The sequence below is a fragment of the Phalacrocorax carbo genome, chromosome 8, assembly GCF_963921805.1.
Source record: "Phalacrocorax carbo chromosome 8, bPhaCar2.1, whole genome shotgun sequence".
Lineage (NCBI taxonomy): Eukaryota > Metazoa > Chordata > Aves > Suliformes > Phalacrocoracidae > Phalacrocorax > Phalacrocorax carbo.
In genome coordinates this window covers 18,680,947-18,753,035 of record NC_087520.1, presented here as the reverse complement: position 1 = coordinate 18,753,035, position 72,089 = coordinate 18,680,947, and positions in this window count along the sequence as shown.

Genomic DNA, 72,089 nt, shown 5'->3' with positions numbered 1-72,089 from the left:
AGACCTTTCATTAGCTCAGTCAGCAAAATCACCTATTTTGTAATTATCACATTTTCATTTTATATGAACTTAACCTTCATTTCATAAAAGGTGTAGGTTCAATAGCTACTATTCTGTTTAGGGCATATGTCAAAGAAATGTTATTTAACTGTGAAAATAAGTTTGTGAATCTTACAACTCCTTGGTATTTCTATCAGGAAAAAATACTTAGCTCTGTAATGGATGTTCTTTATGGGACAGTGCTTCAGAGTTCTAGACTATAAGTAAAGAATTTTTTTTCTGTGATATCTTAAATATAAGGTGGAATGTAGAATTGAAAATAAACTCTAAAGGTGGAATTTTTATTTTTGGTTGGAAGACATCTGGAAAGATGGTAGCATAACTCCATACTGGTTTATGTTTGTGGTTAAAGAACTTAGCAATGTGTCTTGTGATAGTTTTTTGGGGTTTTGTTTTGGGTTTTTGTCCCCCCTTCCATTTTAAAAAAAAAAAAGTAATCTCTTATGTTATGTCCTCCTGGTATTCCTTTGAGCTTTTAGTTAGTGCCAGATATAATTATCTCCGTCTTCTATAAAAAGGTGAGTTTCTTAAACTCTCATCTTTTTTGTTCCTTGTTGCAAACATAGAATTATATCAAGATTTATTTACATGCTAGCATTAAACAGAAAAGTGCAACTGAGTTATACTGGTTTTAGCAATTTAGCTGTAGCTGTTAAGCTGAACAATGCTTTCCTTTTCTTAGCTACCTTGTATCTTGTTTTGACAACCTATATGGCTGAAAGATTTAGACCCACTCAGTGACCTCATTAGGATTTTGGATGTCACCATGGAGAGATATACAATTGAACATCCTAATGGTGCTTCTCATATTTTATAGGCCAGTCTCTTTATATAATTGTTCTGTTAATGTTTTTTGCACTGCTGCTTCCATATGTGACCCTGGCAGACCACTGACAGTAATAGTTAAACCACTGGCAATAGGAATTTTCTCCCTAACATGAAAGATATTTCTGGATTGCCAGCAAATAGGAATCTCTTCTTCCATTAATTGTGGCATCTTGTACCAGTGTTACCTCCTCCACAGGACAAAATGAAAGGGTAGTGTGAAAAGGAAGTAATTACAGCATAATTAAACTGATTTATGTGTTAGGAAGAAACTGGGTTTCAAACGTAAGAATAGCTTTAAAAATAACACAGTGAAGGTAACCGGGCAATCTCTTGAAATAATTGTCTGTGAAAGCTGCAGCAAGAAAGTTCTTCTGGGTCAAAATACTGTTTGCAAAATATCATTGAATTACCTACAGTTACCAAAAGATTACAGTCTTAAGTATAGTGAATTGTGGATACGTTTATTCCAGTGTACACTATTTGGTCATTCAGATTAATGAGGGCGAAAGACAGAGACCTTTCTTTTCTCTTATTTCACAGGGGCTGGGTAGAATTTCCAGTTAACACTTGTAAAATGGTCAAGTATGGATTCCTTTTTTACACCCTGAAAAGGTAAATTTTATGGAGAGGTTGACAAGGTGGGTTGGACTTCTCAACCAGCTTAGTTGTGAGTCTCTTATGTTAAATCCCAGAGAATACAAAATATTTTATTGGAAGTTGCTGACTGTGCATTTTAGTTCTTTTCATAAAATTTGAGTTTGAAGACTGTAAGCATATGATCCTTCTACTGTGGGGAAATATGCAGAACACTCCAGCGAATCTCCAGTACATATTAGTCAGTTGGGATAGTTAGTACTCTGTTTTGTCAATATGCTGCAGTGAGAGCAACAAGCTTCTTTACAAGATATTTCCCTTGCTCTGTTATTCTCAGCACTGTGTAAGAGAATCTTGACATTTTGACAGGGGAGTTGGAGTGGCAGCTGTCTCCAATTGATTTTTTTTTAAATGTCCATGAGGTTAGCATTTGATTATAGGAAAGTTATTAATAACATAGTGCAATGCATTAGGTATGTTTGTTGAACCTACTTAGCACCTGCACTGCAAGGAAGTTTTTCATGTTGTTATTCCATACTGGGGCTCTGGACATGACTATCTGATACCAGTGTACTTTGCAAATCATTGGTGAAAATTCTTAAAGAAAGTGGAAGTAGTTGCAGGATACCTTGTCTGTGTCTACTTTTCTGTATTTTTATTTCATTCTTCACACCCCTTTGCAGTTTTTTAGCTTCCCTTCTTTTTCTTAGAGGTGTATTAAATCAGCACATTTCTGACTGATGAATGGAGAAAGTTGGAGCCCATGGTCACTGCAGCATTGGAGTGCTAGGTTCATGCTCATTACTTAAGTGTTGTGCAATACACCTTATTCTCTGAGGCAACCAGAGAAGTGATTGTTTTTACATACTGTCAAGCCAAGGTACTTGAGCAAGTGCAGGACGTAGAGTCTAGCTGCTAAGGTACAGCCTGTTGAGTAAGAGGGGAGCTAGCCTTACCTCCTCACTCCTGGGCAGCTTTAGCTTCATCTATGTGGAATGGATATTTTAATTCTGGTCTGGGGACTCCCTCTGTCATCGTTCTTTGGTACTTGTGTGGAAGTTTTTTCCTGAGGGGAGTGGGGGGAGAGGGGAATTCCTACCTTTACTCAGCTTTAAGAAGTTTCATAGTTCTTATCACCAGGATTCTGTCTAAAGTGAGAGGAACTAGAGAGTAAGAAAATTAGAGGGAGATAAATTCCCCAGTACATACCCACACCAAAACATATACTCAGGCCAACAAAAAAAATTGTGAATTGATACTGAATATATTAAATTATTTCATCCACAGAAATAGAAATATTTTTTTATTAAAGAATAACAGTTATATTTTGATGAAGCAGACTCAAAAACGTAAATGTTTTTACTTTATCGAATGTTGAATAAAAGAACTGAACCTTAAGCAAAGCTTTTCCATTAAAATTCCCTTCCCTGTTAGCCATTTAACTGTTTAAAAAAAATAATTTACCATGCTTGTTAAAAACCTGTCTATAACCTGCTAGTCCTCCTTTTTTGTCTCTACCCAGTGTAGGAGTTGTGACAAAGAAGTTATCTTTCCCAGTAAATAGAAATGGTTTTAATGACAGAAAACCAGATAATTTTCGTTTTTCTTAATAGTAGAGTCCATAAGATTAAGCTTTATTTTTTAGGTATCAAAAGCATAAAGCATAGTATCAGCTTCCTAATCTGTGAGATGTCAGATTGTTCAGAAGTTGTATTCTCTGATCCTTCTGGTCTAATACAACACCTAGAGAACACCTTAGCTACTGTTATGGAGGGGAAACCAAACCGTCATAAATATATTTATACTTTTAAGAATGCTGGTTGGCAGCTTTTCTTTAAGAAGTGTAACCTGTCACTGGGCTAAACTTGTAGGTGTGCATCCTGTTTAAGTATAAAGCAGTACAAAGCTAACAAAATTCATGAGTATGGGGGTGTTTGTGGGTTTTGTTCTGGTTTTTAACAAATGTGCTGTTCAGAGCTTGGACCAGCAATGCTTTCTCTGTTCATTTCTTGTGAAATACTGGATGGGACCTTTATGTGAGTAATAGCTTCCTGCTTTCAGCCAGGCTTGACTTAGAATGTTTAGCAGAAAGTACCAGATATTTACAAGGACATCTTCTGTGTTTTCTTACCCAACAGATGCAGTGGCTTTCTTATAAATGAGTGAGTTTATCTGAAGTGAACAGAGTGCAGACCCCAAATTATCTGGGTTGATATAATATCGGCTATGTGACTAATACTAACTTTGACAATACAGCTCTTGCAAATTACTCAAATACAGACTTGTAGTTTTATTTCCATAAAAATTATAATTAAGATTTTAGAGAAAATCCATTTTTTGTTATTTTTTCATGCTGTCTTCTTTATCCCAAAGTAAAGAAGAGTGGAGGGATGTTTCTCTTTAATATGATAGTCTTCAACAGATTATCTCAATGCTTCTGTAAAACTTTGAAATATGAGATCATTATCTTTCTGGAGGTGGGGTTTTGTGTGTGTGGTAGCAGGCAAGAAAAGATGTAGTATTTTGAAGTGCAGGAGAAGATGTTTCTGAAAAGCATGGAGAAAGAAAGGATGATATAAAATTATTCACAATTCTATATTAAAGCATATAATTGCATATGCAAAGAGGAATGTTGTTACAGTATGACAGAGCAAGTAGTGAAGATGTTGGAACTTAAGTGGTCACATGGCCTATTGTGCAAAAAAGCAACTGCCAAAGAAAACTTGTATCACTAATGTATATTAATTGCTGTGTAACTGTATGATTTTTGTATTGTTCATGCAGCTTAGGGCATGCAAATACTTACACCTTTAATGTGGATATTTTTGTTTGAGCAAAACAATGTAAGTCTGTGGTCAATTTTTGTGCTGTAGAATAGTGGGGAGAAAAAGACAAAAAACAAAAACCCAAACCCCAATCAAAAAACTGCAACCAACCAACCAAAACTAAAACCCAAACAAAACCCAAAACCACTGAAAACCCCTGTATGCTTTTCAGAAAGCATTTAACAACAAATGTGGCCTGAAAATATTAATGGCGGGTTTCAATCTCATGCAAATGAAAGACTAAATTTATGAACCCCTCAAGAATCATGATTTTAATATAAATGTCCAAAGAAAATATTGTTTTGAAAGCTAGTATAATAACACGTTTTACTTAGCCCCAATAAAAGCAATGTGATCCTAGGGGAACTAACCTATTGTAGTCGACAGGCCTTTCTCTGTCACAGCTTGCTGCCCTATCTGAAAGATGCTCAACATCCTTCAGTTCCAGGGCTGAATGGTGACATGCTACCATTGTCATTGTATTCCAGTATCCTATATTTAAAAGAATAGGATACTTGTGACACCATATCTATTTAGTTTTATGTCATTATCCCTTTGTTTACTATGTATTCCCCCTGCTATCTTAAAGGATTCTTTTTTTTACACTTCTACTGTCTTGTACAAAGGTTTCATGTTTCTGTCAGGTTCTACAGCTGCCCTATATGATCCCTAAAAGCTCCCTCAAGAGAGATGTCACACATTTAAATTATGCTAAAATATTTCTGTTGAAGTACACAACCGTAAGGATTTTGTGAAGCTGTCGTTATTTAGCCCCAGCCAGCAACTAAGCACTACACAGCCACTTACTTACTCCCCCAGTGGTGGGATGGGGGAGAAAATCAGAAGGGTAAAAGTGAGAAAACTCATGCATTGAGATAAAGGCAGTTTAATAGGTAAAGCAAAACAGTAATAGTAATAATAATAACAATAAAAATATAATGAAAAGGAAAAGCAAAAGCTGCATGCACAAGCAAAACAAAACAGGAATTCATTCACTGCTTCCCATCAGCAGGCAGGTGTTCAGCCATCTCCGGGAAATCAGGGCTCCATCACATGTAATGGTGACTTGGGAAGACAAATGCCGTCACTCCAAATGTCCACCCCTTCCGTCTTCTTCCCTCAGCTTTATATACCTAGCATGACCTCATATGATATGGAATAACTCTTTGCTCAGTTTGGATCAACTGCCTTGCTTGTGCCCCCTCCCCTCCTGGCTTCTTGTGCACCTGGCAGAGCATGGGAAGCTTGAAAAGTCCTTGACTAGTATAGGCACTACTTAGGGACACTTAGCTGCTACTTAACAACAACTAAAATCATCAATGTGCCATCAGCACTATTCTCATACCAAATCCAAAACACACTATACCAGCTACAGTGAAGAAAATTAACTCTATCCCAGGCAAAACCATGAAGCTCTTCCCATTAATGAAAAGTGAAAGTCACTGCATTTTGAATATTTTAAATAGGGCTTAAATCGTCCCTTAATTGTTATATATGTCTGGTAACAGTGCCATGTAGAAATGTACCTGCAGAAGACTGCCAGTCCTCATTTAGTTGCTAACTGTGGAGCATTCGTGTCAAACTGCTTTTCCTATTTCAACCTATTAGTTCTTTTGGCATATGTAGAACTTTTTTATTTGACTTCTGATGTCTTGTCAGTTGTTTTTTGTGGTGTGTGCATACTTTAAAATGGGATGAGTGTGTTGAGATCACCCTTCTGTTAACTTAAGCCTTATGAACTACTTTTCTGCAGTGTGTCATATCTTGCAGAGTATTTATAGAAATCTATGACTAATCTTTCCAATTTCTAGAAGTCCGTAATCTTCAGAGTACTGGTTTCCTTTCAGGCTTGTATTTATTGCTTGGAAAGAGGGTGGTATGCAGACAGAGTGGATAGGAGAGGGCCTGGAAATACTAGTTGTCTGTGGTGTTCAGTTAGGTGGTCTTATTTACAGCAGTCACTGATCTAAAAAGTACAGGCAGTCCAGCATATGTTCAAAACTATCAAATAAGTGTGCATGTATCATACAGTGGTATTACATAATGTCCTAGCTACGTGGGTTTTTGTACAGAATTAAGATGGGGGAAAAGGTTTTCTGCTTAAAGAAGTACATTTCGTACAGAACTGTGGTGATCTTGTACCGCCGGATGGGGAGTTTTGCCTGAATTATGAATAAAGACTCTAGCCCAAATAGAATGCACTGGGAAATGGTTGGAGACATGAACAGCTTCATATTATTTAGTGTTAGCTGAGAAATACTCCATAATTACAGACAGGTGGTCTAGAATTGGACACTGAAATTGCCTATGTAATTGTAGATTGATGATATTTTATGTGTATCCATTTTGATTTTTAACATCAATTCACTAGTCATCACATAATTATATATAAAGAGACTTTACAAGATACCTGTTATTTCCTGAGGATCCATTACAGTCCATCAGACAAAATATCAGTTCTGTTTTTTAAACTATATATTATAATATAAGGATTTGCAAAATAAGTGTTATTTACCCAATAGACTGTAAAGATTTCCTTGGAATCACCATAAATAGATACTCTGCTCCTGGTTAGGGAGTTCTGAGATAGCACTTTATGAGCTGCAATGAGTCGGTCCCACGTAACAAAAAGCAGTATCCTTGGGACTGGGGAGGGTTCAGTTAATGCAGGATTTACCTTGATTTATATCAATAATCTAAAATACAGAGCATCTGCATCCAGACTACAGTCCTGCAGGCAAAGAATGTCACTAAATGCAGTAGAATGAATTGTCCTGAAGGTTGGGTACAACCAGTGAGGGCTAACAAAAGACCAGGGCATATAATCTCAGAATGTCTTCAAGGCTGACTTCCAAATCTCAAACTAGCAGGTGTATAGGTACATTTCTGCAGTTGTTGGAGATTACGCATACACAGTGGAGCAGTTGAGAATGGCTAAATTAGGAAGGCTCCTGTTTTAGGTTGCACCTGGGGAAACCTCCCGTTCTGCTTTGACTGTAGGGGCAGTCTAGACACTTGTGTCCCTGTGCTATATTTAGCTTTATAATATTTGTCTTTTCCTTCTTGCTAGATACAATGCGTGTTACCCAGAGGTATGTGAATTGACATCTTTTGTAGGTATATTAAAGATTTTATCTTTGTAGATAGCTTAGTTTTTCTTAAACTTTGCATTTTCCAAAACAGTTGCATTTTTAACAGAATAATGTTTCTCTTGATGGCATACTAGAAATGCATAGTCTATTGATATGGGTGATGATTTGCAAAATTCCTCAGTAAAAAGCAAGACTTTTTTTGTTTCAGTGTCACCAATAATGCTAGAGCAGATTATGCTTGGGGTGAGAGAAGTAACTGACGTATTAGTTTATATTTTCCAGGTGCCTTAAGGGAATTAATATTTGGCTTGCTAATTTTTGCAAGGCAGAATTTGCACTGAAATTTTAACTCTTTTCACATATTTAATGTTGATTGCTAGAGTAATTTTTCTTGGGAGTATGTGAGTACATAATCTTATTTTAGCCCTTATCACAATAGAAAAAATTATGGCTTTATTTTAGTCATGCTTGTGCTAGCTTTGGATTGATACATTTTCTTATCAATGAAAGTTAAGTAGGAACTATTTCCCACTTCTAAAAAAATTATAGAAACTTTCCTACATCAAACCAGAAAAGAATACTTTTCAGATGTAACATGTTAAAAAAAAAAAAAAAAAGACTGAGTTTTATGAGCAAGTGATTCTGCAGTGATCAAACTATGAAGAATCAGTCCTTTGACTCTGAAATATGGTCTCCTAAAAGTTTGCTGCATCTTTGGAATTAGAGAATCTATAATTAATTTCCCAGCACTACAGAAGTCTTAGTAAATACCTCACAAAAATAGTTTTTATTTTCTCCATGTGTACATATGCATATACATAGGTACTCTGTGCAAATACTGATGATTTTTTTTTTTTTTTGCTTCTTGTTTCTTTTGTTGGTTATCTACCCTGGTGTTATATTGCAACCAAAGCAATCTTGACTGTTTTACAAATATGTAGGGACAGATAGTGTCATTCATGCAGCAAACGAACCCTTGTGGCTCATAGATAGGATGGTCCAGACCCTTTGTACCTTACAATAATGGTGAGGACCTTGTGCCTCTGCTAGTACTGTGCTGTCTTCTGCCATCCTGAGATTGAACCACAGTGCTTTCATCTGCTTCCTTAAGGAAGTGGGGACAGGTATTGCAGAAGCATCCTACGGAGGTTTCTATGGCAGGAGAGACCCTGTGCAAGTCCCCCTGTACTGAGGCAAATAATCCTTATGCTGAAGTATTCCAAGTGAAGAGCAGCATATGTCTCACTCAGTAGACACTCAGTAGCTTGTGGACTGATGATGATCAAAATAAATGTCAACTGAAAAAGTTTTTCAAGAGTTTGTAGCAAATCTAAGAATAACTGATGAAAGACTGCTGTCAAAGTCATAGAACATGATATTACCAGATATGGTATACCCTTTTATATGTGGTAATTTTATTCGTTGAATGAATTGGAAAAGACTGTGTTTTAACTTTAATGAGTCAGTATGAAGTTGAAATAACTTGCCAACACATTCAGGCATTTCAGTTGTTTTTTTACACTGCACTTTACATGAGGGGAAATGGCAAATAGTAAATGTCAAGGATTCACTTGGGGCATTACAGTTTCAGAGGCATGAAGCTAATACATATTTGTCTCATTACTGTCACCAGATTAAAGTTAGTCCATGGATGGCAAGAGCTCATAACTCATAGGAGACATAGTTACAAATGACCTGTGGGAGGTCACAGATACAACAACTTCCTAAATTCATATTACAAACGTGTCATTAATAAGAAATGAGGGAGATGATGTTCATCGTCTTTCAAAAGGCCGATTATCACTGAAAAAGAGGTGAAAGGTTTTTTTATTTCCAAGCCTCAGTTGATCACATCTTTGTAGATTATAGCGTATGGGAGTAGGAAGGCAGTGCAATCCTTCTGGATACTTACTTAAATCATCTGTGATCTTGCTGTATTAATACAGCTAACCCATTGTGCCATATAATTTGCTGATTGATATTTTGCTTAAGTATCTCTGGAGCACTGAGGGACAATGAATATTGTATGGGAGCTTTTAAATGTTATTTGTATGCAGGAGTTTTTATCCTCTTCCTTGTTTTGACTCCCATTGAGATCTCAAATGTAGAACTTTCTATAGTAATTCACAGAGGGTGCATTTCAACAACACAATGTGTGTGTTGCTACTATGTTAGCTTAATCAAGTTAGCACAGAGAGCCTGAAAAGCCTTCTGAAGATTCAGTCCTAAGCCTGAAATCAATGGGATATGACTTTAACTTAATTCACCTAGTCTTTCACATGATTGTTAAATGATGTTAAATGTTTTGCAAGTTTAGGGTAGCCAATTAAGATGCAGAATAATACATTTGCTTAGCCTATTAAGACAGTGTGGGTTTGGGACTTTTTTTGGGTATACTGGACTAATGAACTCTAGGAAACCATCTACCTAAAAGGATGTTTAGAAGTTACCATTTAGTGTAACTTCTGCACACCTTAGCTGGCTGTCTGCCTATTGAATGGTGAGAGTTACAGTTAATATATTAAATCATTTGTTTGACAACTGCACTGTCATTCTTTGTAATTCTAGGTGCTATTTCAGGTGTCAGCTTTGATTCGTAAAGGCACATATGGTTTGATTCATGAAGCCATAAATGGGTATCTGGTAGACCGCTCCTCTTTCCGTGTGTAAGAAAGGTGTGATTCCAGGGTATTGACTCATATCTTCAGTCACCTGGCATGCAAAGGATTGCAAGAGTTGATAAAAGTTATGTTTCATGGGAGGGTCTGTAATAAGTGTATATATAAATACATAATCTTTACTGTCAGAGTAATGGGTATCAGCCAAGTATCTTAGCTCATTAGTTTAAAGTTATTTTTTTCCTCTGTGTCTGACCAAAGTGAATCCCAACAGTTCAAGGAATGAGAAATGTTACTAAATGAGAAGCTGTTGAGGACTGAAAAATACTTCGTGCACTTCTTCAGCAGAATATGTGTTTTCCTTTCTGATAATGTAGTCCAAAAGCATATCTTCAGTGTGAGGTGTTGATATAAAAAAGGAGTAACAATGGTTAGAAACATTTGGGAATTAAGTTTATAGTTCTGTAAAGCAGTTGTTAAAAACAAAGCCCTGAAGAAATTTCATTGCATACACAGAGATTTGCTCCAAACAGAGTACTGAAATACTTGAAATAGCATTTCTGTCTGTTTACCAGGTTTCCAGAAAAATACTGAAAAAAAAGAGAGGGACCATAGAGGAAAGCATCCCTGAGAACTGGCAAGTACAAAGAGACTTAAGAAAAACTGGAGAAAACTAAGAATGTATGCTTTCTGAGTACTAACTGGATTCTGAGATTGTAGGGTGTCAAATTATGCAAACAGATTAATTTATTTAAGGTAAAATATCATTTTTAGCTTATTTCACATACATGATTATTGTACTTGACAGCAGAAAGTTTATGGTGATTTGAGGTAAGTTCCTCATAACTGTGAATAAAAGAAAACACGCCCCTTTTCAGAAGGACAAGGAGGAGGATCTGGGGACATACAGGCCACTCACAGGAGGGACAAGAAGCCAGCCTAGCAAGGGTAAAATTACCTGATCAGCCTGGTAGCTTTCTGTTATGAGATTACTTGCTTTGTGATGTTTATCTTGACCTCACTAAGACTTTTGACAAGGTGTATCCTTATAGCCAAGGTGGTTAGATACAGTTTGGATTGGTGACTGCAAGATATGTGGAAAATTGGCTGGACTTCAGGGTGCAAAGTTGGCAGCTGGCTGCTAGCAGCATCATCTTGCAACAGGAAAGCCAGTGCTGGTGTAACAATCTTTATTAACAACTTGGATGATGGGAATGAAAGGCACGGTCTGCAAGTTTGTGAGTGATACCAAATCCAGGGGAGTAATTACACTGCAGAGCAATGCTGCCATTCTTAACAAGCTGGAGACATGGTGTGACAGAAACCTCATGAAATTCAGCAACAGCAAATGCTACATTCTCTGTCTGCGCTAGAATAACCCCATGCAACAGCTGACGCTGGGTACCAACAGGTTAGAAAGCAGCTTTGCAGGAAAGTACGTATGGGGATGTCCTATTAGACAACGAGTTGAACGTGAGTCAACAGTCTGCCTTTGCAGCAAAGGCAGCAGCCTATATTAGCATAAGTGTAGACAGCAGGGCAGGGAAATAGACCCCTGACCACACCTGGAGTACTGTGTCCAGTTTGGGGTTCCCCAGTGCAAGAAAGCCATGGACATAGTGGAGCAAGTCTGGCAGAGGGACAGGGAGACACCTGACTGGGGGCTGGAGCACATCACTTACTAGGAAAGGCTGAGCACTGGGTCCTTTAATTTATATAGGTGTGGGGGGAGCTCTTGTTTAAAAAAAAAAACCACACAAACCAGAGAAAATCAAACAAAACAAAAGAACACAAAATCAACACCCCCCACAACCAACCAAAAAAACCACAAAGAACTTCCAAAACAATTCTTTCACCCCATCCCCGCCCTCCAAACCTTTCTAAAGCATCAGCCTCAATAATAAAGACTTTCAATACTTAGAGGTGAGTATTTCCATTACAAAAGTTTTTAGCATCATTTGAATCTCTTTAAACTAGAACACTTTCTTCCTTACAGATGGGAAAGACCTTTAAAACATGTCTTATTGCTATGAGAACATATTGCATCTCTTCATGCTTACGTTATAGTCAAGGGATTTTGTAGAATATAAATTTCTTCCAGTGACTTAATTTCTATGAATCGGTTTGCTTTTTAAATTAAGTTAGAGCTGTACTGGTGGTTAACTATTACCAGATTGCAGTGTATTGGGTTTTTTTCTTTTTTTCTTAAAGAAATAGAAATTGGGGTGCTTGGCTGTGTCTAATGACCTAACTGTTTTGTTTAAAGTTGAGATTATCTGCAAGCAAACAAGCTGCAAGAATTATTTCTATGTAACTTTAAAACCTGAAACAAACCAACCCACCCTAAGCATTAGTAAAATATTCCAATATGGCAGAAACCTGAAACATGATAAGACTTTTCTGGGGTATTCAGCCCCCTGAGCTGGAAGGCAGGGACGGGGAGTGGAATAAACCCTCCATAATCCGGGAGGAAGCAGTTTACAACCTGCTGAGCCACCTGGATAGTCACAAGTCTATGGGGCCCAGTTAGTCCTGGTTAACCAGGGAGGTCCCAGACGACTGGAGTCTTGCCCATCTACAAGAAGGGCTGGAAGGAGGATCCAGGGAACTACAGTCCTGTCAGCCTGACCTCGGTACCAGGGAAGATTATGGAGAAATACATCTTGAGTGAGCTCACCAAGCATGTGCAGGACAACCAGGGGATCAGGCTCAGCCAGCATGGCTTCATGAAAGGCAGGTCCTACCTGACCAACATGATCTCCTTCTATGACCAGGTGACCGGCCTAGTGGACAAGGGAAAGGCTGTGGGTGTTATTTACCTGGACTCTAGCAAAGCCTTTGATACCGTCTCCCACAGCATCCTCCTAGAGAAGTTGGCAGCTCATGGCTTGGACGGGTGTACCCTTCGCTGGGTAAAAAACTGGCTGGATGGCTAAGCCCAGAGAGTTTTGGTGAAGAGAGCTAAATCCAGTTGACAGCCAGTCACAAGCAGAGTTCTCCAGGGCTCAGTGTTGGGGCCAGTCTTGTTTAATATCTTTATCAATGATCTAGATGAGGGGAGCAAGTGCACCCTCAGTAAGTTTGCACATGACACCAAGTTGGGTGGGAGTGTTGATCTGCTTGATGGTAGAAAGGCTCTGCAGAGGGACCTGGACAAGCTGGATCAATGGGCCAAGGCCAACTGTATGAGATTCAACATGGCCAAGTGCCGGGTCCTGCACTTAGGTCACAACAACCCCATGCAACACTACAGGCTTGGGGAGGAGTGGCTGGAAAGCTGACCGACGGAGAAGAACCTGCAGGTGTTGGCTGACAGCCAGCTGAACATGAGCCAGCAGCGTGCGCAGGTGGCCAAGAAGGCCAACAGCATCCTGGCTTGTATCAGAAATAGTGTGGCCAGCAGGAGCAGGGACGCGATCGTGCCCCTGTACTCGGCACTGGTGAGGCCGCACCTTGAATATTGTGTTCAGTTTTGGGCCTCTCAATACAAGAAGGACATTGAGGTGCTGGAGTGTGTCCAGAGAAGGGCAATGAAGCTGGTGAAGGGTCTGGAGAACAAGTCTTATGAGGAGCGGCTGAGGGAGCTGGGGTGGTTTAGTCTGGAGATGAGGAATCTGAGGGGAGACCTTATCGCTCTCTACAACTACCTGAAAGGAGGTTATAGTGAGGTAGGTGTTGGTCTCTTCTCCCAAGTTACTAGCTATAGAATGAGAGCAAATGGCCTCAAGCTGTATCAGGGCAGGTTTAGATTGGATATTAGGAAAGATTTCTTTACTGAGAGAGTGTCCAGGCATTGGAACAGGCTGCCCAGAGAGGTGGTGGAGTCACCATCCCTGGAGGTATTTAAAAGATGTGTAGATGTGGCACTTCAGGGCATGGTTTAGGAGACATGATAGTGTTGGATTGGTGGTTGGACTTGATGATCCCAGAGATCTTTTCCGACCTTAATGATTCTATGATTATAAAAGCTGTATTTCCAAGCTTGTGAAATGTATTTGTGTATTTCATGGCCAAGTAGGTTGGCTCCTTTAGAGCTTCTGCTTTGGCCTTTTGTGACAGAAGGGAAGAATAGCTTAGAATTTCTTAGGTTACCTGGAAAAAAACATATTTCATAAAATAAAGAACTAAAAATAAGCATGCAAATTTGCTGAGTTGTCCAGCCTTTGTGTTTGTGAGCGGGGGGATCAAACCAAACTTTGTAAATGTCCATGCAAATACAAACCAACTCTCATTCACCAGAAAATTCCTGATGTTAAACATAGATCTTCATAAATCTCAGTAATGTAGGAGATTTCACTTACACCTGCATCAGAAAAGTACGTTACATATTTGTAATGTTAAATGTGAATGTTTCAGATCATGAAAAGGAATGTGGGTATCAGTCTATATAGATAGCAAACTGGAATAGAAGGGAGGTAGTCTATATAAATAGGGAGTAGTCTTTCATTTACCCCAGCAATAGTACTGTAGGTCTTTGTAATCTCTGTAATCTGTTTTTTGGATCTTATGGCAGGGACATTAAACCCTATGAAGGTAGGAATCTGAAATTTCCAGTACTCTAGAACTGAACAAAGCCCGTGATTTTAGAGATGTGAAGTAAAATATGAATGCTTTCCCAACCTTTGTTTCTATATAAATCCAAAATGAAATGTTTTGTTGATTTATTTTTTACAGTTCATTACACGTATCAGGTTAATAAACACTATGTCAGGTGTGTTTGTGGGGAAGGTAAAACCAATCTTGGACACTTGGGATTCCAGAGCAGTTTGTATCTTATTTCAGTCTTCCCCTCAAAGCTTGAAGGGGCTTGTAGATACCTTCAGTTTGTCCCAGATCACGTTTCTTCCTAATTTTTCCCAGTGTGCTGGGAAAGGATAACTTGTACGAGAGAAAATAAAATTGTCAAATCTTCTTTTTTCCAGTAGTAGTCAAATCAATTCAATCCTGAAGAAGCTGTGAAGCAGCATGGTAAATTCCACCAGTACTCCCTCATAAATACTATCAGCATGCAGAGCTTATAGATAAAAGGTGAATGAAGATAAAAGGTGTGAATGAAGATAAAAGGTGTCAATGAAGAGTTCCAGTATGAAGTCTATCTGGATTTTTATTTTTTGAAGAATGTGCAAACAGTACAAGGATGTCCTAAGTTTCTTCAATGTTCTTCAATTCTTTAAGCAGGAATCATACTGTGGAACTGGAGAGATCTTGATTCATCACCATATAGACCTCAAGCAAGTCCCAATTATTGTATTGAGACTGAACTAAGGAAAATGTTTTGCCAGACTCTATCAAAGTGCTACTTTATCTTCTATGGTAAGATATTAATTTTGAGAAAGGTGACCTTCGATGTTCCTGCAGGTTTTGTAAAATCTTATAACTTACAGAAAATACAAAGATAAATGGCCTAACACCTGATAAAGAAGTCTGTCAGGTAGAAAGTTGAATGTCATCCTTTCTCTAATTAATTCTTTCTTCTTGTTTTGTAATGTTGCTTCCTAATGAAAGCTTGGACAGAGGATCAGTCATTCTGCTTTTTTCAGGAAGAGAATGTAATAAAATAACTATAAGGTCACAATAAGATGTGAAATATAGTAGTAAAGAAATTAGTTATACAGTCAGAAAATTAGTCTAGCATTTTCCCTTCTCCTGCTGTCTGTCTGTGGAGTATGTACTGATACTAGGAGACATAGTGGCCAATTTCCTACATCAGATGCACAGCTAAAAGTAGCTTTCTTATCTGATTATTTTGGTAAGTAAAGTACAGCGTTCTTTCCAGCTATCAGTAATTTGGATCTTTTGGTTTTGGGGTGATATGCAAATGTATCTCTATGATACTTCTTAGAAAATAGTTTTTCCTACCTATCAAACAATTCCATGTAACACACATAAGTGCCCCACACTGTACTACTATTGCCAGTTTTGCATATAACTTGAAAACTCTTAACTGAGTATTTTTATTGCTGAGGGATAGCACCATTGGCCAATCCATATTTTATTAACTCTTCTTGTTGTAAGAGTAGTTTCAGTTTGATGAGTCACTATTCATTTCATTTGAAGCTTTGCATGTATGTATTTTTTGCCATGTTATCTGTCAGCTAAAAATAACTTTTTTGCAGAAATGACAGAACAAATTTTACAAAGAAATAATAAAATCTACTGCTGTGAACATATCACTTCAGGCAAAAGCAGTTGCTTATGCTGGCTGGAATGTTACTCTGATGTCTTTAACTTCATTAGTCAATAAGATACAGTTTAATTATTTAAGTGACAAAAAATATGAGCTTTTGGTATTTACATCTACTCACCGTTTACTCTTTTTTTAGAGTTTTTCTTTATATTAGAGCTGCAAGCACTTGCGAAACTCCATCTGGCTGGCAAAATACCTTTTTGTTTACAAAAACAGAAGCTTTTAGCCACTGCAAGCTCTTGAACGTTTCCTGCTGGGATCCCAAGCTAACATTTTTTGCCAGCAGGCACCACTTTCAGCTCATGGGAACCTGCTGTCACCAAAAGAGATTTTCCCTCGTGCGTCTTTCCTTCTTATTGCAGCGTCTGAGATGACTGATCCTTAGGAGAACCCCACCTTCTGTCTTTATGAAAAACACTCTGGTATGCACTGTGCACATTTTCTGCTTGCCCTGGCATCTTTCAGCACTTTAGTATCAGCCCTGTCCTCCATCCAACAAACACCTATTTCTCTTTCATGAATTTTCATCAGCTCAGTATAGGTTCAAAGAGTCTGTCTTAGAGGATGAGATCAAATAACTTTTACAATGTGTCTGTCTATGATATAAACACCATATACTTGGGTGGGTGCATGGTAATCAGAGCTCAATTTATTCACAGAAGCTATGTGCGGTGGGCAGAGTATGTGAGCTTGTTTGCAGGAATTACAATCTTTGCCTGTTTCAGGGAGCCAGTTGAGCTGCTACACAATGATGCTTACACTTCCCTGTTGAGCAAAAAGTTGAGATGCTAGACAGTCTGGGAGGTGGGAGGGGGAAGAGGAAGTGCTAAGGCAAATTGACCATGAACACAACAAATTTACTAGTTTCTCCTGGGTTTTTGAATATCCTAAAAACTGTCAGAAAATTGAATTGCTTTGCTGCTACTCAAATGATTATCTTGTTAGGATGCTTGCCAGACTGATTTTTATCTTTTTTTTTTTTTTGCCTTCTGAAAGAAAAGGCTAACTGAGGTAGAAACTGCAGCTTTTGAAAATGACAATACATGCCTCAGTTACAGAGTGCATGAAAATTATGAGAAGGTATTATTCCACATCTTCATTACCATCTCTACTGTACATCTATTAATTTAGGTTTTGTTTCACAAGGAAGATAATGACAGTCTGGTTTTACACATATTTTATCAAGAAAAGTAATGAAAGCACCATTAATTAAATTATTTAAGAGGACTAGAAAAAAAACCTTGAAAATATTTTGGGCAGAACTAATTTGACTTTGGTAGAATAACTTGGTAAGACTTGTAAGTGGAATATTCCAGTGTTTTTATTTTTAATTGTTTTCAGACCATATTTTTATCTCAAAACCTAACTTATCTTTGACTTCTGTGGAATCAGTGTTAGAAAAATACTGCATTCTTTGGAATCTTTCTGCAAATTCCAGTAATTCCAAGATCTCTGTAGTGTTGCCTTCACTCAGGAGATAACAAACTTACTCCTCGAAATTTCTTCAAAACACTGAGAGTTTTTCCCCTGCAAAGAAACTTTTAAATGATGTATGATCTGAGGCTTATTTTAGGACAGTGGAATACATCTTTTTCCAGAATGTGGCAGTTAGTGTAGAATTGTAGAAAAATATTTCAGAAGTTTGAACTGTTATCACAATGTGTGAATAACATTCTTTCAGAGGCAATGTATGTTGCTATCATTATGTGGTACAATCCACCCATTTGTTTCACTTGTGCGCATGTACCCTCCTGCTTTTGTAACTCCTCTGGCATTTCAAACGAGAACAGCAAGTTTTTGCTAGTCAGCAGCAGGATCAGATTATTTGAAACAGGAGTTTTTTTCCTTTTAGGTCCCCTACAGTACAAGTGTTCTATACTATGGTAGTAGCACTTCAACTTTTTTGGACTGGGATATGAGTAGTCCAGCATTCTGCAGACTTAGGTAGTTACTCCAGATGTGTAGCTATGGTAGTTTCTAGTGTTGCCTTTGACAAAAACCGTTATTCAGATCTTATCAAAATAGCAAAGTTAATGAACCTTGCTGTCTTTTATCAGGAAGATGCCAAAATACTTTGTGAATTAAATATAAAAGTAGCTTTCTCCTGGCATGGAGATTGAGGCTTTCTAGAGTGAAAATTTAATTTATCCATGTGCTGAGCAACTTTTCATAATGATGGCAAATGTAAGTTTAGGTTTTTTTGTAATTATAAACCGGAGTTAAAGGCTGCAGAGGAAAGGGAACAGGAGGTCCTCAGCCTATCCTTAAACTCATATTAATTTTACTTCCAAAACAGATGTAACCTGCACTTTTTGAAGACTTTTTCTGCCATGGGATCTCCCCATTTCCCTTAATGAAATGGTCATTATAGTGTAAAATCACATTGGGCAACAGCTTTTCTAGAGCCAATAGAACCTGCCTTCCTTGAAAGGCCACTTTCAAATGGCATCTAGTTCTTTGCCTAGCTTCTCTTCTCAGACAGCACTTTCAAAAGTTTCAGTATTAAACCACCTTTTGTTTTTTTCCCTCCACTCAGTTTGACCATGCTGTGACAGACCACTGGTTAATGAACAGATGTAACTGAAGTTTATCTTCAAATAATTTACTCCAATAATTGTACTCTTCTCCACTGCAGAGGAAAATTTCCTTTCTGTTGTATTCCTACAGATAGATCATGTAAGAGCAAGTAGTTACCAGTATGTACCCAGCAGAATATTTAATGTAGTAATGGGTTATTTATTTATTTGTAATGATGAAATAGTGGAATTCAGGTAATGTCTTGTGGATGTGGCTATACCAACCAGACAAATACATGATATTGCTCTTCCACTGGTTTGTGATAGGACACAGAGTCTTGTCTCTTTACATTCAGCCTTTGGAGCGCTTCCCTCATTCCATCTTTCTTTAGACTGAAAAGCAGGAACTTGCATAGTTCTTGAAGATTTAAAAATCATTACTGCATTCATATTCACTGTCACTGTGAGATAGGGGATCATTTCAGCTAAGCTTTTCTTCCATACTGCATATTGAGAAGCTTGAACTAATTCCTTGTAGTTCTCTGTTTCTCTTTTTTGCAAAGCTGTGGCAAGAGGAATCAGGATTTGATCTTCTGATTATCTGTGGTCATCCCTATGAGATTAAAAGGGCACTGCATAATAAAGTAACTGCAGTAGAGCTGTTTCTCTCTTTATGCTTCTGCTTTGAATAAGCTGGTACTTCAAAGGATACACCATCTGCCTCATTTCAGAGATACTTGCTTCAAAGCTAGACACATTTAACAAAAAGGCAGGTAGTAAAGACCCTCCAACACCCATTTCAGTTCTAAAAGGGGATGAAAAAGCCCAACAACAATCTGGTTGATTAGCTAGATTCTTTAGTAGAATTATGAAGCATGTGGTACAGTGATATTTTTTAATAATATATCAGAAAAGAAGATATGCAGTTTCATCTTCTTGTCCAACTGAATGCTTCTTTGATCAGTTCTCCAGGCAAATTCTTTGTCCAGAAACAAAGCATTATCAAGGAAAAGGTTTCTTCCTAGAAACTACAGAAGGCGTTTAAATATATTTATTTAGCTTCAGACTTTCCTTCCTGATCCTTGAGCTGCAGTTGATAGAACTATGTGTGGTTTTATGCCTAGCTAGAAAGACTGGAGGCTCGTGATTTTAATTGTCATTTTCTCACTGATAGAAATCAGCTCTGATTCTGTGTGGGGCACATCACAAACATGGGTACTTTGGTGTCATCTTTGGTCCAGGAGACTTGCATTCTGTAGCTGGATCTTAAGTCACTAACCCAAAGTATTGATTAATTATTTACAAAGTCAACTGTGTATGAGAGTTACACTGTATTTTCATGAAGGTGTCAGTACATCTGATTTGAGATATCCTTAAATGTATCCTTCGTTACTCATGACAATGAGTATAGTGGTTTGTACTTTAAATCTAGATAACGTAAAATACTGCAATGCCGAGAATACAGGCGTGGCTTTTTTTTTTTTTTCCAGCAGATTTGGTTATTTACATAGTGGTTCCAATAGCAATGTTTAGTTTATTCTTGTCTGGCTTTTTTGTTATTTGTAGTGGATGTTTGCATATTTTTAAGATTTATGGGGGAGAGTTTTCTGCTTCCTGAATAGTCCAAATGCTGCTGTTGGGGATAAATCAGATTATTTACAGTCTTCTCATGCAGTGTAATGTCATGCTATCAGTCTGATCCCCCTAGTATCAAGTGTTAGAACCACACTTCAAGAAAATTTTATAATTGACTGGCACTCCCAAGACTGAGTTTTACTTGGATAACAGAAATCAGAATGAGGACAATCCATTGATAAAGACTCCCAGAATGTTTCCTTGTCTACTGAGATTACTGTATTTACTGGCATTTAGGATAACCTATAGTGTTTAATTCAAAGGTTCCCATATTTGATTAATATACCTTGCAATTGGCAAGCACTCTTTACTTCTCATTGGAAAATGTGATTTTAGAAAAAAGTGGTGCTTTATGTGTATTTTCAATTTATCATTAAATTTGAAATAACTTTAAAAGGGGCCTGCAGTTTGTAACCACTTACAAGATTCAGCTTGCATCTCAGTTTAATTTTTTTCCAGACTGCCACCAATTTTTTTTATAGATATGAAAAAGGATTGAGGAAATAGAGCGAAGAAGTTGGACTAGGAGAGAGCGCAAATGAGACTGATATAAGAAAGAAATATAGAATGAGTTTATAGAGAAAGGGATGCAGTTGTTGAATTTGTGCATGTAAAATTTCCATAAGGTAATCATGTCATTCAGGAAGTGAGTTCACCACTTCTCTTAAATTGGCTATTTTGGCAATCATGTCAAAAATCCTGAAAAAAAAATATTCTATGCTTCTTCACATTCTCTGTTAATGATGTTTCCCTATGACTTTGCTATGCAATTCAGTCTTGTTTTACTGTCCTTTTTATTTGAAACATCTTACTAGTGTTTAACCGGGATCTTTTTACTGTAATTTAAGACAGGCCATAATTATCAGGACATGAATAAATGTGCCTGATGATTATCCAATGGTTTTTTCACTGCTTTTACAGTGCTTTCATATAGGCCATGCTTTTCCAGCTTGTGCAAGTCAATCTTGCTAGATAGTGACAAGAGGTTTACTAAAGTCAAGACATGCATTTCCCACTTTCTTCTTAGCTACCACATTTGTGTTGAAGGAAGTCAGACTGATCTGTCAAACAATTGATTTGGTCATGACACACCCATGTTGGTGGTTATTCATCTCATGGTTATTCTCCAAGTGCTTATAAATAGTCAGTTTAATGTATTTCTTCCAAAAGTTTGCCCAGGCTGAAGTGAAACTGACTGGTCTGTAATTCAGACTCACCTTTGCTTTCCCAGCCTTCCTGCACAAACCCTAGTGTCTTTAAAGACAGGCAATACCTTTAAAAACAAACAAACAAAACAAAACACCAAAAAAACCCCACCACAAACCAAGCCCCACCAAACCCAAAAACTCTCAGGGAATGTCCCTAAGAACATGTTAGTCATGTGATTTCTGTCAGGAATTAAAACTGAGGGCATGCCCTCTTAACAAGCATAAACATCCAGCAGCATTAGTTTCCAAGTTGTATTCGCCATTTCAGAAATGCTTGCATATTGGCACAGAAAGGCTATTTCTTAATATATCATTTAATAAAATGTGTTTTCCTCAAGATGATGGTAAAGACTGTAGAATGCTGAGAGGAATTTCAAGGTTGGTGAAGAAAGTACGACCTGTGAGTTTCTGCAGCCACTGTGTAACTCCCTAAATGTTCTTATTAATGACAGTATATCCATACTGAGAAGAATTGCTATGTACAACTGTGCCGTTCATGTTAGAGAATTGACTAAAGGGCTGCAGGTTCTTACATTGGCTTAGCTCAAGCAAACTAAATACCTCCTTGGCTTAGTTTCACAGAAGTTACAGTAGATAAAAAGTCAGTCTGCCCTAGTGTAGCAATGTGTTCATGTAGTTTTTGTATTTCAGAAGTTATTGTACACTGTACAAGACTTACAATATAAGAGCAAGCAGCATAAGAGACTTGAATGCAGTAAATAATACTGTTCTAAACAATTTATTGTGTAGTTCCTGTTCAACAGTATCATCCAGACAGAGGGAGGTATGTATGTGGTTTGTTTCTGACAAGCAGCCCGTTCTTGAAAACTAATGTGTGTGAAAGAAGGACCAATTAGCAGAATGATTAGCAAGTAAGGGCAGATTGCATTCAATACTTGTTCTGAGATTTCGAAGGGTGCTTGTTGAACAGGAGTGTAGTAAAAATCTAAGAGCTCAGCATCTGTCCATATATCAATCAAGAATATTTGCCACTTGTGTTATACTTCATTCATTTTTCACAAAGTGGAATAGTCAGAGAATTAAAAGCAGTAGGCTTTATTTTAATTATATGTTAAAATTCAGGAGAGCACCAATAATCCTTTGAATGGCCTTTAAGACATCACAGAAGAATCAGGTCAACCTCAAGAATTCCAAAAGAAGTAAGGAGACACAACAGCCTATATGCCTCTTCTAATCTTTATTCCCTAAAATTAGATATATTCTTGTCATGGGTTACTTTCCAGGTTCCATTGAGTCAGTGAAGAGATGGGAGCATTTGTTCTGTCCCACTGTAGTGCAAGTCACTTTTCAGCTGGAGAACTGAAAGGCTGCCTACAATATATGAAAATTAGTTTGTAGGATTATCTCTTGTTAAAGGCATCTTTTGAAACCTGCATGCATAAAATTCTGTCCTTCTTTTGAGTCTATTGGACTTTTTCTATCACTCGCATTGGGGCTTGAATTTCACATCCCAGGTTTAGAAACCTCACTTTCTTATTCCAGAGAGAAAAATATTATACCCTGTGACTACGCTATACATAGTTCTAGGGAGGTCTCATTTCTTTTAAAGTTAGTTGTGGAATGAAGGAAAATTTATACTTTGGTTGTGTTAAAGATGTCTTCTGTCTTAACTAATCATGTTCTGTAATTACTTTAAGGAGTCTGGGTATTGTGCAAGAGATTACTTGGTATGTTTCTCCACAAGCTTCAAAAAAATACACAGCTGGTCCTGTTTTTGCCATTTTGAAATATGGGATTTTGTCCATTGTAGGTGGTATTGTGTGTTTGATTTCTTCCTGTGTATTAAATTTCTGTGATCTCTCCCATGTAGACCAGATGACCTCAGGTTCCCTTGAGGAAGATCTCTGATTATTTAAATTAAATCACATTTAATGCTGAAGTAAATTTGGTACCAAAGAGACAAAAAGTGATGGAGGGAAGAAGACCATAAAGAGGGAAAATGCAGCAAAAACATGGAAAATAAATATCTTCGTTCTTATTTATAAAGTTGTTATTACCCCATGAGGTGAAAGTTGCTGAATTTGTAGCAAGAGAAATAAAGAGAAATAAAATGTTGTCTTTGCACTGATACCCATATCTTATACTAAATATTATTATTCTCTTCTGTTTCATCTAAGAAACAATTCTTCACTTTATCAGTGCAAGCACAGGTTTTCAAAGCAAATCAACTTTAACAGTTTGCACCAGTTAATCGCAACATGCAGAATTACATGTATTGATTACTAAAACCCCTGTATTTCCAAATTCCAAAAAATCTACAAAGCATAAAATTTCCTTGCTACCAAACTCAGGTGTATTTAAAAGTAGCTATATTTCTTAGATAAAAGAAGAAAATTGTGGGGGAAGGTATGTTCAGGCCATGCTAGGAAAGATGTTACGAACCAGGAAGTAACTGCAGATACTTTCAGGTCTGCAGAACTTAGGATGTGTAAATTTTGGGACTTTTGCAGCAGTACTGCTTTTTTTTTATCTAATAAGAAAAGATTCTTGTCTTAGGAAACTGATAAACAGTGCCTTTTATACCTAAATAAGGTTAATGGAAATGGTGTATCAATAATGGCAATGAACATGTTATGGGAGATTATTCACATTTTATTGCAAGGAATGTAATTTTGGTGTATCATTATGACCAGACAGTTTTTTTGAGAAAGAGGAAGTAACTGCTGTCTCTTCTGAACAATGCAAAAAGTTTAAAAGGAATAAGAGAAAATTGAAAGAGAAAGTATAAACTTTGAAGGAAACTGTCATTTCCTGGGTCAGCAATATCTCCTAATGACAGAATGGTTGAAGTGGGAGTGCTTTGTTCTGCTGAGGTTATGCTTCCTGTCTAGAAGTCTCATGAATAAATCAGGTGACATTTCTGTAGGATGATACCATACGTATGTATTTATTACCTGCAAGTCTCTTACAAATGCAAAAGTTGCTTTCAGCTTACTGGACACTTTGGAGTACGAGTGGAAGTTCTTTAACTAACAGAAGCTAGTAAGGGTCATGGTTTAGTTTTTATGCTATGATTATCCACAGGCAATTTAAAAGTACTGCAAAACATGTGAATTCTTCTTTGACATAAGAGACAGGATAAATGAAACACCCTCCACCACCATTGAAATAGAAAGTTTCAGTAACTTCCAGACAAAACTCTCTTTAGTTACATTCATATAGCAAACTGAAGCCAGTAATGCACAGCATAAATTTTCTTGGTTATTGGCTTTTGTGTTAAGCTTACTTTAGGTGGTTATTAAAAATACCACACCTATGTTAAAACTGCACAGAAATTTTAATTGTGACTGTCTGCTGTATTACAGGAATTAGTGCAAAGACCCTATAAAACTTCAGGGTCTTGAAGCTACCTAATGTATTCACAGCTGACTGTTGTTACTGTTGTAAAATAGCTCAGGTGATGGGATATTTGAGACAATGGTTTCCCCAAAGTTTCCCCAAGCCTTAGTTCTTTTCCAAGTGATGATGCTAATAGCAGACATATTTTCTAGTGTTAGGTTATACTGTTTATCTGTTGTTTTGTTTTCTGTGAAACATGTTTACATGCTGAACCTACAAATAAGGGCCTCAAACTGTATCTGTTTCAACTTGAAGATGTTAAGAAATGTATTCTTTTATTGTTACTGCCATTAGGGATACATTTTGAGCGGGAAAACAAAACCTGCTTTTGAAAACTATTTTATAAAAGCAAATGAAAATAATTCAGCTGTCTACTTATTAGGATTGGTCTTCATCTTTTGGAGTCTTGAGCTACTTTGGTTACTTATTGCAATATGTATGGCTATCTAACCACAGAAATAGAAAAAGAAAAATCTAAAAGCCATAAATTTCCTCTCTGGGTATCAGGTAGATTCAATGTAATGCCCTGTGAACTATTTCAGAATGCTCCCTGCAAAATCTTAGTGTGACAAGGTGTCAGTTTTGACAGATCAGTGGCGAAGATTGCACAGACTTGAATTAATAAAGGTCAGAATCGTCAACAGGAAGAGATGCCTGGTGGCATGTCAGCAAGCACTCAGACACAGTATCTGAAATGAAACTGCTGATACAGGCTAGAAAATGTAGAGTTTGGGGAAGGTCTAGGTCTTCTGAAATGTTTAAAAATAATTTGAAATTTTGTAGGCATTTCCAAAATGAGTGAGTTCTAATAGTTCAGGTAAAGTAAAAGCAAGGCAAATAGAAAAATCTGGTTTTTACGAGTTAAAATACGCTTTCCCCTCCACCCTGTCTGGCTATGAAAAAAACAATGCTTGTCTGGTGGGTGAATGCTGATGTGGAACTTCATTCTATACTTTGGAAATAAATTGATGAAGAACTGAGTTTGTAAGGTAAAAGAGTGGTCATGAAGTGACTGATGAGCTGAATATCCAGTGATCATTCAGAATATAGTTTTCACAAACTGACTATTTCAAAAGCTGTTACCATAAAAAGTTTTTAATAAAGTACCTATGACAAAAGTATTAAGTGAGGAATCAATGCTTATTTTCAGCTATACAGGTGAAAGTTGCATCTTTGCAAGTTATACTTCGTTTCATGTCTGTTTTCATGTTCTTCAGTAATAAAAAGTAAGTTTAGAATGAAGATTGTTTTAAAAAGTGATTCTTACCTGTTCTCCCTTTCTTCTCTTTTAATAACCTTACTTCTTTATTTCTGTGCCTTTTCTTTCTAGATGCTGATGTTCATTCATTCAGTTTAATCCATAGCTTTCTCACTTTTTAAGGCTCCCTTTCTACCTCACTTCTCAGTCTTTCTACTTTGTGGTACTTAACTGACGTTACCTATTCACATTTGCATGAGTGGAAATGAGTTCTTTCTGTATTGCTTCTAAGTTGGATTGTCATGGCCCCCTTCAAATCCTGTCTGGTGTTGATTGTTTTCTTGTACTTCCATAGGAGATTTTGGCTCGCTCTCTTCCTCTGCAGACTTCCTCTCTCCTTGATGTTTTCTCTTCAACTTTCTTTTTGTCCCCTTCGTTCCTTCTACACATCCTTGACAAATCTTTTTATTGGGCTGTTTGAGTATTGTGTGCATTGCTAATGTGAATTATGATTGTAAATTAAAATGACTGGATGTAGCAAAGAAATTTCTTCTTATTTTAAAGCCAGTTTTTCTTCAGTCTGAAACAGCATGATGTAGACTGTGAACTTAATTTTGCTCATTTTGCCACCATGAGTTTGAATCTGATGAATGTTGCAGTTGGCACCACTAAGAGGTCATTTGAAATCACTGGCATATCAGATGCAGGCTTAATTTTCTTTCTTTATTTCGGTGCTTTGTACAAATATATGGCAATTCATCTGACTTGTTTACTCAAGTAGCTGTTTATCTGCCTAGCTGTCTGTCTGCCCATCTGTCATCTTGCTTAATGTATAACCTTTCAGTGAGGACCGAACACCAGAAGCTTTAAAACAAGTTTAAGAAAGAGGAAGGACCGCTCTTAAATGTATGCAAATTTATTTCTTTTTTCCCCCAATATTTTTTTTAATAAAATGGCTAATATGTATCTGGCACTACAAGAATTACATAGTAATATGTAGCAGCCCTTTCTCAAAAGAATATTTATATTCATTTATATTTATATTTAAATCCTGTGTAGTACATAGGTATAGTTTTAAACTCATAAAAACTAGCTAGCCAATTACTGACACTAAAGTTATATCCACATTTCATGAAAGTTAACTTCAAAAGTGGAATGTGGTTGGCATGCTGAAAATTGGTTCAGTGATTGTTCCCTCAGCAGCACCACCTGCACTTTTAGATGTTGGGAACACTGGAGGAGCTCAGTGTACTAATCTAAGGGAGATAACTGAAGGAGGGAGTGAAGCAAAGGCTCCACGGCCAAACTTGTCCATAAATCACTGCATATCCGGGGGCTGGATGGAACCATGGAACAATGCCTGGACCAGCACAGTAACATCATGCCCTGTGGGTAAACTTTGCTCATTATAACCTCCTTATAATACTAAAACACACACCTCCATCCCAAAGTTACCTGCCTCCAAGGCACAACCACGCCTCACTGAATGCGTGCTCTGAATTTCTCTTAGTCTATACCTTTAAATCAAAGTGAGGAATTTCTGTACCAATCAATAATGAAAGTATGTATGACTAGTGTCACTCAAGCTCCACCTAAACATAAAATAGTATAAAAATGACCCCAAGAGAGAGGGACATTAGGGAAGATACAATCGTGGACTACTGGGATCAGTCAACGGGCTGAGCCTCTCTTCTCCCCCATAGGGACACCTATTGGGTAAGACTTGAACACTTGGTTATACTGAGTGGTTCCCCAGGAAACTTATAGAACAAGCTTGTTATTTTGTGTTGTGTTTTAGCGCTTTATATTTGCACGTGCTTTGTAGACAGTGTATTTTTCACCTGCAATCTGGTAAGAACCTGTATTTCTGTTGCTTCAATAAACCGCACTATTAGTGAATCTGGTCTTGAAGAGTTATTGGGCACAGCTAGACTAATAGTGATTGTACTGTTAGTGAATCCCTCGCAGACTAACAGTGCTGAATTGGGTATCGCTCAGAATCTGAGCCCAGCTGCCCCCAGCCCCTCTGACATATGAGGACCAACTGAATCACAAGGGGGCTTATTTTCTGCTAAATTTCTTCAACTATTAATTGAATGCTCAGTTCCTGGAAAAACAATGAAGATTATACTGGGTACTGTTGAAAGACATTTAAAGAATAATCCAATCATCAAGCACAGTCAACATGGGTTCACAAAGGGGAAGTCCTGTTTAACTAATTTGATATCCTTCTGTGATGAGGTCACCTGCCCAGTGGATGAAGGGAAGGCGGTGGATGTAGTTTTTCTGTATTTTAGTAAGGCTTTTGATACTGTCCATCACAGCATCCTTCTGGACAAGTGTCCAGATGTGGGATGAGTGGGTTCATGGTGCACTGGGTGAAGAACTGGCTGAAGGGCAGAGTTCAAAGGGTTGTAGTGAATGGGGCTACCTCTGGCTGGTGACCGGTCACTGGCAGTGTTCCTCAGGATTCAATTCTAGGGCCAGTTCTGTTTAATACATTTATCTAAGATCTGGATACAGGAGTTGAATGCACCACTAGCAAGTTTGCTGATGCCAAACTGAGAGGTGCTGTTGACTCTCTTGAGGGACAAGTTGCCTTGCAGAGGGATCTAGATACATTGGAACATTGGGCAATGATTAATGGGATGAAATTTAACAAGACGAAATGCTGCGTTCTGCACCTAGGATGGAGTAATACTGGGCACAAGCATAAACTAGAGAAGAATGGCTGGAAAACAGTCCTGCAGAAAGGGTTCTGTGGTTGCTGGTTGGCAGCAGGCTCAATATGAGTCAGCAGTGTGCCCTAGCAGCCAAGGGGTAAACCGCATCCTGGGGTGCAGCAAACACAGCATAACCAGCCAGTTAAACGAGGTGACTATCCTGCTGGATTCAGCATTGGTGCGGCCTCACTTTGAACTCTTTGTGCAGTTCTGGGCCCCACAACTTAATAAGGATGTGAAGGTCCTTGAATGCATCCAGAGGAGGGCAACAGAGCTGGTGAAAGGGCTGGAAGGAATGCCCTATGTGGAGTGGCTGAGGACTTTGGGCTTGTCTAGCTTGGAGAAAAGGAGGCTGAGGGGCGATCTTATTGTTCCCCACAGCTGCCTGAGGAGGGGAAGTGGAGAGGGAGGTGCTGAGCTTTTCTCCGAGGTATCCAGTGATAGGATGCATGGGAATGGTTCAAAGCTGCACCAAGGGAGGTTCAGACTAGACATTAGGAAACATTTCTTTGTTGAGAGGGTGATCAAACACTGAAACAACCTTCCTGGGGAGACAGTTGATTCCCTAAGCCAATCAGTGTTTAAAAGGCATTTGAACAGTGCCCTTAACATGCTTTGATCTTTGGTCAGCCCTGAAGTGGCCAGGGGATTGGACTGGATGACTGATGAACTGTAGGTCTCTTCCAGCTGAAGTAGTCTGTTCTGTTCTATCCTAAAACCACTGTATTGCCACCTATAGGTGGGTTAAATCAGATATTAAAAGCCAGTAAGGGCATTGTCACACACTGGAAAAAGAACAGTAGTTTTCTACGTTGGAAATTAACTTGAAAATGATGACACCAAGTTCCATTAAAACCAAGCCACTTGATTCATAGTAAAGGCAACAGGTGCTTGGGTGATATGATGTGACATATTGAGGGAACAAGATCAGAGAGAAAGAAACCAAGTCACTGTGTGTAGTTTTATTTATTTCAGATATTTTTCATAGACTAAATATGTGATTATTATTGCTGTTTTGTGGGTGGTTTGCATGTGGTAGAACTCCTTTGGTTAAACACCATGAACAGGTGACATTTGACAGTTTAGTCCCCAACACAGTATGAGTCTTACCAGTAAAATGTAAAAATTGCTTTAGGCCATTATTATCACACTCCTTACCTATTGCACAAAGCTAACTGAGATTTAGGAGTGCAGTGGGATGTTTTGCTCAAATAATAGGTATGCTTTTATATGCCTTAAATTTCCTCTTTCTCTCTCCCTAGTTTTCCTCCTCTCATTTTTTTCCACAGGTTTGTATTTTCAAATGTTTGTCTTGTGAATACACAGATACTAAGATATATAATTCAGTATAGAGGAAACATGTAAATGTGCTATACAGTAGCTTGAGGAATTCTTCAATGCATATATGCACGTGTGTTTGTAGAGATTTAATTATGGCTTGATACATTGAAAAGTCAGTAATGGAAAATATTTCCTGTATTAAAAGCATGGGTGCTGTTATAAGAGAACAGGACATATACCAGAGACTTAAATTTATTTTAAATTGTATTTTTAACAAATGCTAGAATGAGTAGCATCGTCTCTCTTAATTTTCTGTTATGGGACTCTGCTGCATGCAAAGTCTTATTTGACTGTAGTGGAGTACCGGACAGATGCCAGATGCCAGTTCTCTGTGTTGTGCTGTTTGCTGGTTGAAACCAAAGAGATTCTCATCTTCTAGCACCATAGATAGTACAAATAAAGACCAGAAGTGTGATTTTTGTTTTGTTTTTGCAGATAACAAATTTGTGTACATTTGGGTTTTGCATCAGACATTGTTGTGCAGTGCCTTCATTTTTTGAGGAAAGAAATCCTCAAAATCAGAATTGTTACTTCTGATTTGTCCAGGTTATGTCAGAAATCTGTGGTGAAGCAAGAAACTGAATTCAAGACTTTGTGACGCTTTACTCTCATGTTAAACTGTGGATCATCATTCTTCCCAAAGAAACAGGATAACCAGTAGATGTATTTAGTGCCCATGGAATGGGGGCCTTTGTTCAAACATGACTTCTTTTGTTCACTTCAGGGATAATGGTCCAGAATGGAAATGCTTAAATTTGTAATTAGGAATTAGTATGATGAGCTAATTCCAGTAGGAAAATCGATCACAGATCTTTCAGTTGCAAGCTAGTATTTCAGACAGTGAATTGCAGTGGTAGATGTTCATTCATTAAATGAATAAAGGATTCATTCACTAAATCTTAGTTCAACAGTGGCATAAGTCAAGAGTTTTTGTTGCAAAATTTTTATTCACAAAAGCAGGTATAAGTTTCTCAGTCATGCAGTAGCAAGATGAACAACAGTGTCGGCGAGGTTTGTGTTGTGCCAGAAGGTAAACTTCAGTGTAACACTTGGTTGTAGCTGTAGTAAACAGTATCAGAATGAAACAATAACAAAGGGGGAAGAAACCTCAAAACCCTGTCAGACCCTTTATGCAATCTTTGCCTCTGTGTATATACAGGACATATTGTTTAAAATTAAGCATCTGAAAATGAAGATTTTTTAAAAAGTCTATAGAAACATTAACTCCCATAAAAATACATGTTAGCTAAACCAGATGTTTTCTAGCAGAAACTTATTATCATGATACTGTCAAGCAGTTCCCACAACATTTGAAATATAAAACTTAGCCACTGGATGTATCATTGAACTAATTTATACAGTTTCTTGTAAGGAGGTTTGTTTATCAAAGGGGACTTGGTATGACACGGTGCCTACTGCTGGTTGAATGTGTTGTGCATGGTATGCATTCTGTGCAGATTTCATTCCTTTCATACTGTTCAGTGGAAATAAAAGTATGTCTTGTAATAGCTGGGAAGGAAGCATGGTTTTCATGTCCAGCTGCTCTCTACACTGATGTGACTTGCCAGAACCCGGGTGCGTTAAGTACTGCAAACGTGTAGTAAAATCTTTCAGACTTTCAGAAATGTGTAAGAGGCACACCAAAATTGTCGCTAACCTTTCAGAGTATAATAACCCATAAGGATTTTAAAGTGTTCGTATTCTTTATCCAGTAGGTAAAAATGGTAGATTAAGGGCTTTAATTTGTGCTATTTGAATTTCAAATGAGAATGTAGCAGATTTTCCTGAAGCTTTGTGCTTACATAGAGAAATTTCACCATAGAGGCGATGTTCTTGAAATAAATAAATGAAAATTTGTTTGGAATGGAAGATTATCTCCACTCTATGTTTAACATGGAGTCCTTAGATACTTAAGAAGTTGAAAAGTGGGAGTGAGTATACATAGCAGCTACCATATCTTATGACTAGAAACGTTGATGGAACCAGATTGTCCTACTGTGAAGGAACTACCTCTTTCCCACTTTGAATATGGATGCAAACCCTATGAATCATGCTGTTTAATTAATTTGGGAATGTAGTGCTAGGGACCATTAATCACATGTTGGTTTGTCTCTGGTTATGCAGAAAACCCATAAATACTTACTAAAACTTGTAACTATATTCAGTATGATCATGGGCATTACAGCTTCCAAATTATCTTTAAGATACAATTTAGATAAGAACCTGAATTTGAGAATTCAGAGAGCCTGAACTTCCTGAGTAAGTGGGGGATTGCACATGCGTGTGTGTGGTGTTTGTTGGTTTCTTGTAAATTAAACCTTAATACAATTGAGACAGGTTTTGCTCTACTTGGCTGTTCAACACTTCTGTGTGCTGGGCATTAGAACTAATGGAAAAATGTCTTCTTCAGTCCTTAGTCCACCTGGCATTTCAGCAGAGTAGAAGACTGGTAGAACATTTTAATTCAAATGCAGACAAGGATGTTAGCTGAGAGGAGTAGGAGGTTGAATAGGGTGTGTGTTGAGGGAACAGGGACAAAGAGTTCAGAGGTGTGAGCGGAAATCAGAAAGGGGAATATACATAGAAAAGCACAGGCTGACTTGCTTTTCAGGCTTTTGCTTTCTTACAAGACCCAGCTCATTTATTAGGAAAGTTTTCATGTTTCCAAAACCATTGGTTTCAGCTGAGCAGTGTATTTTGTGTTGCATTTTCACCCTTATTTCAGACCAAGATGGAAGAAAGCAGACAGTTGAAATGAATTCTCAGGCTGGTTTGTTCAGTCTCTGCTGATGAACCAAGCAATTAGCAATACTGTTCTGCAGAGAATTATTTTTATTTGGAGATGTGCGTGTATCAAATCCCAGGGGGCAGGCGGGGGAATTAAAAAAGACTGGTTTAAAAGAATGTACATATCATTAAGATTCCAGTGTCAGATATCCAGAGGATTCTTCCTTATACCTATGTATTACAAAGCAGTTCTTATTTAACAGTTTTTTGCCCTTATACTCTTTCACTGGATGAAGTGGATAGACTGTATTTCTAATTTATTTTTCCAATATTACCAGATAAAGATTGCAGACACCTTTAAACTCCTTTTGATGCTTGATTTTAGATTTTGCATCTTTAAACTGCCTCCTTTCGCCTTTCTAGTCCTTGTGATCTGTGAGTGTGTCAAAACCACAGAGTGCAGATGACTCTGTCTTTACCTGGTGCTGTATAGATTGTGCTTCTGGTCATTACAAGGAGAGCTGAGCCTATTCATTAAGTGCTTCTTAATGTGGAAAAGATGAAATAAATTAAAGGATGAGCAGAATATTAGGCTTGTTTTACAGAACAGTTACATGGGTGACCAGGGTGGAACTTGAGTTTTCCACAAAAAGGTGACAAAATTTGCCTTTTTATGAAAATTAGGACATTTTCCTGAGGAAAATGAAGATTTCTGTTTCTAGAACCATACTGTTATGCACTGTTAAAGATGCATTATAAATATAAGCCTTGCCTTCAATCTCCATTCATCAATGTATATTACCAGTAACTAGTGTAATATATTCTTTCTTACTGGCTTTGTCTTTGCATTCCAAACACAGTGTCTGTGCCATGTGAAGTGTTGAGGATCACCAGGCTTTCCCTATAGAAACTGTCCTTTCTTTCTGTTTTGTATATTCTCCTGTTCTTCTCTTAAAGTAAACAGAGTTGAAGACTACTTCTAATCCAGAAAGAAAAGTTGATGAAATTATTTCTCCAGCTGCGAACACATAGTTTAAGCTCTCATCCTGACGTCGGAATGATTCCAATAATTTTACATTTTAAAAGCATATAGTAACACCTCTCTTTTTCTATTGATGATAGCTGTTTAAGGTAGATGCAAACTCTCTAAGGTGTTCTGTTTAATTCTTTCCACTAATCATCAACCCTTTGAAGAGATAAAGTTATACTCAAAGTAAAAAGAAGTTTTATTTAGATTAATGTCCATTTTTTCTCATATTTAATTTGTCTTACAACTCACAATAAATGGTAATTTTATGCTTTAATACTTTTGAAGAATAACACCAGATTATATAGCTCTACTGCCAACCTTCTGTAGAATTCAGAAGCAAGGCATACTACAGGCTGGAAACAAAGCCAAGTAGTTTCTAAGGATTTTCCTTTTAGATAAACATTGCTCAGTGGACAGTACTCTGCACATTCTAGTCACAAGAGCAGTAGCTATCTTCCAGAACATGTATTATGCCAGTTTTCAAAAACAAGATTTAAAAATATTACAGTTTCCTCTGTATTTATGCTGCTGAATGAGTAATGCATTCAGTTTCTGAAAGGTTTCTACTTCATAGGTTAGCACTGTGCAGAAGTTGAGAATTCTCCCACAGTTCGTGGATGATATTTGTTGAGCCAGACAGTAAAGAAACAGAGAATTTATGAGAAGTTGCTTTTCTACAACTGTTCAGGTTTTGAGAGAGAGACAATCAAGATGGGAGAGAGCCTACAGATTTAAAAATATAAGTTCAGTCTTGGAGAGGTGTTTTTAAGAGTTATGGAGGTCAGATGTATGGATACAGTAGGAAGTTTAAATACGAGAAACTTATTATTAGGGAATGAAGGCTTTCAGGAGATACAGGTTCATGCAGATTGGAAAGTATGGTCTTTAGGCTCATTTCTTTCTCCATGTTGTGTTATGGGGGAGGTGATGGAGTGGGCTTGAAAGAGGTAATGCTCTGAATCTATGGGATTTTGTCACAGTTTACCATCGACCATGGTCTAAGAGTACAAGACTTCATCTAGACCTATAAGGAAGCCTTGTTGATACATAGTGTTTGCTGTACCAGGTTCTGATAAAGTGGGAGAGTTGCAGAATACTGTTTTCTGGAAGTCATATAGTGTGCACTGGAAAAGCATGGGGTAGAGAGAAAGGGCAGCTTTTATCCTTGACAAGCATAAATAAGGTGATTGTTGTTCTTGGTTAAAATATTTGCAAATGAAAAGGCATTTTGGAAGGTTGGATTATTCTCAGTCAGTGTTGTCAAGGCTTGCAACTATCCACATTTGAGAAACAGGGCAGGAAGGGTGATGCCTTTTGCATTTCAAAAATTCCACAGGATACCTTAAAATAAAGAAAAGGGCCTTCCAGGTTGGTTTCGGTCTCCCCTTTCCCCTAATATAGGGTCACAATGTTACAATGAAGGGACTATTCACTGTGAAAATGAAAATTTGGATTGTGTCCATAATACTAAAAACTGAAATAATACTAAAAACTGAACACTGCTTGATAAAAGGCCTGTGTGTATAAGATATTGCACTGGTAATCAGAAACTGAAAGTAATTTTGTCTGTGGTTTATCAGGATACCTTTTATTTTTTTCCTAAGGCTTTCCTTTGAAATTCCTGTCCCCCCCATCTTTTTCTTTTTAATATTCTCAGGCTCCCCAGTTGCATCTATGTTTGTTTTGTCTGAATCATTTGTAAACAACAGGTTGATAGGTAATTTGAGGATAGAAACATGTATGTGTCCTTCCAGATCTGAAGAATTATTAGCCTTAATGTTGAAACATCTGTGTCATCTGGCATTATATAGCTATTGCAGTTGAAGTAACAAATGTAATAATAAATCTATTCTTAATTTTTTTAATCTTGGACATTAAGATTGTTATTTTTTTGCTTCAGGATTTCATTTATTTGTGTAAACATACAAATAACTTAAAAGAGATCATCTTATTCCACATTGATTTTTTTAAATTTTTTTTCTTTAATAGTTGATATCATGTGTGCTGGATTGGTAAGTTTTACCCTTCTTAAGAAGCAGAATGAATCTGAGGCATGACTACACAAAGTTATGCCTTTAACTGTTTACACTTCATTGAAACAGAGTAAGTCACTGAAGTTTTCAGGCATTAGTTATCATGAACTTTCCTTGCCTTAGTTAACCATTTGTATTAACGTCATAATTCACGTTAAAACTTCATCATAGTATTATAGTCAGAATCCTTTGGTGTGATTTTTCTTGCAGCTGGTAAATGCAAACAAACCTGGTTCTGGGTATTAATAGATAAATGTGCAGTAATATTAGCAAATTTAATCTGTGTATCTATTAAAATATTGTCTTTAAATTTTGTTTCTACTGTCAGTCTCATACATGAGACATATATTATGTAAAAGCAAAACTTAAAGAATACTTGAATGTCGACTCATAAGTGACCTCATCTTTCAAATGCCTGTCGAATACACAGCCCTTAGTTAGTTCATAACTCTAGCTATATCACATGATATCAGAACATCCTGTGACACAAGTCAGTGTTTAAGGCAGCAGTAAATCTTTCTCACACCTCCTGTTAAATCTGTGCATTACTTAAAATATTTTTACCAACAGTGCAGACATGTTGGTATAGCCTTCATAAGGCAAAAACAGGAAAATGTTTATATCTAGAAGTATGTTAGTAGGAGAGTCTACATGGTCTAATAAAACTAGATTCTCAGAAGAGTTTGGGATTCGGGTATGCCGAACAAAACATGATTGTGTACAATACTAGCTCTGTACAAACACAAACAGAAATAAATCAAGATTACTATGTAAACTGGTAGCAGAAATACCTCAATTTGTTTCCTGTGCACTAAGATGTTTGTTACCCTTAAAAATGTATTTTTCCAGACCTGGTTGCATATTGCACTTATAAGAGCCGTTGACAATCGACTAGTGATTGCTCCTGTTGCTGGAATTCACAAGAAGACAGTCACCGTCAGCTGGTGAATGGCAGATGTTGATTATAGAGGGACTTCATGAACCTAACAGTAATGTGAATTTTCCTAGTTTCCACATATTAGTAAAATTATTTTAGAAAATGAGTCATGCAGCTAAGGACAAATAATGCTTTTGTTCAATAGTTTTAAAAAGAGTTGGCACAAAATACAGTCAGTATAAACTGAAGTTTAACCATCCTCACTAAACAGTTAGTTCTATTGCTTAATTCTGTCCTATTTTCATATTCAATGTAATCAGACCTTCATTATCTGGAAGCAAATCTGAAACTTTTCTGCCAGAATTTGTTGTAAGGCACAGGCAAGTGCTGTGATGCTATATCAACTTAAGAATGTGTCGTGGTTTAGCGGCAGCTCAGCCCCACACAGTCGCTCGCTCACTCCCCACCGGTAGATGGGGGAGAGAATCAGGAGGGTAACGCTCGTGGGTTGGGATAAGAACAGTTTAATAATTAAAATTAAAAGAAAACAACAGTAGAAATGCAATGTAAAGGGGAACAACGAGAATTAAAAGAAAACAACAGTAGAAATGCAATGTAAAGGAGAACAACGAGAGGCGCAAAGCCCCGGGGGGGTGGGGGGAAGGGAGGGGAGAGGGGGAACGAACCGCCGGAACAAACTGCCCGCGCCGCAGCCGCGTGCCGCCCGCCGACCCGACGCCGCGCCGCCTCCGTGCTCCCTGCAACTGCCCCCACCTCAATATATTGGTCATGGTGTCACATGGCATGGAATGAACCTGCCATTGGCCAGTCGGGGTCAGCCGCCCCCACCATGGCCCTGCCCCTCCCAGCCCCCCCCCGCCACACGGCAGAGCGCGGGAAGCTGGAAAGGTAGCCGACCCCCACAGTGAGGAGAATTAACCCCTTCTCAGCCAAAACCAGCACATTCTCCACCCCTTATTCCATACCATTTACACCATGCCCAGGTCCCATATGATGCAATACAACCATACCAACCACCACCCCTCCCCTTCCCATCCTTTAACATAATACACAGACATCATTCCCTTAGTTCATGGACCTTCCCTGTACAATGTCCATTAAAAATGTCCATTGAGTTCATCCAGTCCATGACTCTGGGCTCCATCTGTTGTATCAGTCTTTCCGGGTGGGAGAGATGGTGTGTGGCGTTGGGTCGCTGCATACCGAGTCAGTCATCGTTCCATCACTGCTGCACGGCTTGTTTCATAGTTGATCTTCCATAGGTTGGGAGGCTCGTACTCTGATATCATTGATACAACACAGAGGTGACACACAGTATTATATAGCAGTTCACATTGTGCCATTCAGTTCATTGACTGTTTTCACCCAAAATCAAATCCCCTTGAGGCACACATCGGATTTCTCCATCCTCCCGCATCACCCACCAAGTGCACCCAGGTCCTCGAGCAAAAGCAATCCCACGAATGGGTTTGCCTTTGCCGGAGGCAGGAAGAACCCAGACTGTTTTGCCCAGCATACTTTTTGTGTGCACTACAGGGACTCTATCCCCTTCCACAGTACGTAAGGATTCTGACTGGGCAGGGCCAGCTCGGTTGGCAGATCCCCTCATGTTGACTAACCACGTGGCTTTTGCTAAATGTGTATCCCAGTGCTTGAATGTTCCACCCCCCATTGCTCTCAGTGTAGTTTTTAACAGTCCATTGTACCGTTCAATTTTCCCAGAGGCTGGTGCGTGATAGGGGATGTGATACACCCACTCAATGCCATGCTCTTTGGCCCAGATGTCTATGAGGCTATTTCGGAAATGAGTCCCGTTGTCTGACTCAATTCTCTCTGGGGTGCCATGTCGCCACAGGACTTGTTTCTCAAGGCCCAGGATAGTGTTCCGGGCAGTGGCGTGGGGGACAGGATATGTTTCCAGCCAGCCAGTCGTTGTTTCTACCATTGTAAGCACATGGCGCTTGCCTTGGCGGGTCTGTGGGAGTGTGATATAGTCAATTTGCCAGGCCTCCCCATATTTATATTTCAGCCATCGTCCCCCATACCACAGAGGCTTTACCCGCTTCGCTTGCTTGATTGCAGCGCATGTGTCACATTCGTGGATAACCTGTGCAATAATATCCATGGTCAAGTCCACCCCTCGATCACGAGCCCACCTGTATGTTGCATCTCTCCCTTGATGACCTGAGGTGTCATGGGCCCACCGAGCTAGAAATAGTTCACCCTTATGCTGCCAGTCCAGATCCACCTCAGCCACTTCAATCTTGGCAGCCTGATCTACCTGCTGGTTGTTTCGATGTTCTTCAGTGGCCCGACTCTTGGGAACGTGAGCATCCACATGACGTACCTTTACAACCAGGTTCTCTACCCGGGCAGCAATATCTTGCCACAGTGCGGCAGCCCAGATGGGTTTGCCTCTGCGCTGCCAGTTGCTTTGCTTCCATTGCTGCAGCCAGCCCCACAAGGCATTTGCCACCATCCAGGAGTCAGTATAGAGATAGAGCACTGGCCACTTTTCCCGTTCAGCGATGTCTAAGGCCAGCTGGATGGCCTTTACCTCTGCAAACTGGCTCGATTCACCTTCTCCTTCAGCAGTTTCTGCTACTTGTCGTGTAGGACTCCATACAGCAGCCTTCCATCTCCGGTGCTTTCCCACAAGGCGACAGGACCCATCAGTGAACAGGGCGTATTGCTTCTCATTTTCTGGCAGTTGGTTATACAGTGGGGCTTCTTCAGCACGTGTCACCTCCTCCTCTGGTGATAATCCAAAATCTTTGCCTTCTGGCCAGTCCATAATCAATTCCAAGATTCCTGGGCGACTGGGGTTTCCTACTCGAGCCCGCTGGGTAAAGAGTGCAACCCATTTACTCCATGTAGCATCAGTTGCATGGTGTGTAGAGGGGATGTTTCCTTTGAACATCCAGCCCAGCACTGGCAGTCGGGGTGCCAGGAGCAACTGTGCTTCAGTACCAACCACTTCTGAAGCAGCTCGAACCCCTTCATATGCTGCCAATATCTCTTTTTCAGTTGGAGTATAGTGGGCTTCGGACCCTCTGTATCCCCGACTCCAAAACCCTAGGGGTCGACCCCGGGTCTCCCCTGGTGCTTTCTGCCAGAGGCTCCAGGTAGGGCCATTCTCCCCGGCTGCAGTGTAGAGCACATTTTTTACATCTTGTCCTGCCCGGACTGGCCCAAGAGCTACTGCATGGACTATTTCTCGTTTAATCTGTTCAAAGGCTTGTCGTTGCTCAGGGCCCCATTTGAAATCATTCTTTTTCCGGGTCACTTGATAGAGAGGGCTTACAATCAGACTGTAATTTGGAATATGCATTCTCCAAAAACCCACAACGCCCAAGAAAGCTTGTGTTTCCTTTTTGCTAGTTGGTGGAGACATGGCTGCTATTTTGTTGATCACATCCATTGGAATATGACGACGACCATCTTGCCATTTGATTCCTAAGAACTGGATTTCTCGTGCAGGTCCCTTCACCTTACTTTGTTTTATGGCAAAACCAGCTTTCAGAAGGATTTGGACTATTTTCTCTCCTTTCTCAAAAACTTCTTCCGCTGTGCTGCCCCACACAATGATGTCATCAATGTACTGAAGGTGTTCTGGAGCTTCTCCCTGTTCCAGTACAGTCTGAATCAGTCCATGGCAAATGGTAGGACTGTGTTTCCACCCCTGGGGCAGTCGATTCCAGGTATACTGGACACCCCTCCATGTGAAAGCAAACTGTGGCCTGCATTCTGCTGCCAGAGGGATTGAGAAGAATGCATTAGCAATATCAATTGTGGCATACCACTTGGCCGCCTTTGACTCCAGTTCGTATTGAAGTTCTAGCATGTCTGGCACAGCAGCACTCAACGGTGGAGTGACTTCATTCAGGCCACGATAGTCTACTGTTAGTCTCCACTCTCCATTAGACTTCCGCACTGGCCATATGGGACTGTTAAAGGGTGAGTGGGTCTTACTGATGACTCCTTGGCTCCTCAGTTGGTGAATGAGTTTATGGATGGGGATCAGAGAGTCTCTGTTGGTGCGATATTGCCGCCGGTGCACTGTTGTGGTGGCGAATGGCACCTGTTGTTCTTCGACCTTCAGCAACCCCACCACAGAAGGGTCCTTTGAGAGACTGGGCAAGGTAGACAGCTGTTCAGTTTCCTCCATCTCCAAGGCAGCTACACCAAAAGCCCACTTGTACCCTTTTGGGTCCTTGAAATACCCTTTCCTGAGGTAGTCTATGCCAAGGATGCACGGAGCCTCTGGGCCAGTCACAATGGGGTGCTTCTGCCACTCATTGCCAGTTAGGCTCACTTCGGCCTCCAATACAGTTAGCTCTTGGGATCCCCCTGTCACTCCAGCAATGCTGATGGGTTCTGCCCCTATATAGTTCGATGGCATTAAGGTGCACTGTGCGCCGGTGTCCACTAAAGCTTTATACTCCTGTGGGTCGGACATGCCAGGCCATCGGATCCACACAGTCCAGTAAACCCGGTTATCCCTTTCCTCCACCCGGCTGGAGGCAGGGCCCCTCTAGTCCTGATCATGGCAGTCACAACTCACTTCCTGCAAATGTGAATCAGGAGTCCCTCTATTACACTTAGAAATAAAATCTGCGCTTCTACTCCTCTGTCTGGGGACTTGTTCACTGGAAATTGGAGCAGCAGCTTTCCTGGAAGAGCCCCCCTGAGTGACTGTTCTCCCTTGCAGTTCATGCACTCGTGCCTGTAGGGTCGAGGTAGGCTTGCCATCCCATCTCATCATGTCCTCTCCGTGGTCACGCAGGTAGAACCATAGGGTGGCCCGTGGTGTGTATCCCCTTCTTTGAGCCAAAGGACGCTTATTCCTAACAGCTGAGACACTGCTCTGTCGAGGTGGGGAGTAGGACAGATCTTCTTTGAGTTGCTGGACCTCTTGGGATAGTTTCTCCACAGCCGAGACAAGCGAGGAAGAGATATTTGTGTCGTAATCTCGGAGTCTATCTATCACCTCTGCCACCGTTGGTGTCTCGTCATCTTTCCAGGACATCACTGCCAATGAGTTTGCATGCGAAGATGGTGCGCTCCGTACAAACTTCTGCCACATGGGTCGTGTGCACTCGGCTTCATCTGGATCTTTGGATGACCGCTGATCATCCAGGTCACCATAAATCACCTCAAACACAGCTAATTCCCTTAGATACTGGATGCCTTTCTCCATAGTTGTCCATTTTCCTGGGCGATATGTAACATCTTCTTTAAAGGGATACCTTTCCTTCACTCCAGACAGGAGTCGCCTCCAGAGGCTGAGGGCTTGTGGGTTTTTTCCAATTGCTTTGTCAACGCCCCCTTCCCCAGAAAGGGATCCCAATTGTTTGGCTTCTTTTCCCTCTAGTTCCAGGCTACTGGCCCCATTATCCCAGCATCGGAGCAGCCAGGTGACAATGTGCTCACCTGAACGACGGCTATAATCTTTTTGCATATCTCGCAACTCGCTTAAGGACAGGGATCGGGTGGTCTCTATTTCATTTATTACTTCTCCCTCCTCTCCCCGCGATGGCCCTGGTTCTTCATCATCCCGTTCTAAACGAGTTGATGTCCGCTTCCAATATTTTGTCTTGTGTATGGAGGCAACTGATACTGGTACGGGTTTATTTTCTGAGCTAGCTCCGGTACTTGTTGTGGGGGTTTGAGTGGCTGCAGTGCCTGTCGTCCGGGCTGGATTGTCTACAGTGCCTGTCACTTTGCATTTCAATCCAGAGACATTCTCTTCCCCCTGGGGGCACTGAATACTGCTGAGCAGGGCTCGGTACGCACGGGCCAGACCCCAGCATGTTGCAGTTATCTGTGTCTCTCTGGAGTTCCCAGCGTAACAACATACTTTCTCCAAATATTCTACCAGTTTTTTAGGATTCTGCACTTGTTCGGGGGTGAAACTCCAAAACACTGGGGGTGCCCACTGCCCTAGGTATTTGCCCATGCTATCCCACATGCCCTGCCACTCGTAACTATCAAGCCTCGGGGCAGATTTCTGGGTGATATTCTTAAGTTGCTTAGTCAAAACCAAAACAACCTGCCCAAAAACTAACAATAAGTGCACCTTAACCACCCAAGGATGTTCAAGATACAAAGACGTTGTTGTAACAAAGGCACAGACATCATAGAACAAAGTTGCAAAGGTATTATTCTGTATTTCCTCCATATAAAATCTCTCAGAGGAGGAGGTATAATTGCTAATTGCCTCAACAAGGTGGTATCCAAAGTACAGTAACGGTTTCAGCAAAAACCCCAAATACCAGATAAAGCTGAAAACGAGTGTTTGTATAACAAATCTTGTAGGCAAAACATTACTAATCACAGCAGAACACAGCAGACTCAACAAACCAACACCGATCTTTAACACCAACTGCAAAAAGGACAACATGGTGCTGTGACCAGCAGCTGTTATTATCTCCAACCCTTGAGCCCCACGTTGGGCGCCAAAAAGACTGTCGTGGTTTAGCGGCAGCTCAGCCCCACACAGTCGCTCGCTCACTCCCCACCGGTAGATGGGGGAGAGAATCAGAAGGGTAACGCTCGTGGGTTGGGATAAGAACAGTTTAATAATTAAAATTAAAAGAAAACAATAGTAGAAATGCAATGTAAAGGGGAACAACGAGAATTAAAAGAAAACAACAGTAGAAATGCAATGTAAAGGAGAACAACGAGAGGCGCAAAGCCCCGGGGGGGTGGGGGGAAGGGAGGGGAGAGGGGGAACGAACCGCCGGAACAAACTGCCCGCGCCGCAGCCGCGCGCCGCCCGCCGACCCGACGCCGCGCCGCCTCCGTGCTCCCTGCAACTGCCCCCACCTCAATATATTGGTCATGGTGTCACATGGTATGGAATGAACCTGCCATTGGCCAGTCAGGGTCAGCCGCCCCCACCATGGCCCTGCCCCTCCCAGCCCCCCCCCGCCACGCGGCAGAGCGCGGGAAGCTGGAAAGGTAGCCGACCCCCACAGTGAGGAGAATTAACCCCTTCTCAGCCAAAACCAGCACAGAATGTGAGTCACATTTAAAAAAAAAAAAAGCTGTATTTGCTGTTATATCAGCTAGTGGTAATGGCTAATCCTTAGTATAGTTTATGTGAGATCATTTCTGTGACATTAAGCTTTAACACTAAGTTAACAGAAAAATGAAGACCTGAAAATATTACTAAAAGTTTTAAAAATTATTAGTACCATATTTTTCTTTTTTTTTTCTTTTTCTCCCTTGCCCCCAGTCAGTTAGAAAGCTATCTCAACATGGTCCTTTTAGCCTCCACTGATCTTCTCAAGCTACTCAGTGACCTGATAGCTGCTCATCACCTAAGCTAACCCAGTGTCCTAATGTCATAAGATGTCAGCATGTTGTGGTTTAACCCTGGCTGGCAGCTAAGCTCACTCACTCCCACCCGGTGGGATGGGTGAGAGAATCAGAAGGGTAAAAGTGAGAAAACTCATGGGCTGAGACAAAGACAGTTTAATAAGTAAAGCAAAAGCCGTGCACACCAGAAAGCAAACCCAGGAATTCATTCACTCCTTCCCATGGGCAGGCAGGTGTTCAGCCATCTCCAGGAAAGCAGGGCTCCATCATGCCTAACGGTGACTTGGGAAGACAAGCACCATCACTCCCAACATCTCTCACATCCTCCTTCTTCCCCCAGCTCTATGTGTTGAACATGACGCCATATGGTGTGGGACATCCCTTGGGTCAGTTGGGGTCAGCTGTCCCGGCTGTGTCCCCCCAGCCCCTCGCTGGTGGGGTGGGGTGAGGGGCAGGAAAGGCCTTGGCTCTGTGTAAGCCCTGCTCAGCGGGAACAAAAACATCCCTGGGTTATCAATACTGTTTCCTGCACAAATCCAAAACACAGCCCCATACTAGCTACTGTGGAGAAAATTAATAATATGTATTTGCAGAGTTGTCTTAAAATTCAGAGTTGGTTTGAGACTGGAATTTCCTGCAGCCATTATACTCTATCAGCTGACAGGTTTTTCCTTTTTCTATTCCTGCATTATGAATGTTAAGACTGGTTTAAGACAGACTGAAGATTGTGAGGAGCTCTTCCTCATAATGAAAGAGGATCAAAGTGGACAAGGTTTGTGGTCCTCTGTTTTAAGAAAGCATCTCTACACTTTTCCTAATAGTCCCATAGTCTGGTTACATGACTATTTTTTGGGACAACTGTAATATTTAAAGTAAAAAAATAATAATTTTAAAAAAGGGATTAGTTGCATTTCCATTAGATCCCAGGCTGTAGTAACAGATTCTGTTGAAGAACCTTTAAACCACTTACATACAGCTGTTGTTTTTCATTAAAATAAGATGTTATTGTAAGAAAATACACTAATGCAGATGAAAGTACATTGCTGGGTGTTAGTAATTATGTATACATATTTACTATCATTACTATATATTATTCCATCGTTCAGTTGCATCCAGGTATGTGACAGCTGACTGAGCTTCTCTAGTATCACATCTGTAGCTGGGACTACATTATGCAAATATTCAGGTGAATAAAAAGAGGCAAAACTTATATAAAATAATTTTGGTGGGTTTTTGTGTTTTTTTTTTTTAACACTAACCATCAGTCATATATCTCAAAATATTTTTCTGGGTTTTAGCAGGAGGGTAGCTGAATTAACATTTATGGTTACTTTAACTACTCCTGTTATCTTTTCTTTCTCTGATAGCTGTGGTTCTATGTAAAGCTTCCTTAGAACAATCCACTTTGGGAGAGATGGATTGGCAACATGGCAGGGAAAAGGCAAAGAATTTGAACACTAGGAGGTTAATGGTATGAGTGGAAAAGACTTGAGCTAAATGAAAGCATGTGTGTGAACTTGAGAGCTGTACAACTAAGGCTAAAGAAGGCACTCCTTGACAGCCTAGGAATGAAGTGGGATTTCTGTGTTTTACAGTTATACTATTTGAAAAAAAAAAATTTATATAATTTCAGCTGTGGGACTGAGGATTTTAATTTGTCAGTTGATCTGCTGTCTTGTAACTTTTTCAAGCACTTGCATTCCTTCTCTTGTTTAAATGTGAAAAGGAGTTGTGCAGTAATTGAGTTTATAGAAAGGGAATTAAAATGTAAGATACCTGCCCAAAGTACAATTATATTTTGTCTGGATGTACTTCTGAGTGAGGGGAGTTAGAATATAAAATATAAAACTTAAAATATGTGTGGATATGGATATTATCATTGAAAGTTGTCATCAGCATTCAGAAATCTTTTGTGTTTTACTGTAGCTTCCTTCTTGATTTAGTGCTCTAGCAACTTCTAAATGATTACTGTGTTTAATTCAGTTATCATAAAGAATTAGACAAATGTTTGTGTTATGTGTCTCTCTGAGATTAAATTAAATATAAAATTTCAAGTCACACAGCACCAGACTGACACAGGTAACCCAAAACTTAAATAGAATAGGTTTTATAAAAATATTCAGTAAATTTATAATTAATATTGTTAGTCGTTATTAATGGAACCAATTCATAGATCATACTTAAAACCTATGAATGAAAAGTTAAAGAAGATCTTAGAACTTCAAGGACATTTTCATGGCAGGACTAGATAGAGCACTAGTTAGGATGGAACAGTGCTCCTAATTTATTTTAAAGAATAAAAGTTCTATGTAAGTAAATGCATATACTAAAAGACCATCCATTTTCAGTAATCTCAAACATTCATTTAATGCCATGTTCTCTTTTCAACGGTAACTTATACAAGATGCTTAAGGAAAGAGTATTAAAAATGCATGCAGAGGTAATTTTCCAGGTAACTGTACCAGCCTCCACCAATCTGTGACCTAAGGGATTTCTGAACAAGAGGTTGTAGGTCTGTCATGTGCTTAATACTGCTGGTAGATACACTGTGCTTACATTTTCTGTATCTCTTGTTGGCCAGTCACTACAGAGTATTTGTTGAATGACATGATTTCTCCTTAATTGACAGATTTGTCCCATATTCTTCCAAAAGTGGAAAAATGATTTGGAGAAGACAAGACTGGTCATTCTAGTGTCCTTCGTTTTCTCCCCTTAGATTAACATGAAAATTTGGGTTGTTTCATTTTTATTTGGTAATCTAAATATCCCTGGGAAATCATTGGACTGTAATTATTGTTTGTAACTTCTCCAAAGGTTCTTTTTTTTTTCGTCCTTTAGTTGCAGTTGTAAATGGTACTCAGCTGGCAGTCCTTTTGAACATCAATTTTATCAGAACATTTTAATGGTTTAAAAGGTTGTCGAGGAATAATTCCCAAATAAGTGTTCTGATAGCCAAAAAAAAAAAGGAAAGGAGGGGAGCCAGGCAACCCTGTGGCCATACTTTTTCCATTTAAAGAGATGTCAATGTTTTGCCATCTCACCAGACCTTTGAACTCTTGTGCCTGATATTGCAGCATTTAGCCAACTTGCACAGAATGCCTTACCGCAAAACTTCCATTTTGAATAGGCCATCCTCATTACTCTTTGCTGTCTATTTGTGGTAGCTAATGCAGCTACTGTGTTAGAATAAAAGAAAAAAAGAATCCTTGCACTCCACCCAAAATGGCAGTGTTATTAAAGCAGTGCCATATGCCATTATTATTTTGAATAAGAAATCATATTCACTGCACAATGTTTAAACAGAAGACTGTAAAATTATCTTGTGGTATTGAGCAAGGCTGTCTGACCCATCTGGAGTGCTGCAGGCTCATACAAGGCTGGATTCCAAGCTTTCAAAGAAAAATAGGAGGAGGGGTCGTCTGGGAGAGATTTGTATGCAATGGTGCATCACTGTAAATACAGATGCAGTATACACAAGCAAGAAAGCATTCTGAGAGCAAAGGTCTGTAGGTTTAGAAGCATCTCTGGACTTCTAAAAGGTTCTTTTAGTTCTTTTTCCCTCTTTGGAATAGCAGCAGGTTGGGAATGTTTTTTGTTTTTTTAAACAAATTCTCCTTTATAACCAAACAGGGGGGTTGCTTTTGTTTTTAAACAGCTTCTTTCTGCTGGTATCTTTAGGCTGCCAGGCTTAAGAGTATTAACTGGCTTTTTTGTTTTTTTTGTTTTGTGGTGTGTCGTGTCCACCCCCAGGCAAGAGCTTTGGTTCCAAGTTGGTAAATGGGAAGTATTTTATCTTAAGGAAGAAGTTAAAACATCTCTTCAAATCATGTTTCTATGGGTCAGAAGCGGGCAACATCCAGTCCACCTGGGTGTCGGGTTTTTTTTTCAGCAAAGTCACTACAGTATCTTTAAACTAGGTATTGCTACTGTTGTGACAATCCAGGATGTACTGTTTAGGCCCTACTGCTTCCTAGCCTCAGAGAGGTAATCTAAAAACCTCGCTACCTCACTCTTGTGAGAAATAGTTTTAATCTATCATATATATAGGAGTGTTAGGGGAACTTCCCCTTGTCTGGCACTATCCTTCATGGGTTAGAGCATTCCATTTCCTTCCTGTGTTAAGATTCTGAAGGGTGGGATCCCTTCCTTGGAGTAGGCACCTAACAGTCTCAGTATACCAGCTGTTGTCTCCTGCGTTTTGAATTTCTGCATTTTGTTTTCAGTTTTTATTCTAAAATATTCTAAAATGTGAAGGGATTATTTAGTCTTTGAAAAGGTAGATCCTTTTCATACCTCAAGGATGTCCTCATTGTGGTCAGGGGCACAGAGGTGTAACCTCAGGGAAGTTTGACTGGCAGCTCAGTTCTCTTGTTACCTACCTTCTTGAAACTCTGAACACTTTGCAACCAGACTTCTAGAAAAAGCTAGCAAGGGTTGAAAGTTAAGCAGGTAGCTTGTTCTACCTGCTTAGAGATGTGAGAAGGGAATGATTTAAGGTTCTGTTCTCAAATGTTGCTAAGTAAAGCAACTGGTGAGCTTTGCTCCTTTTCGTATTGCTCTATTTCACAAGAGGAAGATGATGATGAGCAATAGCAGGCCTGGAGCTGCTAAAGAAAAGGACCTGTGGGGATAATAGACCTATAGGTATATTCTGGTTTTGTTGGGATGTGTGGAGTTGGACACTAATGCGCAGTCTTAGTCCTTCAGTGTCGTAAACTGGGTTTACACCTGCATTCTATGTTTGGTATAAGCATTCTGACTGACTCAAAGGGCTTTGATATATTGTCATGGTTTAGCTGGCAGCTCAGCCCCGCACAGTCGCTCGCTCACTCCCCCACCGGTAGATGGGGGAGAGAATCAGAAGGGTAACGCTCGTGGGTTGGGATAAGAACAGTTTAATAATTAAAATTAAAAGAAAGAACAGTAGAAATGCAATGTAAAGGAGAACAACGAGAGGCGCAAAGCCCCGGGGGAGGGGGGAAGGGAGGGGAGAGGGGGAACGAACCGCCGGAACAAACCGCGCGCGCCGCAGCCGCTCGCCACCCGCCGACCCGACGCTGCGCCGCCCCCGCGCTGCCACTGCCCCCCCTTAATGTACTGGTCATGGTGTCACATGGCATGTAATGAACCTGCCATTGGCCAGTCAGGGTCAGCCGCCCCCGCCATGGCCCTGCCCCTCCCAGCCCCCCACCACGCGGCAGAGCGCGGGAAGCTGGAAAGGTAGCCGCCCCCCACAGTGAGGAGAATTAACCCCTTCTCAGCCAAAACCAGGACATATATAAACACAACTTCTTTTACATTAGAAGAATATTCTTCAGACTGTTGTAACTGTTTTTCATAAGTTGTAGCACCAGTACACTGTGAATCTAGCCTCTTCCTTGATTTTTACAAGTTTTGCACTTGACACTAACCATATAGATGGTTATAGATGGCAAAGTCAGTGTAATGGTATTTTCTCTATATCTCATACCACTTCCCATGTGTTCCATAATGTTAGAAAAGCTTCCTATTTAGGTTGCTTGTCACACACTTGCTGACAATGTTTGTGTGAGCTTGTACATTAATTAGTACTGGCAGGAATAAGGAGGATACAGGAGAGGAGACATGACCCAAAAATGCATTTAAGTCATGTTCTCTCCTGAGATGCCTGTTCTTGCAAAATATATCTTAATAACATCTGTGTCTAATGCCATGGCTTATCCCCAAATTTAGTGGGTTCAAACAGGAGGATTAATAATAATTATTTCACCACTACAGTGGTGAAAAAAGTGATTTCTGGTTACCTAACAGTTTTTACTTTACCTTTCTGTATTTATTCCTTTTAACTCTGTTTTAGTACCTTTTTGGTTCATTAGAATTATCCCTTACAACCATGGCTTTAGCCACAGCTGTCATTTCCTTACCCTCAGTGCTTTTAGAAAAACAGGTTTACACTATCTGCTTAAGAATTGAGTAGCCGATGGCCTGAAAATGTGAGCATCACTGACGCTGCATGTAAAAGAAACAAGAGTTTCAAAAAAACAAAACCAAACCAAACCAAAACCAAAATAAAATCTACACAAGAAACCCCCAGACCAACAAACAAAAACACCCCAGTATGATTCTCTATGCTTACAACTGCTTCTACCCCTAGCCGTGGACATAGTGGTCACATACAGACTGGCAATTCAGTCCAAATAAAAGAAACCCCTTGGAACTTAATCACAAGTCTTAACTTCTTTAAAAAATATTTCCTTCTCAAAAAGATGCTTTTTTATCTTACGATATGTTTGCATTTCCTGGGTCTGAAGATTAGCAGAAGGTAAAATAACAAGACACTGTAATAAATGGATAAAACTGAACAGACATCAGTTGTAGAAAGGCATCAAGGTTTCCGTACAGTGAGGTATTATCATGAGATGTCAAAAAAAAAAAAAAATAAAAAAAAGACTAACTATGACACAAAACAACTTTATAAAGCTTTTACTGTTGTTTCTATTGCAGTGTAGCTCCTCCAAAACTACTGAGAACAATCCCAGCACTTGGAGAAGATCAATATTATACAGAAACTATTTCTGTCCTCATTGGAACACAAATCATTTCCACAGCCTTTTCTGAATGAATATCTAAGGGATTCCATATTACAAATGACTCTGCTCATATGTTACCTCTGTAACAAAATCCTACTATAATATTGTAAGGTCTCTTAGACAAAGCTGGAGACTATATGGGTTTGGCCTTGGGGGTTTGGTAATTTAAAAATCATTTGTGGCATTTCACTTTTGAGATAAGACGTATTTTCAGATCTGCTAGTTAGACTTTCAGTCCTGGTTTGTTTTTTTTTTCTAAAATCCTTTCTTTTGTCTTTGCTTTGCTACATGAAAGGATTGATGTAGGTAATAAACCTGACCTAGTTCTAGTCTTAAAACTGCAACTGACAGTAACTTGTTACGGAGTTTGATCTCCTGTGAACTAATCAAGGCTTAGGTGGTAGCCTCTGTAGGAAGTAGATGCTATCATAAAAATTCCTCAACAGGTAACTTAATAAATTGGAATGAAAAGTCATAAGAAGAATGTCAGCAGAAATGCTTTCTTAGATCGCAGGAAACTGATATCTTTCTGATACACACAATGACACACAGTGGAAATACATCAGAGGCCCAGGTATCTTTCTGTTAGCAAAAAACAGAAATAATTATCAGTGATCCAGAGGAGACTGTGTAGGAGTTAGTCTTGCAGTTCTTACGGGGTGGGGTGAAATACAACTCACAACATACTCAGTGGCTAAAGCTCACATCAAGAATGAAGATAATTGGCAAGTTTCAGCACCTGACACACATCCTTTCTAAAACTGCTGCAATGAAAGTGCTTCTGTTGCTTATAAGGAGTTCACCTGATAATCATATTGACCAGTGAACTAAGAAGCTTGCTGTGTCAATTATGATTAAAAGTAAAACTTAAAACTATAGAGATAAAAAGTAACATATAATAGATAAAAAGTAATATATAACATTGGCGTTGGTGACGCATGTTAGTTAACAAGTGCTGTATATAGGAGCCATGACACCTGAACAGCGCAGTCTGAAGCAGTTATGAAAGGAGTACATAAAATATTGCATGTCTGGGGACTAAAATAGTTGCTAAGTGGAAGTCATTAAATATGTTATGTGATGTACTGTACCATGATCCTGGTCCTGCTTTTGCTTATCTACACAGATGACTTTCATTGTTCCAAAGCAAACTTACTCAAATTCCAAGTGGCGTATAGCAGTTTGCAAGGTTGGAGGGAATAATGCTGATGGCTAATGGGCTATGGCTGTGTCTGCCTCTGAAAAAGGCTGTACATATTCAAAAGAGTCAGAAAATAACTTGATTGTGGGAGTACAAAAATATTTGTTCTTCTTTGCCTTCCTGAGCATACAGGGAGTGGAGAGGATACAGTGCTAGTGCTTTGCATGCCTGAGTGAATAAAGATGCATTTCTGTGTCATCTCACATACGCTCTACCCAGCGAATGTGCTAGATATGAGCAAAGCAACAGTTGCAGGGCTGTGGCAGATTTCTTCCACCGTGCAGAAGACCTGTAGAGTCATTATGCCTAATAAAAAAAAAAATTACATCTCTGTGGTCTGAGCCTATTTGAACTTGCCCTGGGCTACTGCTAAGATGAGGACAACACCAGCTCAGCTCAGCTCCTATCTCATATTTTATGTATTGTTTAGTTTGAACATCAAGTTTTGGCCAAAACTATAATGCCAAAAAATTTTGAATTTAGGAAGAGTTTATTAGTGGAAAAAGAACATTTAGATGTTTCCTTCCTAAGGTTTATGTCTACCACATGTGAGCCTTATCTGAAGCTCACTGATCACAGAAGAAAACACTGTTTGCTACAGTGGTCTTTAGAGCAGGCCTGGTGTGATCAGTGGGTAATAATAGAGCTTCCATGTTACTTCATTTCTTGTCCTTTTTATAGAAGTTATAGATAATGCATCATAAAGTATTAAACCTTCGCTTAATGTAAATGCCACAAACTAGAAGCAAATAAAGGATAAATAACACAAAAATGTGGAATGAAGACTGTCATTTGCATCTGAATATTTTTCTTATCAAGACTCATGACTTTTTTTCTACCCTGAAATATATGCCAGATAAAAAGTTATAGAGAATACATTCATTCTGTATGGCATTTATTTATACAATAATGCACAGAAAGCAATCTTTAACTATCACTGTATGGGATATCAAGTTATCTTTAATTATCACTACAGAATGGTCACAAAATCAAATACTGTTGGCAATCAACATTCATTACACAATAGCATGATTGCATCTGTCCATATTACTCGATAAGCAGGGAAAATCAAAGCAGTGTCTCATTTATCCACTAAAACTGTCTAAGCAAAATAATGTGTCTAACTCTCTTAATATCTCTTAGTGACTTTGATCTGATTAAAGTCCAAAGACACATAACCACAGATGCAAATTTTCTAGTGCCTCAGAAATTAAATGCTGTTATATTTCAAGACTGAATAGCTGGAATGATACTTCAGCTGACGTGATTATAGGCACAGTATAAACTCAGGATAGAGAGCTGACTAAATCTCTGAGACCGCAGGTGCAGGATTATAGTAAAACCCATTGAAACATACAGTATTTTGCCTAAATGCATGAGTACAAAATTAATTAGGCAGTTGATCACATAATAAAAGTATGATGGGTAATCTAATGGAAACTACCATCTCAAAGTCAATAACAAACTTGATTCTTTTATTAGATGCAGCTGATTTTCAATTCCTCTATTTACAGGATTTTGTGCTTAATAGAAGATTAAAAAAAATTGGGTTTTTTTGAAAATGAGAACTCAGTTACAGTATTTATCTCTGTTGGAAACTATAATGTGTAAGCAATGTAGAATTTGCAGATAGATGTATCTGCAAGTAATTCTTTAAGATACTTGGCTGAAAAACACATCAAAGCATGGTAAAATAATGAGACAGGCTCCAGCTGTTGGATTCCAACAGCTTTTGATTTGTGCTCTAGTAGAAGCTCCAGGTTTTGATTCTCTGTTGATTATTTCCATGGTACTGAAGATGATTTGTGCATTATTTAAAGAATAGGCAGTAGGTAGCAAACAAGGGTGAGTTTGCAAACTGCTCTCAAAGGACATTTTACTTCCTGATATAAATTAATGCTTCATGTTCCTATGCTTTTGAGCTGGTTTTGTCTCGGATAGAGTTAATTTTCTCCACAGTAGCTAGTATGGGGCTGTGTTTTGGATTTGTGCTGGAAACAGTGTTGATAACCCAGGGATGTTTTTGTTCCTGCTGAGCAGGGCTTACACAGCACCAAGACCTTTCCTGCCCCTCACCCCACCCCACCAGCGAGGGGCGGGGGGGCACAAGGGGCTGGGAGGGGACATAGCTGGGACAGCTGACCCCAACTGACCCAAGGGATGTCCCACACCATATGGCGTCATGTTCAACACATAGAGCTGGGGGAAGAAGGAGGATGTGAGAGATGTTGGGATTGATGGCGTTTGTCTTCCCAAGTCACCATTATGCATGATGGAGCCCTGCTTTCCTGGAGATGGCTGAACACCTGCCTGCCCATGGGAAGGAGTGAATGAATTCCTGGGTTTGCTTTCTGGTGTGCACGGCTTTTGCTTTACTTATTAAACTGTCTTTGTCTCAGCCCATAAGTTTTCTCACTTTTACCCTTCTGATTTGCTCCCTCCTCTCATTTGTGGGAGTGAGAGAGCAGTCGGGTTGGGGCTGAGCTGCTGTCAGGGCTTAAACCATAAGAGCTTTCCATAACTAGATGCCCTGGTTAAAAAAAGACCTTTAAAAACATATATGTAAAAGGATTTATGAAAAGTTAATGTCATCAGAAAATTTTGTGAGCAAAAACTCTGGGCATGTCACTGTTCAGGCAGCTTTGCTACTTTTTGTGTAGAGAGCCTGTTGTAAAAATTGTTTTTTCAAAGCCTTTGCAGGGCACGTCTACCATGAGTCTGATACTGTCACAGAATTACCACCAGGAGAAAGCAAGTACCTTGAAAGAACTTTGGAGGTCTTATGGAGGACATGAGTTTAGAGTCAAACACATTAATCATATTGTTATGTGAATGTACGGTTGTCACTGTGCAGGGGTCTCACTCTGGAGGGAATTCTGAAAAGTCTGGTTCTGAACTGCAGTCTTCTTGATTTTTATTTAGAATGACACAATAAAAATTAGAACACTTCAGGCAAAACACTGTATCTCAGCTTTTCCGTGGATTTTTACATCTTTTTCTAGTCTAAATTTTGGAGGTAGTTTATAATTTGGTGATGCATTATATGAAGGCTTTTGCTTGTTACCAAAATGTCAAAACTCAACCAACTGTACTAGAAAATGTTTGTGTAATAATGTGCCATGGTTTTTTAAAGTTTGCTCTTTTTCTAGTGCAGGTCAGAAAGATAATTAGATATCTAAAAGTACAACTGCTTGGAATATGCTCTGCACTTTAGCCAAATCCTGTGGTCTCAAAAATGTATTTAAGAGAAATAAAAAATCCTTTGTTTTTATGTGATCTGATGTTTCTGTTGAACTGAATTTCTTATTAGAGCAGGTTTACTCATCTATTTTCAAATTCTATCTTTACTTACAAGATGAAATCACAGTAGGCAAACTTTGCATCTACAGATGCCATTTAACTGTAGGGCGTAGCTGTATTTAATATGCCTGCCCCAACATTCACTTCATAACAAGTCCATTGTAGTTTCAGTATAAAATGTAGAAGCAGTCGAGGAGTAGAAGTCAAATCACACATCCTGCTGAATCTTGCATTACTTGTAGCAGTCTGGAATACCTTTGGTTTCAAGGATCAAAGGTGTTCACCATCAGAATATCTTATATTAGTTCATTCTGCTGGGAACAGTTTGATATCTGGAGTTTGAATCTGGTCAGTCTAAACAAATTATTTAATCCAGACATCTCATGTCCTGTGCATGTGTACCAACTCCTAACTAGGCTGTATTGTTCTCAGGGTATACTTTCACTGTGCATTAAAAAAAAAAATTGACTGCTAAAACATTTTGTGTAGAGTTCTGACTTAAGCCTATGCTGAAAGTAACTATTGGATTGATCTGAGAAGACTTAGAGGAATCCTTAATCTGAAACTCCACAGTCTTGCCCAAACTTCAACAATTAGTGGCACAGAAGAATGTGCTTAAAATCTTGGGAAAACTTGAAAATAAAAGATGCATGTAGCTTACAGCTAAACAGGTGTTTTCAAGACTAGTAGATGAAAGTTGGGAACCTACATCTGTTACAGATGTTTCTCTGCTTTGAGAGGTCTTTGAACAGTGCATTGTAAATGTGTTAATCATATTAAAGAGAAAAAGATGAAATCTACACCTTGAGGTCTTGATGTTCTTTACTTTAGTTTCCAAGTGTGATAATTATTTATTATTATATTTTATTCTAAATATCTGACTTGAGTATCCTAGAAAGAAGCCTCCATTTGATAACAGGGCTTGTCTGTTTTCAGTTTTATTTACTTTTCTTTTAATCTTGGTAATCTTACCCTTTCCCGCTGATATATAAATTGCAGTGGGTCTAAGAAGGTGATGAAGGCACATCTTAAGCAATTTCTTCACTCTTAGAAAGGAATCTTAGATCTACCTGATATGACCTAGTGCTCAGTAAGACTCTAAAAAGCATTTGTAGCCAAAGTTAGATGAGTAATCTTTCATTTGCATATTTGCAAATTCATCCTGATATTTTAAGAAACTGATATCTAAATATTCAAAGGAACTTTCCTGTGGTAGCGTGTGCCACTGGAGGGACAAGGAATAGGAGTTGTAGGTTAGATTTTACAGAACTTCTAGCCATGGGTTTGTTCTGTGGCACTGGTATGTCTTACTCTGGCTTTTTATCTTTCTCCCACTGCGGAAACAAAGTGCTTCCTGGTTACTACTATCCGGTCCAGCAGCATAGTACAACTACTTGTTTAGTTTAGGTCATAGCCAGTATTTAATCTAGAGAATTACAATATGTGTCCTGCTTCTTCGGTTAAGTTAACAGTGTTGATAAGAATGTTGTTGCATACAGTTGCATCGTTTTCTTAAGCATCCAAGTTTGAAAAGGAAGATCCTTCAAAAAAGAATGTCAGCAATTTTGTAAGTAAAAACATAGCCACTGGGAAGTGTATCAAACTTATCCCACTGAATTATTACTTAATAATTTAAAAACCATAACTGAGGGTGCCAAAAGCCATTGATAACATTCAACCAGCACAGTCTTCATACCAACAAGGAGAAGCTGTCAGAAGTTATAGGTCACAAGTATGTCTATAAACTAGCAGGAAAGAAATTGAGTTTCAGGTTTAAGTTCCTGTTTTTAAGGGTTAAAACTGATCCTCTATGCACTTGTAATTCAATTTCACTTGAAAAAATGGATCAGATAAGTCATCAGTGCAAATTATAGATTTACGTAGGTGTCACGGTTTTATCTGGGATAGAGTTAATTTTCTTCACTGCAGCTGGCATAGCGCTATGCTTTGGACTTAGTACGAAAACAATGTTGATAACTCACCAATGTTTTAGTTGTTACTGGGTAGTGCTTACACTAGTCAAGGACTTTTCCAGCCTCCCATGCTCTGCCGGGTGCACAAGAAACCAGGAGGGGAGGGGGCACAGCCAAAAGAGCTGATCCAAACTGGCCAAAGGGATATTCCATATCATGTGACATCATGCCCAGTATGTTAACTGGGGGGAGCTGGCCAGGGGAAGCAGCAATCACGGCTCAGGGACCAGCAGCATCAGTTGGTGGGTGGTGAGTGGTTGTTCACTTGTTTGGGGTTTTTTTTTCCCCTCTCTTCCCAAGGTTTCACCTCTCTCTCTCTCATTATCTTCCTTTTCACTTTATTATTACTATTACTGTTTAATTTTAATTATTAAACTGTTCTTATCTCAACCCATGAGTTTTCTTGGTTTAGCCCTTCTGATTCTCTCCCCCATCGCACACTGGTGGGGGGAGTGAGCGAGCGGCTGCGTGATGCTTACTTGCTGACTGGGGCTGAACCACGACAGTAAGAAGCAGCAATATCCTGCGCACTTGCAAATAGTGGTGTGCTAAGCGCATTTTGGTACTAACGCTTGTCAGAATGGATTTCTAATTGTACTGAATAGTAAGATTCAGATAACGAATATGCTATCTGGATATGCCTACTGGGCACTCTGGAGACTAATCTAGGCGTCTTTTTTGTTTGTTTTCTAAACTGGTCTTTGGTTTGATTTTTCCAGATGTAGTTCATCACTTCCATACACCGTGTTTAAACAGTAAATGTAGTACCTATGAAAATACTGACTAAAACACTAAGGTACATGCCATCTCAGAATACAATAAATGCAATATAAGGTAACGAATACATAGTCAATCCATCATAGTAACAAAATGTCATTTTAAAGATCAAGGTATTTATCAGGAGAAAACAAAAAAAATGGCTGTGCTAGTTAAATAGGAAAACAACAAACTATTTCATTTAAAAAAAGATTAATTAATCAGAATTATGCTTTATCTTTAATAATTCAAAGTAACAAATCTGAAGATTTGTGTTCTCAAAGTGGTTAACTAGTCAGTAATATTGGCTACAATACTCCCATTTATAAAACGACCTTTTAAAGATGTTTTGTTGAATTAAATTTTAATGAGTGGTAATAAATGGTGATTCTTCCATAGGAAGAAATGCAATACTAGCCTGAAGATTTTGCCATACGCCATCAGCTTCAGTACTGTGTTATGTATCCTCTTTCATTGTTTTCAAGCATAGGAAGTGTGATGATAATACAGTGCTTTAAAGAAATGAAAACACTTTTAATAGTATACTTATTCCAAGCTCTCTTCTTGGCTGAGTAATGGGTTTCCTATTGCTTTCACGATGCTTTTTCTGAGAAGTACTTTTTTGCCTTTTTTTTTTCTTTCTTTTTTTAAATGGGACAGTATGCCATTTTAAGGTTCTTACCTTTTCCTTGCAACTAATTGAAAAAGAATTGGCTAGTTGAAGAAGAGTTTTGGATGTTCAAAACATAGGTGTGTCCCGCTGAGAAAGAATTGTACTATCCTTTCCCAAAAGAGGAAAGAGAAACTTTAAAAGCTTGTGACCTTTCTTCAAGGATTTAAAACAAAAACAAACAAAAAAAGTTTCATGAGGGGCATGAGGAGAACAGAAGGGGAAGCAAAGAGAGGGGAGGGGAAAGGAGTGCCAGCTTGCATCATTAAACTGGTAAATGGTACTGGAATATCAGCCTCCCTACTATCAGCAATGACTGGAATTAATCCAGGAATTCAGAATGGGTCTCTAAATGTGTCTTCAGTTGTAGCCTTTGGCATAAATTTATCTTCTCAGTCCCTTGGGCACTGAATTTCATTTCCCCATTTGCTAAATGAGAACAATTTATCCTAAATCAACGATAATCAGAGTAAACACTATTATTAATTTATTGTTTCCAGACTAGGAAGAAACAGTAAAATGAAGCTCACTTCTTTTATCAGTGCTTTCCCCTACCCCTTTGCCCTGAGGATCCTATTAGCAGAAAGCTGAGAAACTCTGTTTCATCAGAAATAAATTATGCCTCACTTTTTTAATGTAAGTACTGAAGGGTTGTAAAGATTAGAAATACGTTTGAACCCACTATCACTTGATGTTATTTTCCTTGATGTTCTGAGCTTCTTTAGGAGAATGAAACAACATGTTCTTTTGAAAGCAAAGAGCAGAGTTGCTTTAAAAGGACACCAGCACAGATTTTGGTTGATGTACAAAATAATTCAAAATCTCTACAGAAATATTTAAAGTAATGTATAGGCATTCTGAAAGAGAGCTGTCAGAAATTCTGGCATGTAGAAGAGGCAGAACATTTGCAGGGCAAATAGGTGGCAGAACTAATCACCCTCATTTTTTAAATTATTAGAAAACTGTAATTCCCCAGAAACAGTAGGCTAATTCTGACTTTCTTCACAAAAGAACTAAGGATGAAAAAATACCTTTAATTAATAAACACTGCTGGCGCTACTTTTGTAACAAGCTGCTGTAAATGAAACTCTTAATTGCCTCAAAACAGAATACTGTATACAAATCCATTTTACTCTTTAAGTGCTGTTCTTTGTAGTTGCTATTTTAATTTTTGTAGGAAATAAAAGTAGCTTTGCCAGCCTCCTTGTCACTGAAAGCAATTCCTGTCAGTTCTCCACTGGGGAGCACTGAAGTTAAAAAGCAACCCAAAACTTTCCCTTAAGCCCTCATGATAACTAGAATAGATAGCTCTCAGTGCAATCTAAATCCAAGCTAAATTAAGCTGAGTAGGAAGCTTTTGTTAATAAAATTATGCTTGAAATTCTTTAATGAAATTATATGAGGAAAGAAAATAGAAAAAATTAATTATTGAGTTGTAAAAGAAATTCTATGAGGACAGTGTATATGTATATTTGTGTATATATATTTGACATTTTGGCACAAACTGAAAAAATATTTTGGACTTTTCTATAAAGCTATATAGATTTTTTTTCTGTGGGATGTGTTCTGATTTTGCTTTTTGGTTTGTTTTTTGTTTGTTTTTTTGTTTTGTTGTTGCCGTGTGTTGGGGTTTTTTGGTTTTTTGTTTGTTTGTTTGTTTTTAATTTAATCTTCAAATGAACAACTTTTGACTGTAACTGCCAGAGATTCTTTGAGATAGACAGGAGTTGCATCTTCTACATTTGTGAAGAAAGTACCAGAGAAACATAACTGGAATAAGAGTATTTTAAATATATGCAGTCACGATCCTTTGGTTTTTTAATTCTCTGAGCTCTTATTTCCACTATTAGGAATTCTGGAAATGCAAAGCTGTAGATAGCTGTAACTTTCGAGGCATATCTGCATTGAGACCATAAGGAAAAGACATGTAGATGAATCTGTACTTAAGGACTGGAGAGCCTTAATAAAGAGGAGAAACAGATGTTTTCTTACATAGACATGTTCAAAACTCTTGCAGTGATTTTGGTTATTGGAAAATTTGTAGTAAGTTGTAGACCACTGTTCAGCACTTTTTTTTACTATGTAATCTTTAAATGCATGTGAAAAATGATGAATTTGGGTTATTTATATCAGTTTAATCTCGACCTTGGCACCTGAAATAAGCATTCCTGCTTTCTTCTTTTCTAGAATTACTGAATGAGTAAATAGTTGCCAGTCTTGAAGAGAGCAGAAGAAAAGTCTGGTAAGTATTAAGACAGTTATTTTTTAATCTAGAGTGCAGAGTATATATTGTGAAGGAAAAAAATGTTTGGAATTGTTGTGCTTGCTTGATTTGATGGTCCAAAGAGCTCAGCAAAAGAATTATTTTTGCTGCTTAACATAGTGCCTTTGTGATGCACTCAGTGCACAGGCATGAGGACCCTTGGTATTTTTGTTGGGGATTTGGTTGGAGATTGGTTTTAGAAGCAAAATGCATTTTGAAGTTCAGCCTTTGCAGAAAAGAGGCACTTGAGATTTGATAATAACAGTCTTTGCCGCATTGGTTTATAATGGGATCAACAAGTATAAACATGTAGCATGATTGATTTTTTTCCAAACTATTGGGTGAAACTTAATTAAAAAAGAGAGCAGAATTTAAGGACACTTGCAATTTTAAATTTATTGGCTGAGATCATGAATGTTCTTCTGGCACAGAACATGTCCGTGCCAGCCAAGGGATTCAGTAGCTTCTCGTTTGTAGATGTTGCCCATTAAGCGTATTTCCTGGTAATAGGTTTTGACAGTGGAGACCTAGGATCCCAGGTGAATCCCTACCTCTTCCACCTCCCTTTGGGTGAGATCTAATTGCTCTGAAGTCAGTGCACAGATTTGAGGAGTAATGCTCATTCCTGTTCCAAATGAAGCGCTTGGTACGAAGTACAGCAGATGCAGCCCCTCTGAATTCCCACAACAGATGGAATAAGGAGCTGTATTGCAGAATATTCTGGAATGGTTAAGAGTTATAACAGACTTGGATTTAAATCCCTACTTTCAGATAGGCAGAGAAAAGCTTAAAAATTCATTCTCTGATCACCTAGAAGTGGCTTTTTGACCCTTAGTGTTAAAAGGTTAAATGAGTACACCCTAGTGTTGGATAGGTTGCTATTTGTACAAAATACTTAATATTTGCTAATAATAAGAAAATAAATGAATGTGACACTCCATGCTCTCCTGGTTAGGACACAAACTTCTGGAATGTGAGAAAATAGATGAAAACCATTGACATCAGAACATCATGACTTTTCTTTTTCATGTTTGCACTTGGAAACCAGCATGTCTTATACACAAGGAAACTGGGAATGTAATTCCTGTGTTTATTATCCATTGACTAACCTTTGAAATTCATATTTTTCTTCTTTTTTTTTTTCTCTTTTTCCAATGGTTCTAAAATTTAATATGGTGGTGTGCTAGCTGTTGAAAGCATGATCTATCCTAGAAAAAAACTAATTAAAAGGAAAAGCAACCAAAATGGTAGATGGGACTGAATGCATTAATATCTTGGCAGAGCTATCGTAAGGTGCAGTTACAGGATTAGCATACACCATTCTAAGCCTGTGCTGCTGTCAGAATGGCAGCTTTGATTTCCTCATCTCTACCCCATGCTCATTCTCCCTGCTTATATTGGCAATTGCAAAGGTGCAGTAGCCCAATAAGAGGAAGAAAAAAAAAAAACATGATCAAAAAACCCAAACTGTTGCCCCTCCTGTCCCAAGACAACTCTGTCATTCAAATATTTTAAGAACAAAATTTTCCTTCAGGAATAGGTTTAAGTTTGATGTTACTGTGCAGTTCTGCAGTCAGTATTGCTAGTGCAAGCGGAGGGGAGAGAGGTATGCAGTAGCAGATGAACAGCAACTTTGGGTACTCCTAGATCAGCTTAAGCCTATTTTGGAACTGCTCCCAAAAATGCTCTGAAGTCAACAAAATCCAGAGAACTCCTCCATGAGTTGAATAACCTTTGAATTACAGTATAAATATTAGTTCATAATCCTCTATGTTTCAGCTTCCTTTAAGACACAACTTTAGTTTTATTTTTAATCAAAGTCAAGCAGTAGATGTTACTGGTATAAATGGTGGTCTTTCTTTGCGTGGCACTTACTAAGTACTGCAGATATCATTAGGTGCCATTTCAGCCAATCAATCACCTAATAAGGTAAGTTGATGTCATGAAGGTGGTTTGAGGTTTCTAATAATCCTCATGTTTACTGTTTTGCAAGCAGAATAAAAAAAATATTCTAGTTACTTATTTTATTAACCTTTCAAATTTGACTTACATTTTGGAAATTTGTTTGGCTGATACTTATGTTTAAATACATTTTCATATAAGGAAATTTAGTATTGTCATTATGATGTTAATACAAATCATTTGTCTGAAGAAGTGCAGGGGCAGCACGGAACTCCAAGAACTGCATATTTAAAAATAAATAAGCAAGGTGATGATTACAAACTACTCAGTGTTCATATCTTGGTGCCTAGCAGGCAAAAGTTTCCAATCCAGAAAATGTGCATAACTGTTTATATAACTCAAGGTCATCACAGTAAAGATAGCAAGTAAATTTCAGAGTTATCTTTAAGATTATTAGGACTGTTGGAAAATCAAGCTCTGACATTATCTACAAAAGGAGTAAAATATAGGTAAATATGAGCCTAGACAGGTTTGTGACGGTTCTTATTTAAGGTAGTTTTTCATTAAATAACTTTTCTGTGGATCCATGAATCAAAGATAAACCAGGAAATAAATATATATACATGTATATTACAGAATATTTGCCAGTACCTGATTACTGCACTCTTAACTGTGGTATTTTTTCCAGTATAGTCAGTGGAAAGTCCACATATTGCTAATCTACAATTTACTCATTTTAATAATTAGTTGTTAAAATCCATTAAATTCATGAGGAGTTCTGTTGTCAAGAATTTATAATACAAGATCCACAATTGTTTACAGCTGAAGTATTCACAATGTATATCAATCAAGTTTCAGTAAAATGCTGGTGAAAAATTTTAGAGTGAAAGAAAATAATGTTTCAGCTTAAAAAATATACTGGACTAACCTAAACAAGGTGTAAAATAAATCCTTCCTACATCACGGCTGATTCATGTAGGTAGACCAGTTTCATTGTGTAATATTATGCATCACAGTAATAAATGCATGGAAAATGTACTTTTAAAGAGCTATGGCTGATTTTGCTTGTAACAGAGAGCATAAATGAAAAGCGATTAATAAAATATCTTTCACTACAATTATAAATCAAAATAAAAGATGTATTAAAAAATTAACAGAACATTGTCTGGAAATCACATACTGTACAGGAATGTCTTCCCCATTCAATTTCCGAGAAAAGGGTTTCCATTAATTACAGTAGAGTTGCAGAACATTAAATATCCAACGAAAATGTTGCACTCCCGGACTGGGAAACTTGTTTACTGTTTTACAGGGAAGATGAAGCGTGGTGTGTATTTGCATGAGGTGCAGTAATTTAGATCTCAATAAACTTAGTTTGGAGATGTCATTCTTGTTTAGTTTAAGTTGGGCAGCTGTTGGAAGGCAAGTGAAAATGCAGATGGAAGGGAAATCAGTATGTAGAAAACAGAACAAATAAAGTTATATGGGTAAAGAAAGGATGAAAACATGACAGTATTTCAGATTTGTTTTTCAGTCCTTGCTCTTGGAAATAGTTTGGGGAAAATTCTAAGATAACCGGTGAATATCAAACTCTTACTGTTGCAGTGGCACTATTTTAGCAGCAGTGTGGGGACTGCTACTTGCTTCCTGAAGCGATACAACCAAGTTATGTGATTAAATGCTTACTTTCTATTGGCTTTCTGAATATAACTTGGGGCTTTCTTATGTGTTGTTCCTCCACACAAAGTGAAGAGGCTGGTCACATGCAAAGTTGTAACTCACTGTCTTGGAAGTCACGGTTCTGTGCAATAGTATGTAGCTTATCAATTATAGTTAGCTGTATTGGAACCTTATAATAATCCAACAGTGATAGGCAGCTGTAATTTGGGCATGTTTTACAATGCAGGTACTGCACTCTGACTTTATAATGAGGAATGTTGGAAATAATATTTCAGATGCACTTGAATTTAGGCATATTTAAGTTGCCAAATCTCCCAACATTGACTGCTGTGAATATACTGCAGGATGGAAGTCTTGATTTCCTGAATAACCCTAGATTTTTGTTCCATTTCTAAACTTCAGGCTTTAAATAAATAGCTACTTCTTAGTATTATGAACTGAGAATCTTTTGTGTGTGTGTGAAATATACAGTGTTAAATAAGAAGTAGTGAGAAACATAACTAACTAAATAGCTTAATATACCATCCCCTTTGTATTCCAGCATGGAGAAAATTTTTATGTCTGAGGCAGTAGAAATTACTGTTTAATATCACAAACCTGATTGTGTTAGGTGCTGTATATACACAGAATAAAAGTTTTGTATCCAGAAGAATTTGATCGGTAGACAGAAAACAGATTTTAGTGTTACCATGTTTAATACCATGGAAGTTTTTGGCATTACGTGTTTTTTAAAGATACATGTCATGAAATGATTTTACCCTTCTGGATTCTCTGTCTTTAAGTAACAAACAAACTGATATACTTCGGATTTAGAGGCTTTAAATACAAAAGAATATTTTATATTGCTAAGGCAATTGAAACAATTTACTCTTCCCTCTTGGTTAAAAATAAAATAATAATTCTGTGATATCAGAAATTGTTTTTGAACAGCTATTTTCACACAAACTTGTCACTGCTAGATGTTAATTTTCTGTGTAAAAGCAGGAGCAGGGAATGGAGGATAGAAAGGAAAAGGGATGGTATCCTAGCCAACTGCATCATGGATGGCAAGAGTGTGATAGCGCATCATGACAAAGATTTAGAGAAAAGTGGAGCAATTATAGTGTAATCATATGTTTAGAGGAACATAATAAGTAAAAGGACTAATGAATTCAGGTAATATGGGTTTGTCTCCTGTGCTTGTCAGGGTCCTGTAACTGACTAAGCATCATTTTGCTATGTAATAATAATAATACATCTTCTCCTTTATGCTTTCTGTCTTAACTATTTTAAACTACATGCTCATCAGGTCAAAAGCTAATGCATATTGTGTGTTACTGTGAACAGTAACCTATTACAATGAGTGCATTTATTTTAGTTGCTTAAATAGCTCCAGTGCCATATACTCCTAATCATTGCTGGCGACTTTTGGCACTTGTAGGGTAACCACTACATAATAACAGCTATAGAATTTGGTGTATATATAACCTAAATATGTCTTACATATATCAGATATCTCTCTGAGATGAGTAGTGTGCTTTCCTTGTAAATAGTTTTGCTCTAACTATGCTATCGTTTGAACACTATATTTGCATTCATATTATTTTGCAATAATATAAAAAATTTTTATAAAAAGTTGGGGGAGGGTGCTGTTGTCCATAACATTGATTAGCATTGTTGAGAAATTCTCTTCCTATTCCAATCTCTCAGTAGACAATTACTATTTACATTAGGTCTAAAAGTGAAAATGGAGCATTTTCAAAATTCTCTTTAAAATGTGGATTAAATACTGGAAAACTCAGCCTGCCAGCTAAACAAGCCTGCATAGCATATTCCTTAAAGTTTAAAGATTACTTTAGAGTTTGGAATATGAGCACAAGATCCAGATTCTCCAGTTAAGGAAGTGGTTTGTTTCAAAAAAATTCTTCTCTCAGGAGCTTCTTCAGAACAGTTCTAATACTTTCTCTCTGGCAATAAATATAACAAACAACCAAGCCAAATTTGAATTTTTCTCCTCTAAACCTGAACAAAACAAAGGAAGTGTAGTCAAATAGAACTGATATTTTGAACTTTCTTCTTGTTCTGTTAGTGCATGCTCGGAGTGATTGAGAGAATACAGACATGTTTCATTTGCAGATTCATTGAATCTGTTTTCATTTTTTTGCCAATTCAATATGGATATTTGAGAATTTTTTTAGGGTCAGCTTTTCTCTCCTTTTTAACTCTCCTTTTCTTTCCAGCTGTGCTCACTTATTGTATATATGTAATTTTACACTCATATTTTTCACTTTCTCTAGTGGGAAAAATAGGCTAGTAAGACAAATGTTTGCTTTCTGAAGCTTGTTTTTCCTTCAGCTCTGTTTCCCTAAGGCAAGTAAAAGAAGGAAAATGTAGAATGCAGAACCGGAAAAGTTAGGATTTTACTACCACTGCTTAACAAAATGCTTGGCAGGGGTGGGGAGAAACCCAGATTCCATTTATCTGAAAACAAAACAAACAAACAAACAAAATTAATTGTCACCAAATCTCTATTTCAGAAAAAAACCAAAACTGTTTCTTTCCTAAAAGAGAACATTTAATAATACGAATCGTTTGTCCTAATGATCCCAATGTGTAAGAAGTGGTTGGATTCGTGTTTTGATTGTTTTAGAGTGAAAACTCGTCTCTTAAAATTGGATTTATACTTCTGCATTGAAAGCAACACCATTATGATTCTGCAGTACAACCTTCAAGGTGTAACACAGGCCACAGCTAGTAGTTCATATCGGATGGAATTAATCTTTGCACTGTTAATGTCTTTTTATCCTTATTATGTTAATTTGTGTATCACTCATATTGAATAAATTTGGCAATATAAATGCTAAAGCTTAAACCAGGATTCTGCTTCACCAAATATATTGGTATATACATAGATTAATTACTGTCACTAAGGAATTATTTTTCTGGGTTTTCAAGTTCAAGAAGAAACATTTATTTTCAGATTAAGGGGAAAACATATAAAATACAAGACCTGCTGTGACATCCTTTGCCCTTTACGCAAAGTCTTCCCTGGTTTAATCAGAAAATAGCCTACTAAGCATCCTGTGCATGCTAAGTATCACCTTCTCTGCAAAAACAGTGGAAGCACTAACTGGAAAAACTCTTCCTTGTTCCTACTTCTCATTCCTGTTATCTCTAGACCTTTCCTCAGTTCTTTGTCTCCATATAATTTCTCTGGCATTTTTGTGCAAAGTAGACAGCAGAGATTTTGATTTCCATTCCAAATTAGATGAAACCAGCAGAGGAAGGTAAAGCAAAGCTGGCTTTGTGAAGCTCTTTGAGGGTTGGAGCAGGGATCAGTGTAGCATTAGCAGCAGCTCCTGCTTGCCCATTACAGGCCCGAGACTGATGAACAAAGTTTTTGCTTATAGTCAGCCCTTCTATCTTCTTCAAGTATTAGTTGTTGAAATGGAATGTATTGTAGAACTTCTGCAGCTTTGCTGGAGTACAGCACCCAGGTATCATACAGAATTATGTAAACTTAAAATTATAAGATTTTATAGTAGTTTCTTATAAAAATTATCTCTCTCTTGCCTGTGAACAATCCCCACATCTGTTGTACTCCTGCACACGTGTTCACTCACACTACTAGACATTATCTCTGAAATGCAGATGCTTACTGAACTGTCATTCAATATAGTTTATTCAAAATGGTTGTCAGCAGAGCTAAGTCCTCTGAAAAGTTAAAATCAAACTGATACTTAGAGCTTGGTGATTTAACAGACGTTCACATGTAGTTGTGTGCTGAATGCTTCCAACAAAGAGTAGACTTCAAGCAAACACGTCTACAGACATTTTGGTTAGTCATTGCTGTTGGCAATTTCATAGTCTTGCTAACGAGATTTACAGCAGACAGGATCAACCCACTAAGATGTTCTCTCAGTGTCAAAGACAACCATCGCTCTCCAGTAGCATCACTACCTGTGCTGGCATCAGAAGCAAAAGGAGAAGGCATGTTGTTTCAGACACATAAGGTAGCAGATAGGATCATAGGGGAATGGCAAACCACCTTGCCCTGCCTTCTTAAATAGCTTATCGTCTTTGGGTAGGCCTGTCCCCACGGCCATTTCACAATGCCTGAAGTTCTATTTCATATTTATTTAATGCCAGCATATGACTATTTGCATACAGTCCCCCTCCCTCCTTTTGCTTTATTCCCTCTAATCAGCTTGCTCCAATATACACATCATTTCTCTAGGCAATGTATTATCTCCTTTAGGCTGTCTTACATCCTTCCTGATTGCAATTCTTTCTATTTCATGCAGTGTGTTACTGTTCCTTACCATCTATAATACATTGTAACCATAGATACCATGCACAATTCAAACATGAATCTTCAAGGCTCCACATTTTCTCTTGTAAATATTTTGATGAAAAGAGTGATTATATTTCAGATCAAGGCTCCAACAGAATATTAGTTAAAAACATTGATTAAGAGAAGTAACGCTACATTCTCAGCAGTTTCCTTAAGAGTACAGGATGAAGTTGAATCTGAGACTCACAACTGCTGCATGTCAGTACAAGTGCTACCGAAAGGTACTTTATTTTTGTGTTAGTGATCTCTCAAGGCCTGATCCAAAGTCAGTTGCAATGAAGGTAAGACTTTCCATTGATTTTAATTTGCCTTGGAACATAGATCTTTTAAAGTTTTAATTAATAGCTTCAAAATTGTGGTTTACATAATTTGTAAAGTGCTCAGGATGAATATAAATGCAAAATGTTTTCTCTTTTTTTGCCATTCCAGACTTAGGCAGCATTCACATTGACTACACTGAGGATGCTGAACTGCAGAATTAGTTGAACTGGGTTTTTTTGAGAGGGAGAAAAAAAAAATCCCATGGTTATCATGAGAAAATTTTTTATTTAATTTTGTCTTTAACCTCACTAGGGAAATATTTTGTAAAGATTCTTTAAAAGCAGAAGTTCTGTCTCTGTATATGGCTGTTAAAACTGTTATACATTTTTAGGAGTAAATAAATTTAGGAGAAAAGAAATGCGTAATGCAGCACCCTTTTATCAAGGGCATATACCACGCACCAGATGGAAAGCAAACTGTGTTTACAACATTACCACTATCGCCACTGACACTACTAGATCTACAATATGTTACAGCAGCAGCTCCATTAACCTTGCTAGTTCTGTTGGAGTTGCCTGGTAGTTTGCCCAGTCTGTGTTTGTTGTCGGCAAATGGATTGAATTAGGAGATTTTCATTCTGTTTATTGACTTTTTCCCTCCTTCCTCAATTTAGGCCATAGTTCATTCAAAATTGTTCTGCTATTGCTCTGTAAAATACTGCAAATAGATACCTCTGGATCTGTCTGCTACTACGTATAAAATTATACTGTCTTACCTCAGACATGAAACTTCAGGAGAACAGTTGATAGCAAATGTGCTGTAAAACCCTGAATTCTTACATAGTTGAATGCCATGGTACATAATGTGACCCACCTAAGCTGTCAAGCTTTACCCACATTAGGACACATTGCTGTCTCTCAAGGCAGGCATGCTCACAGGGTTTTTCACTTTTTAAATAAGAGCAATCTTCACCACTCTTATTTATTTATTTAACACAGTCATTCTTATTGTTTTGAAGTTTTGAGGAGCAGGTGGGGACATTTATGGTTTTTAAATGAGTTAACTAGAAGAGTGATTCTGTTGCCCTTCCCTCCACGCTAGTGACAAGATGTTTAGTTTCTAACCTATGGCCTGTCTTGATGGAGGTTCTTCACACCATAATTCCATTATCAGTTCAATTCAGCTGGAACCACTGCTGTTCTATATGTCACTAGACATTGTTCCCAACTTGCGTTTGTGCTACAGAAATTCGCACACAGCCACATGACAACTCTAGTCTGTGAACTGATCCAGCCCAGGTGTAACTGCTGCTGCTGTGATTTTCAGCTAGATACATATCCTACCTCAGGGTGTGACTACAAGAGCACTTCCACCACAAGGAAGAAGCAGAACCAAGTGGCTTTGGGTGAGGAGAAGAGCAGAGTCACTCCTCTCCCTAATGGTGCTTGCCAGATTAAACTGATTGTGGACTAAGATATGATGTTAGCTAGAAAATTTGAATGACTTAGGAAGGCATTTTCAACCAGATTATTATTTGGAATGAGGTGATATCCTCCATATACATACTGGAAGACAGCTAAGCCCTTTCCTGGCATTCTTTATCTCCTATTTTTTTCCTTAGCAGTTCAGTTTATTAACATCATAAAGGAAACAAAACCGTGGGGGTAAGAAAATTATTTCAAAGACTGAAATAGAGGTAACCTGATACTGGCTTTGCGCAACCTCCCTTCCACTTCTTCCTGTTGTGTGAGTAGCACGGATCAGGCAGTTGTGATTTAGATCAACACTACTTGCCACAGCAAGCTGAATAACCTCCTGACCTTCAGTTCTATTGTGATACACAGGTTTCATTTTCTCTGAGCTAAAAGCAACTTATACTGAAGGGAAAATAAGACCTGCTTCTCAGTTTAGACAAGATTCAAGACACTGCATCAGCAATCAGGCAGACTGAAATAGTATGGGTTTTTTTCTACGGTATAAAACAGGGCAAATGAAAAAGTTAGTTGTTTTGCTAGTACCCTCACATACACCTACATCTTGCACAGAAAAAGTTTAGATTGCAGTATGAGGAGTAATGAAGGAAAAATAAAAATTCAAGACTTTAAGGTTTCATGCATGCGTAGATGCTGTATCCCCATTCTGCTTAAAGCATGTATCAACATATTATGGTCTATGTAAAGACTGCCAGAGTAATACATATAATTCTAAAAAATTACCCCCAGTTTATTGTTTCAGACTTAAATATCATATAAAACACTTTGAGACTCCAACAGCCATAATAGTAATGGTAGATAGGGTTTATCTTCTTTATCCATGAGTACTATTTTTGCATCTTAATGCAAAGCTTATCTTGCATTGGATCTGGAATTTTGTTGCATAGGCTAAAGGTATTTGGTAAAAGTCCTTTCATTTTCAGTTAGTTTATGTTAGTTTGAGTGTGCCTTGGCAGAACAGCTTGATGTTTTCAGATGAGGTGTGATCTAATCACTCTGAAAAAAAGTCCATAATAACCATCACTGTTAGTAGGAGCAGGAAAGTGATAGACAAACATGAGGATATATTAATTTATGAAATCATCAGTTTATCATTTTAATTGCAGTTATTTAAGTTACCAGGATGGGTACTACCAAGAGTTAAATTGTGACTTTATGCTTCCCTGGTTTTAACAAGGGACAGCATTTGGGATATAGCTTATTCCAGTAGGAACTGACGCATAGCTTGCAGGCATATGTAAAGGTGGTTTGAGGGCTCCCCTCCACCTCTTATTTCACTGATGGCATGATGCCTTAGATTGTGGTACACAGACCACTAAGCTGAATCGTATGAATCTAAACTTCCCTTTGTAACTCCTGTAAGTCACACGCTCTTTGTGTAATGTATCTGCATACACAAGTGAGCAAGGTGAAAGTGATCCTTTCTATTTAGTCAGGTTTAGTCCAGGGGTGCCCTACTGGCAGGGTAATACTGTACCAAGAAATTTAGAAC